Source organism: Lepidochelys olivacea, assembly GCF_965140295.1.
Source record: "Lepidochelys olivacea isolate rLepOli2 genome assembly, chromosome: 20".
NCBI lineage: Eukaryota > Metazoa > Chordata > Testudines > Cheloniidae > Lepidochelys > Lepidochelys olivacea.
The window spans coordinates 17384081-17445292 of NC_140430.1; the positions used below are offsets into that span (position 1 = coordinate 17384081).

Genomic DNA, 61212 nt, shown 5'->3' on the forward strand with positions numbered 1-61212 from the left:
GGGATCTGTGCAGCGCCTGGCATAATGGGGGGGGGCCCTGATCTCAGCTGGGATCTGTGCAGCACCTGGCACAATGGGGCCCTGATCTTGGTCGGGGTCTGGGCAGCACCTGGCACAAGGGGGCCCTGATCTCAGCTGGGATCTGTGCAGTGCCTGGCACAATGGGGCCCTGATCTCAGTCGGGGTCTGGGCAGCGCCTGGCACAATGGGGCCCTGATCTCGGTCGGGGTCTGGGCAGCGCCTGGCACAATGGGGCCCTGATCTCGGTTGGGGTCTGGGCAGTGCCTGGCACAATGGGTCCCTGATCTTGGTCGGGGTCTGGGCAGTGCCTAGCACAATGAGGGCTCCAATCTCACTAACATATTTTGCTGATGGTGAAATGCAGAAGGCTGCAGAACAGCTGATGGTACAAATGCAGCACCTCTCTGATCTCTGCCTGCTGGACATGGGTTAGCTGGTCAGAGAGGAGAATTGATTCCAGCGAGGGGCTGGCTCCTGTCCCAGGGAAGACCCACCAGGGGATCTTCCCCCTTCTCCCCCTGGCCACACATGGCCAGTACCAGCCTCTCCCTGTCACAGCATGGCTCCATCAAGTTGACCTGGTCCCCGCGGTGGCTGTGAGCCCGGTTGGGCAGTTCCACCACATCGTTCTCCCCATTCAGCTGCTTGATGACCTTGAAAGGCCTGTCCCAGGCAGCTTGCAGCTTATTCTTCCTCACCGGGACGAGAATCCTCACCTGGTTCCCGGTGCCATAGGCTGAGCGGTTGTACCAGACCTTCTGCCTCCCTTGGGCCCTGGCTAGGTTCTCCCTGGCCGGACCCATGAGCTCAGCAAGGTTTTCCAGGAAGGTCAGTACATGCTCCACCACTGATTCTCCATCAGGGGAGGCCTTCCCCTCCCATCCATCTCTCATCAAGTCCAGGGCCACCTTCTGAAAAGGATCCTCTATGACAAGCAGGTGTCCCAAGGCTGTTTTACCCTTGTACCGGGCCTTTTGCACCTCTGGACAAGGCAGCCCTGGTTGGGAGCTGTCCCACCCTGGCTCTGGTTCCCCACACTCAGCTGGGGTCTCCGATCCCCCTGGGCTCAGCTTTGCCCCTGCTGTCCCACTGCTCTGCTCACAGCATCACAGCCAGTGTAAGCCAACTTACCCGGGTGCAGGGGTATCTCTCTGTCCCACTCAGCTCCAGGGCTCTGGTTACAGGCAGGCAGGTATCCTGATCTTAGTAGCTCCTCCCCCTGGCAGCCAGGTCATTTGCATTTTCACTGACCGCTTCAGTCTCGGCTGATTGGTTCCCTGGATTCAATTCCAAATCCTCGTCTGTTACAGGAGCAGGGCCTGGATCCTGTCCCAAAGAGACCCAGTCGTCCCCCAACAGGAGGTCACAGCCGATATCTTGGAGAACCCCAACTACCAGCCAGCCCGATCCCTCCTGTATCTGCACAGGGATCTGGGCCATAGGCAGGGTGAGGGGCTTCATCCGTGGGGCCTTCACCCAGGTCACACAGCCCCTCAGCATCTGGTGAGGCTGCACCACCTGGGGTCTGACAACAGTTCTCTCTGTCCCAGGATCTCACCACCCCAGGAATGTCTCCCTATTGACCATCACCTTCCACTCCCACTGGGGGTCCGAGGGGCCTGAGCCCAGGAGAGTCCACACAGACATATATGCTGGGGCCAGAATGGGAGCCAGTCTGCCACCCCGCCCATCTGGCTAAACAGCTCTATGGCCTTAGGACCCAGGAAGGGGGCTAGACGCCAGAGCCTTTCTGCAGGGCCAGCCTGGTTCCAATTGAAGCCTTCCCAAAGGCTGTGAGACAGGCATCTGTATCTCCCCCCTCCTTAACCTGGGGCAGCAATTTAGTGTCGAGGTTCCCTGTGGAACTGGCATCCCGAGATCCATCCCCACTCACCCCTGGACAGGTCCCTCTGCCTTTCAGCTCAGCCATCGCCAGTCCCTACTAGCGCTCTCTCCTGCTGCTCTGCTTCACGCCTTCCCTGTCTCTCATAGTCCTCTGACTCCTTCAATCTCAGCTCCAATTCCATCCATCTCAGATCCACCAACGGGGAACCCAGTGGAGACCCCCCTGCTGACGGGGACACGGGTCTCCGGGATGCCCGGCTGCTTCCAGGCTCTCTCGTGGCCCCAGCTGGGTCAGGAACCAGCTCCTTAGAGCGATCCTCCTCTTCTAATTGAGCAATCAGCTGTGCCTTAGTGAACTTTCCAATGCGCCACTCTCTTTCTCTGCACAGCTCTACAATGTCCTTCTTAAGGAGATGGTTATAGGCCATCCCCACGCCGTTCCCAAGTGGTCATGGACTCACAGGCCTGTGCTCTCTCAGCTCCCCACAGTCCCTGGAAGGAACCCCTTCAGTGTGACAGCCCTTCTCGGGGATCCACCTCTCTCGGGGATCCACCTCTCTCGGGGTTAAGCCTCCGCCTCCTGGAACCGCACCTCTCGGAGCCTTCAGCACACCTGTTTCTCACGAATCCCACTTCGTTCTACTGCTCCCCAGTCACTTACTGCAGGATGCTCTGTCCACGGGGTGGAGTTTATCCCACCGTTGCCACCAGTTGTCACAGAGTCACCGGGGCGATGCTCTGGAACTACTCCACACGAAGCCAGTCAGGACTCTGGGGGAGCCTCCTCTCTCCAAGCAGACTGTCGCCAGGGCAAGAAGCTTACACAGCTTTGACATTCCTGGGTCTCACCTTGGAGCATTCAGCATCCCCTTCCACACCATGCGCTTCCCACAGCGAGTCCACCCGGGCGGGGCTCCTGGGGAAGCCAGAAGGTCCTGCACCCCAACTCCGCAATCAGACGTGACTCTCAGCCAGCCAGTAAAACAGAAGGTTTATTAGTTGTCAGGAACATAGCATAGAACAGAACTTGTTAGAAATCAGTGACTTTCAGCCAAGTCCATCTTGGGGAGTCCTGGGCCAGAAGCCCTGGACCCCCCTCTTCCAGTCCCTCCAAGCAGACTGCCAGCTTCCAGCGACCCGACCTCCAACACTCCCGTTACTCTTCCTCCTTGTCTTTGTCTTGCTCCTCGGGCAAAGAGTCACCAGGTCGCCACCTGGTTGCATCCCCCTCCTGGGTCTCAGGATACGAAGGGCACTGGTCAGAGCATATGTGCAGGCAGCTGGAGCAGCGTCACCTGCCCCAGAGGTCTCAGCCAAAGTCACACACCCCTATTCCCACCACTGCATTATTGGTGCAGCACACAGGGAAACTAAGGCACACAGAGTATTCATGTGTTGTGGAAAACGAGTCACACCATCTGTTTGGTTCAAACAGTCTGAGGTCCTTTATTGAATACAAGTATGCAGAGAGAGGGAGACAGAGATGGTCACACGCAGGTACCACCCTGGTCTCTCTCAGTCCTGCCCCTATAAGACCAGTCTTATATAGGTTACAAATCCAAGCCAAATGATACATTTCCTTATCACTCAAGGATTGTTAGTAAAGCCTTATAAGGAGATAAAAAATGGTTTCATAATTAGTACACTGCTGACGCACTTGTTATTATCAAGACCTGCGGTTTGCTCGTGGCAGAGTTTTGTCAAGGGGCTTTTGCAGGTTTTGGGGGGGGGTTGCATATAATGGACAGCTAGGGACTTCTGGCCCTTTAGCTCTTTTCTAGCAGGCGGTTGGCCTAGTCTGTTATCTGGGTCAAATACCACGGCCCAGCATACGCAAATGCTCTTAGCGCAAGCAAAGTCTTACAGAATGCAGGCCAGCAGGCCTCTTATGTTACCACTCTTGCCTATGCTGTATATAGTACATAGATCTTGTCGCAGAATGGGAAGGGGTCAGGTCACGCAAAACAGCAAAACTCACATCGGCTCAACAGTAAGACTCACACACAACATAACAAGGGGAAATCGCCACTTCGTCACACTGACATCTCTGGATAGTCTTTTTTGCTGCCCTGTCACAATGAGCTACTCTCACCTTTCTCCTCCTCCTGGCCCAGGGGTGGCTAGTTGTGACGGATCAGGTCACTCCCGTCACAGTTCGCTACCGTTTGATAAACTCTATTTTAAATGGGGACACAAATAAAAAGATGTTTTTCAAAATCTGAAAACTTTATGGTGGTAACAAGGTCTATAAACAAGAACAACTCACTGCACATTGCAACGTTTTCAAAAACAAGCATCTAAACTTGTTTTCAGATCGGGTTATTAACATGTATTTTTGTCTCTGTACATTTCAGCAAAAATACAGTTAAACTTCTCAGTTACCCATTTCCCTTCCAGCTGCATAATTCCAAGAAAACCAGAATATTTTTCAGAAGACCCAGCCGGCCAATGGTCACCTCCTCCTTAGACAAGACTTCTGGATTCTTTTCTAGCAACACCCTTCAGATAGCCACCTGCGCAGGAATCAGCCCTTGGAGTGCCGCGTGAACTGGAATTGGCAGCCTCCCAGCAAGTCTTTCTCGAGAACCAGTAACTTGTGCTCCCTTCTTGACTCCCGCAGCTCATCTCTCCTTGTCCCCCGCAGCTCATTGTCACTCTCTTCAAAGGTTTCAGAGTAGCAGCCGTGTTAGTCTGTATTCGCAAAAAGAACAGGAGGACTTGTGGCACCTTAGAGACTAACCAATTTATTTGAGCATGAGCTTTCATGAGCTACAGCTCACTTCATCGGATGCATAAAGTGGAAAATGCAGTGAGGAGATTTATATACACACAGACCATGAAAAAATGGGTGTTTATCACTACAAAAGGTTTTCTCTCCTCCCACCCCACTCTCCTGCTGGTAATACTCTCTTCAAAGGTCACCTCCACCCAAGGAACCACTCCCTTGGGCTGGTGCCGCTCTACAACACTGGTTCGAGGATACAACGCCATGGCCTTCACACGTGAGTACTCTTCCTTTGACAGTACGTTGGCTGGCTGGAGCCCATTAGGTAGGCTTGCCTCAGATGTAGGCTCTACAAGCACTCAATATCCATTGGTATTTCCTGGTACCCAGCAGCGTTTATCAAGGATCTTCCCTCTCCAGGGAGGAATAACTGTTTTCTGTCTTCCGGTCACTTGAACACTTCCAATCTGCCCCGCAGGGCCCAGGGAATGGTTCTGTCTCTGCTCGAGCCAGTCTTCTGCTCAGCACAGCATTCTTCTTAGAGTGCCCATGGCGGTTCATCCTCCTGGTTCCTTCTCCTGGCAACAGTAATTTCAACTCCCCAATGATGTTCATCCCTAGAACCCCTGGGACTCCTTCTCCCATATGCCTTTCTTCAAAGACTTTGTCTCTCAGGATGAAGAGCCGTTTTCATGGCACTGACTGATCCACATGTCTGCTTCGAGGCCTCCCCCCGCACTGGGATGGCCAATCCATTCGCTGCTGTTAGGCGTACAAACCACCTGCTGGCTCCTTGTCCTTCAAATATTTTTGAAAATGCAACTCAGTGAGGGTGGTGACTTCTGAGCAGGTATCAAACCAACAGCTGGGCTTCACCCCGGCGACAAGCACGTCAGCGGTTAGTCTCCGAACGCTCGCTCACAGATGTCGCTAGATACGCTGGCATTGTCCGAGTTCCTTTCAGCTCTGTATGCCGACTGATGTTCCAGCAGGGACAGGCCTAGGAATCCTTCTGCCGCTGTTTGGCCTTCTACTGTGGATGGGCCACTCACTCCTGGTGCCCCTTTGGTTCCGAGTGCCTGGGACTCTGGTCTCCTTCTCAGTGGACATTCTCGGCTAGTCTGCCCTGGCCTTTCACAAGTGTAGCAATCTACCTTCCCAGCTCGTCCTTCAGAGGGGATCTTCAGGATCCTGGGGCCTTGGGATACTGTGGCATAGGTGTACGAGGGGAGATTTTACCTTTCATCACCTGTTACCACCTTCAGCGTCTTCCGCTGTTAGCCTGCCAGTTTCCGGACAGCTTCATTTAAACTTTCCACGTCAACTGTGTTTGGGGCAGGGCCTTTTCCCAGTAGCTGCATTCCCTAGGCCTCCATTTTCTGGACGGGGCTTAGACGTGGCCGTCTCTGCCACAGAAACTTACTCTTCTTCAGACTACATAATGGCAGCCTGCATTAGTTCATGGAACTTCTTACTGGGCTCTTCTTTAAATATCCTCTTCATTGCATGGCCAAGGGCGTCATCCCAGTGCCCCACCAGGAACTGCTCTTTCAGGGCCATATCTGCATCCAGACCGCGTTGTGTGTCCTGGTGCTCCACATGGCCCATTCTCTCCCGATGCTCATATGTGTAGTCCTGAATGGTCCCCCCTGGATTCTGTGTCCGCTCATAGAATTCCTTGAGTCTGGTTCCAATGAGCACTTTGTCTCCACACTTCTAAGAGAAGCTGAAATATCTTCCCTATGTCTATCTTGTCAGCTGTTGCCATGAACTTCACTGTGGATGTGGCCTGGCCTTTGAGGTCCTCTTCCACAAAATCCATGTGATCTTCTCTGGGTCCTCTCAGAGCTGCCTTCACTGACTTAATCCATTCTTTTGTTGTGATGTCTCCTGGCTTTGCTGGGAAGCCGCTGAACTCAGATATCTTCCAGTCTCCTGGAGCATAAATGGTAGGAGGCTTCTTAGCTGCAGCAGCCTGCTGGTCTGTCACCACCTTGGCCAATGATAAAACCTCTCTGCTCAGATCTACCTCATCAAAATGCCTCAGCCCACTTCAGCAAACTGGGCCCGTAGTTCTTCAGTTCCAGCCATTGTAGGGTTCTCAGCCAGACCTGAACAGCGCTACCAGAATTCAACCAATAAATCAGTGGGGCGGATCCTACGGCTAGGGTCCTCTTGGTGATGCCAATTATGTGAGCGGGGGAATGGTCCTGCTATTGTGGGGAACTTTCCCTGCTTCTGCACTGCCTGGTGGAATCGGAAAGCGAAAGGAGCCGAGTCCTCACTCCAACTCCTTTGACCCGAAGTTGTAAAAGACAACAGCCTGTAACCCAGTAATGTCCCTTTGACTGGAGAGCTGTTAACAAGAGATTTAACATGGAATGGTCTCTTACAATATGTGGTAACTGCTTATGATGAATGGATGTATTTAGTTGAAAAACTCTGACTACCTGGTAACAATCTGGCCTTGGAAGTTTGCACAGTGCGATTGACACTCGTTTATCCCATCAGTGCAGATCTCTTTTTCATGTCCCTGCGCTGGCAGGCTGGGGCGAGTTCGGCACACGGATCCAGGAATGTGGCCTTGTGCAGCCAGAAGTTCTGCAGCCACGGCTCCTCATCCCACACCTGCATTCCGATGTGATCTCACCAGCTGGCTCTTGTTTCCCGGGCCCAGAACTGGAGCACCACCACTTGCAGCTGCTCCGTGAACGCCAGCACCAAATGTGAATTGCTTGTGGCTCTGTCCCGCAGCAATCTGTTCTGCACGGAATTGACAGGTTCCCCGCGTCTACTCTTGCGGCCGTGCAAATACTGCAGGGCCGTGCGCCCCTGGCCTCGCAACGCTCATAACGGTAGCGCAGAGCCATGCAAGCGCCGTGCGTCTGTCAGACACAGCGGACAGCAAGGAGGGCCACCTGGGTTTGTGGGGTTTGGGGAAAAGGTGCGAAACTTCTGGGACACGTATAAAATTATGGGATGGTGAACACTGCATTAGAGGAAGTTGACCCCATGCTCCCAGACACCCCCGTGGGACCCCTTTGGGCACCAACATGCGTTGCCAAAACTTCCCAAAATACAGGGCGGTGGATGGTGGTGAGTTGCACAGTAGGCTGCCTACCCATGGTGCACCACACTCTGGATCCATACAAGCGTTGCTGCTGAGTACGCTCACCACCGACCCAAGGTGCCAAATAGGTGCACGCACAAGTGACGTATTAACTGCAGTGACTGCGGAGTTAACGTAAGTCTGCACGTCAGATGTGGCCTTAGGGACATGGATTGTTTGGGGGAGGTACCAGCAAAAGTATGAGGCGAGGTCAAGATTCACTCAGGGGTTTCGGCTCCTACTATTGTGACTCTGGGCCTCCTGCACCCTAAAGGCTCAGGACCAAAAAGGCACATCAAAAGAACCCAGTATCATTTCTTTCTTTTTTTCAGTCTCACGACTTGGGGGTGTACCACTCATGATTTTTGAATTCTTGGGGTTATCAAGCAATCTTGCGGTTGTTGATGGGTTTTCATTATGTTGTGAAGGTTAAAGCTATAACTGGGTTCAAAAAAAAATTCGATAGGTCCATCAATGGGTATTAGCCAATATGGCCAGGGATGCAACCCCATGCTCTGGGGGTCCCTAGCCTCAGATTGCCAGAAGCTGGAACTGGATGACAGGGGATGGATCACTCGATGATGACCTGTTCTGTTCATTCCCTCTGAAGCACCTGGCCTGGCCACTGTCGGTAGACAGAATACTGGGCTAGATGGACCATTGGGTTGACCCACTGTGGCCATTCTTATGTTCAGTAAAAGTTACAGTAGATTTTTGCCTTTGAAAAGGATTTAATTTGAGACAGTGTACGGCCCTTTGGGAAGCAGGCTCCACACACAAGCAGTGACGTGAAAAAGCACTAAGGGCTGGATTGAGAGGAGAAAGAACAGTTGAGGAAGGCAATCCCCCACTAGTGGATCAAATGGAAATGGAGACGTTTTGACACCAGGCCAGGAAATCAGGCAGATTGGAAGTCACATGGGCCAAGAGAATAAACTTATGCTAGAAAAAGAAAAAGGAAAATTTGGAATGAAAGATTCCAAATGAAAACTCTCAGTAAAAACACAGGCAGTGCGGTACTAGGAACACAGACGGCATTGCTAAAACGGCCAGCAACTATTTACTTTGAAAAAAGAACAGGGGGACTTGTGGCACCTTAGAGACTAACAAATTTATTAGAGCATAAGCTTTTGTGGGCTACAGCTCACTTCATCGGATGCATAGAATGGAACATATAGGAAGAAGAGATATATATACACATACAGATAAGTTGGAAGTTGCCATGCAAACTGTGAGAGGCTAACTAGTTAAGATGAGCTATTATCAGCAGGAGAAAAAAACTTTGGTAGTGATCAAGATGGCCCATTTAGACAGTTGACAAGTATGCTAAGTATCCTCACGCCTTCTTGTCAATTGTCTAAATGGGCCATCTTGATTCTCACTACCAAAGTTTTTTTCCTCCTGCTGATAATAGTTCTTAACTAATTAGCCTCTCACAGTTTGTATGACAACTTCCAACTTATCTGCATGTGTATATATATTTCTTCTTACTATATGTTCCATTCTAAAATAAGAACAGGAGGACTTGTGGAACCTTAGAGACGAACAAATATATTTGAGCATAAGCTTTCGTGAGCTACAGCTCACTTCATTGGATGCATTCGGTGGAAAATACAGTGGGGAGATTTATATACATAGAGAACATGAAACAATGGGTGTTACCATACACACTGTAAGGAGAGTGATCACTTAAGGTGAGCAGTTGACAAGAACTTCTGAGGAACAGTGGGGAGTGGGGGAATAAACTTGGGGAAATAGTTTTACTTTGTGTAATGACCCATCCACTCCCAGTCTCTATTCAAGCCTAAGTTAATTGTATCCAGTTTGCAAATTAATTCCAATTCAGCAGTCTCTTGTTGGAGTCTGTTTTTGAAGTTTTTTTGTTGAAGAATTGCCACTTTTGTGGTCTGTAATTGAGTAACCAGAGAGATTGAAGTGTTCTCCGACTGGTTTTTGAATGTTATAATTCTTGACGTCTGATTTGTGTCCATTTATTTATTCTTTTACGTAGAGACTGTCCAGTTTGGCCAATATACATGGCAGAGGGGCATTGCTGGCACGTGATGGCATATATCACATTGGTAGATGTGCAGGTGAACGAGCCTCTGATAGTGTGGCCCTATGATGGTGTCCCCTGAATAGATCTGTGGACACAGTTGGCAACGGGCTTTGTTGCAAGGATAGGTTCCTGGGTTAGTGGTTCTGTTGTGTGGTTGCTGGTGAGTATTTGCTTCAGGTTGGGGGGCTGTCTGTAAGCAAGAACTGGCCTGTCTCCTAAGATCTGTGAGAGTGATGGGTCGTCCTTCAGGATAGGTTGTAGATTCTTGATGATGCGTTGGAGAGGTTTTAGTTGGGGGCTGAAGGTGATGGCTAGTGGCGTTCACTCTCACAGATCTTGGGAGACAGGCCAGTCCTTGCTTACAGACAGCCCCCCAACCTGAAGCAAATACTCACCAGCAACCACACACCACATCTGTAGCTCACGAAAGCTTATGCTCAAATAAATTTGTTAGTCTCTGAGGTGCCACAAGTCCTCCTGTTCTTTTTGCAGATACAGACTAACACGGCTGCTACTCTGAAACTATTCTATAGAATAGAATATCATGGTTGCAGGGGATCTCAGGAGGTCATCTAATCCAACCCACTGCTCAAAGCAGGACCAATCCCCAAATGGCCCCCTCAAGAATTGAGCTCACAATCCTGGGTTTAGCAAGCCAATGCTCAAACCACTGAGCTACCCCTCCTCCTTCATGCAGCTGATGAAGTGGGCTGTAGCCCATGAAAGCTTATGCTCTAATTAATTTGTTAGTCTCTAAGGTGCCACAAGTCCTCCTGTTCTTTTTGCGGATACAGACTAACACGGCTGCTACTCTGAAACCTATTTACTTTGAAATATTATTGATGATGATTTGCTATTCAAACGTAAATTAAACAGCACAGCGACATCCGTCTGCCCAGCGTGGTAAACGATGAAGCGCGACGAGGAATAAAAAGAACATTTTAAAAAGTCAACAATTCAAAGGAGCAAAGCTATCTTTCGAATGGATGCCAAGCAAAGGAGCTCACTTCAGGGAATCACAGCAGCAGATAAGACAAATGTGGGACTTGCCAGGAGACTGTCTTCCACCCCCAGTGATAACTGCAATGAGTTTTCTACATGTGGTTCGTAAAGCAGGTTGGAAACCTTTGTGCTGAGAGGCACTGTGTAAATGTAATATTTAATATAGATAATTGTAGAATATCAGGGTTGGAAGGGACCTCAGGAGGTCATCTAGTCCAACCCCCTGCTCAAAGCAGGACCAATCCCCCATTTTTGCCCCCAATCCCTAAATGGCCCCCTCAAGGACTGAACTCACAACCCTGGGTTTAGCAGGCCAATGCTCAAACCACTGAGCTCTCCCTCCCCCTGTAATAATACCAGGAATTTCAAGATAACCTTATTCATATTGATGCGGACAGGAAGCTGAGAAGCGATGGTGTTAAATACTCAGAATGTGTGACACGTAGTGTTTGGGGGGCGTATGGGGACAGACTCTGCCCATCCCCATCCCCCGGCCCCCACATTTGCCCCCCTTTCCACCCCTATAAACAGCAGGCAGGAGGTTTTAATCCCAAGTTGAGGGCCATGGCCACAACAGATGTTACTGAGCATACTCAGTAGCTGCCCAGCAGCAAAATCTGCCAAGTAGCAATCTGGGACATTGCAGCTGCCCTTGAAGGAGAGGGCGAGGGCCAGGGCCAGGGCCGACTTCACCCCAGAGAGAAGCTGGAATAGCAATGCATGCTGGGAAAGCGGGAGGGGGGCTCGGGAGCCCTGCATCCCTGCCCATCCGCCAGGCCATGATTCCCCCACAGGGCACATCTGGACATCAGTGCCACCCAGCTGAGGGCCCCTCTGCACCCGCCCCTCGCAGGGCACATCTGGTTAGGCATCGCTGCATCCCTGCCAGGGAGGCCCCCCCATGGCTGGGGGCAGAGTCCTCAGGTCAACCTGATCACCCCTCGTCCTCCCCACCTCTCCCCCATGCCTGGATTCCCTGGGAGGGGGATTGTGGCACTAGCAGTGACAATGAGTGGAGGGGCTGGGGGGGATGACGGGAGGCTGCTCAGACCCTAATGGGGGGGCCTGGCTTGGGTTCCATTCCCCCTCCCCCTTACCCCACCCCTGTCCTCCTTGAAGAACAAAACCAGACTCGTAGTTGTTTTGATTCCATGTAAACAGGAGGAGACAGGATACGGGGGTGGGGGCTGGTACTTAACGCCCCCCCCCCCGGGGCAGGAACCGGGCACCTCCCAGCAACAGCCGCGCCCCAGCCAGCACACGCGTGCCCTTACACAACACGCTTACCCAACTGCAGTCACGTGCCAGCGTGTGCTGGTTACAATCCCTCAGCCCCCCACAACCACAGGCCCCCCGTGGCGCGGCTCCGCACCCGCAAACGCCCCCTGCTGTGCAGACCTACACCCGCACACGTGTGTGCTGCTCTCGACCCCCCCACCCCGCGGCATCACATCCGCACACGTGTGTGCTGCTCTCGACCCCCCCCACCCCGCGGCGCGGCTCCAAACCCGCACACGTGTGTGCTGCTCTCGACCCCCCCCACCCCGTGGCTCCGCGCCCGCACACGTGTGTGCTGCTCTCGACCCCCCCCACCCCGCGGCACGGCTCCACGCCCGCACACGTGTGTGCTGCTCTCGACCCCCCCCACCCCGCGGCGCGGCTCCACGCCCGCACACGTGTGTGCTGCTCTCGACCCACCCCGCGGCGCGGCTTCACCCTCGCACACGTGTGTGCTGCTCTCGACCCCCCCCACCCCGCGGCGCGGCTCCACGCCCGCACCCGTGTCCTGCTGCCTAACATGCTCGCCCAATGGCGTGTGCTGTAATCATTCCATGCCCCCCCCATGACACCCCCTCCAGCACGGTCAGGGAGAAGCAGGTACAATCACGGAGGTCCTCGCAACCGCACACACCAACAGCACCCCCCCCCCACAGGTGTGTGCCCTGACACAACACGCACGTGCTCAGTCACACCCTTGCTGTGGCTCACAGTCACAATCATTCTTCCCCTCACAACCACACACTCCTACACTTTGCTCCCCACACAAACACACACACACAGCCCGGCCCAGGAGACAGACCCCTCCCCACACATACCCAGCTCAACCACAGCACCCGACCGCCGTCACCCGTGGCCGGATTACAGCGTGTCCCCTGCACAGAGCCCTCGAGCTGGCCACGCGTGTTGCTACGCCCCTTCTCCCCCGCACGGCTGGTCGAGGAGTTACGAAGTGCATCTGATTGTGATTGCGAGGAAGCATGCGTGCGCGTGTGGTGGGCGGGGTGTATGCTGGCAGGGAAAGGAGAGTGGGGGTGTGTTTGTGCGTGTGTCCAGCAGTGTGTCCCTGCGGTTGCGGTGGGACCCAGCTGTTACATCCCCGGCGCGGCGGTTGCAGTCGCCTGCGAATGTTGCAGATTTCCTGGCTCATTGTTGCTCAACTCCCCCTTCCCTGCCCGCATGCTGCCCCCCCGCCCCCATCACAGTTTGCAGGATGAGACGGGCAGGGTGGGCACGACCCCCTGGCACCTGTTGGGCGGTGATCTGCTCGGTTGTTTTTCCATTGGTGTGGGAGGAAAGGCACCAGCGTGACCTTCCCCGCAAGCTAACAGCCTCCCTTGGGGGGAGCCTCCATGGGTCTTTGGAAGGAGTTCAGGGGTTTGTGGCTGGGGTGCTGGGGGTGAGCGGAAGGAAGCCCAGAGCGCTGCGGGAGGGAGGATGGAAGGAGGCCCGGGGCGCTGTGTGTGGCCCGGAGCACTGCGGGGGCGGGGGAAGAAGGCCCAGGGCTCGGGGGGGGGGGGAAGAGGCCTGGGGTGCTGGGGGTGTGAGGAGGCCCGGGGAACAGGGAGGGGGGAAGAGGCCTGGGGCACGGGAGTGGGAAGGGGGGGGAAGAGGCCTGGGGCACTGAGGGGGCGGGAAGGAGGCCTGGGGCCTGGGGGGGAAGAGGCCAGGGGCGCAGGGGAGACCCAGGGCCATGTAGTCTATGAATTTAGGCAGTTGTGTCATGTGGGAATCGGGACAGAGCTCAAATGCCTCCCACGCCAGGGGCAGGCGACCAAGGTCACACTAGGTCTGGGCCCAGTCCCAGGGCCTGCAGCAACTGACCCCACACCTCCCTCCAGGCACAGGGCTTGGGGCACCTTGGGAGAGGCAAGAGGCTGCAGGGGTCACCGAGCAGCGTTCACAGCCGCCGGCTCCCCACAGAGGGATCTGCTGCTCTTCGGGGCTCCCCCTAACCCCCCATGTAGACGGATGGGAGCTAGGACTCCTGGGTTCACGGCCTGGCTCTGCCACCCCCAGGTGACCCTGGGCAAGTCCCTGCCTCCCTCGGTCCATCTGCTCTGCACAGACTGGGGGAGTTGGGGGTCCCGGGCATGCCAGGTTCCCCAAGGCGCTGCTCCCACAATCCCCTGGGGTGCACAGGGCCAAGTCAGTCCCCACCTAGGACCTTTGAAATGCAAAAACCCCGGCACCCCTGCACGCAAGACAAGCCGGCCGCAACCCCAAGTCAATGCTGCAACCCCCCTTCAACAGCCACTTACTGTATCTAGAGTAGAGAGAGGACGCACATAGATAAGATTCAGAGGAGCAGCCGTGTTAGTCTGTACCAGAGAAAACAACAAGTCGTCCTTGTGGCATCTTAGAGACTAAGAAATTTATGCCCAAATGAATTTGATAGACAGATTGAGCAACATTTTAGGCGGTGGCCGAGGGGCAGCGCAGCCCCTGTAGCTGGCCACAGACACTGGAGCCATCGCCGGCCCTGTGTAGAGTGAGAATCAGGCACATCTCTAGACCCACATAAAAAAACATCCCCCCCGCCCCCCGGCAGATTAAACGATTTTTCTGGCAACTGGCATATCCATAAAAAACCCAGCCAGGCGGGTCCAATACTGGCCAAGTGGAACCCTCCCACTCTGCAGTTTATGGACTGGTCACCCCCTTTCTGGGCCTGATCCCCAACCTTGCCACTGGCTCAGGGGTGGGAGCAGCAGCGAGCGGGGGAGGGGCACGGCGGGTTCCTGGGGCCAGCAGGGTTTTTCGGATAGGGGTGGGGGGAGCAGGCTGGGCTGCCGCATTATCTGGGGTTGGGGGCCTGGGAGGCCGGGCCTCCTCCTTCCAGCCTCCCCCACCTCTCTAGGAAAGTAACGGGGTGGGAGGCAGGAACAGAGCCTAGGGGAGAGCCAGGCCCAGCTGGAATCAACTGGATGGGTCTGGGATTTGGGGGAAGGGGGCTGATTTAAATGGGGGTGTCCCATTACATGGGGGGAAGGGATAAATTAACTGCCTTGAAGCTGGGGAGGGGGTCGCTCAGTCTGAGCTAAGGATGGCGGGGGGGTGGCCTGGCTTGGGTAAATCCCCTCCCCCCTGTGTCCCATGGGGAGACCAAGCAGGGACCCACTCGGCAAACCCCCATTGGCACCAGAGTGGGAACCTTCTAAAATGCCCCAGCCCCACAGTGAGCGTGACCGGGAAGGGGGGTGGGGGACTCCCACAGGGCTGGGAGGATTTGTGTGTTCGGGGGGCATTTGAGGGAGCACATGGGGAGCGGGCGGATCGGGGCTGTGGTGACCGTCCACACTAGCCTGGAGACAGCACGACTTGCCCAGAGTGGAGGTAGTGGCAGGCGGTGGCCTTGTGCCACGAGGGGGCGGGTGTTTGTGCACAAAGGGGTCTCTGCTGCCGTAGCTGGGGGGGCTGTACCAGATGAGTGTCGTGGGCTCTCTGCCCAGAGCCCCCCACAACCTCCCCACTGTGCACCCTGCAGATACACACCCAGCCAAGCCCCTCCCGCAACACCCCCCAGGCTTCACCCCCCCCCAACTCTGCTCTCTCTCTCTCTCTCACACACACACACACACACACACACGTCCTCTCCCACCACCAAGCCCCTCGCTGTGTCCCAGCGCCCCCTGCTGGTCACAAAATGAACTCCGCACAGAGAGCTCCCCAGCCAGCCTCTCCCCCAGGGCTTAGGGCTGGGATTTGGGGCCACAGGAGGGGCCCCCAGACTTTGGCTGCTCGCTCCAGGAACATTCCCAGGCACCTACGCTGCCAGAACCCAGGGGCTTTAGTAGCCTCGTTCCTGCCACAGAGGTGAGATGCAGCTGCCTCTGGGGTGGAGCTGGGGACAGTTTACCAGCCTCACAGTGACGGGGGGCAAGAGAATCTGGGCACTGCCCCATCTATGGCTGGGGCTTCAGACCCTGCTATGGGTGACTGGGACAACCCCCTCCTGGGAGAGGGCAGCCAATCAGGCGGACAGCCCGGCTGAGGCAATGACAGCGCCTCCTGCTGGGGGCTCTGAACAGCCCAGCCCCTCCCCAGGAGCTTGCTGCTTCCCCCAGCCCTACCTTTACATGACCCCACCCACCTTCTCCCTGCCACCCTGCCAACAGCTGGCAAACCCGTGTTTCCCTGGTCCCAAGGATCAGACACTGCCCCTCGGCCAGGGGGAGGGCGACCCCCCACATGGCCCAGATGTTCCCCCCAAGCCCCAGCTGGGCAATATCCTTCTTCAGGAGCAGCATGGGGACTTGGGCAGGCCTAGCAGGGCATAGATGCTCCCGCCCCCCACCTCCAGCCAGGGCTCCCCCGAGCCACCCCTGCTTCCCGTTGCTTGTCCCATTTCCTGGCCTCAGCTGCCCTTGGCAGGATGGGATGTTTGTTCCTGCTGGCACAGACACAGCCTGCGTCCTTGTCTGTCTCCCCCCCCCCGCCGCCCTCTGGGCCGCTGCCTCTCATGCTGGGAGGGGTGTGAGGTCTAGTGGTTAGAGCAGGGGGCTGGGAGCCAGGACTCCTGGGTTCTAGTCACTGGCTCTGGGAGAGGAGGTGGGGTCCCATTCCAACCCTGCCGCTGTCCCCCCTGTGGGTCCTGGGGATGAGGACGAAGCCTGAGGCACTGCAGGGGGATTTGTTGATGTGGCCCAGGGCACGTGGGGCCTGAGACGCTGGGATTAGAGAAAACCTCCACCCAGCCGCACTTAGTGCCTCGGGAGCAGCCAGCATCCGAGTCTGGGCCCAGCCTGCCCTTGAAAATCCCAGCACTCGGCCTCTGGTTCCACTTCACGATCTGCTGAGGCAGCGGGGCCCCCTCAGAGTCAGGGGCTCCAGCCCAGCTCCCTTTGGACCATTATCTGGGGAGACGGGACTCCAGTGCCAAGGGAATGAGTGACTGGGGGCAGGAGCTGTACAGCCTCAGAGGCCCCTCAACCCCGCCCCGCAGCCCCCTGCTGCCCCAGCCCTGTCTGCGTCCCCCCACGTTGGCCATCGTGGGAAGGCTGTGGCCACCACCTTAGCCTCACTTAGGCCAAGTCTCCACTAAGGTAAGCGGCCAGAGTATTCATGTCCTGGCTGAGTGGCCCTTCGCTGGCTGTGGATCATTATCCCCATCAGTCAGACAGACAGCACCCACAGAGACGAACTTATCGGCCTTAACTGCTGGTAGGTCGCGAGTGTGTCTGCTGAAACGGGAAAGCGCTCGCCCGGATCTCGCAGGGGTTGGATATGGAGATGCCTAAACTGGCTGGCTTTGGCTCTGGCTTGCAAGGTGAAGCTCCAGTTCGTTATCACTTCCGTGAGAAGCCGCACTCTGCGCATACAGGGAAGCGCCGGCAGCAGCTTGGGGGTCAGCCCCACATGCCGGACACGCTCTACCCAGCTGACGGGTCCACCTGAATGGCTCCAACTTTCTTGCCCTTCTTGAAGGGTGGATAGTTCACAGGATCTAGCCTTCCATCTGAACAACCGCCTGGCCAATCAACCCCCCGGTCTGTGCTGGGAACTGTCCAGGCCCAGTCCAGCCAGGGGTCACCCACTTAGACGTCTAACATACCGGTGCCATCCCACTGCCTCCCCATCGCCTTGATCCAGAAGCCAGCGGGAGCCTCCTTGTGAGCAGAGGCGGATGGTTTAGGAATCGCTGTCCGCACTCCGTCCCGGTGAATATCGCGCAGCAATTTGAGGCAGAAGTTGGCACACTCATCTCGGTGATTTGGAGTTGAGCTCACGCACCTGTATCATTAGTGGCTGTCCCAGCCGCTCGTTAGCGTGAACTTAGTGTGTGTTGGCTCACAGGCTCCCCCCCCCCCCGGCAAACGTCGATGTGCTGCCATCACCCGTAGCGCATGGAGGGCGACCCCGGAGGAACGTGACCTGCTCACGCGAGGCTGACAGCGGTTGCCACGGGGCTGAGAAGCTGCCTGCCTCCAGAAGAAAACACGGATCCGGGCAGCTCCGGCTGGCGTGCCAGGGTTGTCTTGGCGACATCTTCGTCCTGCCCATGGGCTCACGTGCAGTGCCGCCGGCCCAGTGCCAATCACAGAGGAACCGCAGCGGATCGGGGCCGCCAGCCACGGCCTTGCAGGGCGGCAGCGGCTCTGGGACGGAGAGGCAGGCGTGACTGCGGGCGGCGATGCAGACGGGGTGCAGACCATTGGAGGGTGAACTGCCACAGCGGGCTGCCCTCCACCACGCAGCGGAACGAGACATCAGCGTGCGACACACATGAAAGCAGCAGCCCCGCTGGGGCCCCTCACTCCCGACCCGCAGCCCCCTGCTATTCCAGCCCTGGGCTGCCCCTCCTCCCAGCCCCGCTGGGGCCCCTCACTCCCGACCCGCAGCCCCCTGCTATTCCAGCCCTGGGCTGCCCCTCCTCCCAGCCCTGCTGGGGCCCCTCACTCCCGACCCGCAGCCCCCTGCTATTCCAGCCCTGGGCTGCCCCTCCTCTCAGCCCCGCTGGGGCCCCTCACTCCCGACCCGCAGCCCCCTGCTATTCCAGCCCTGGGCTGCCCCTCCTCCCAGCCCCGCTGGGGCCCCTCACTCCCGACCCGCAGCCCCCTGCTATTCCAGCCCTGGGCTGCCCCTCCTCTCAGCCCCGCTGGGGCCCCTCACTCCCGACCCGCAGCCCCCTGCTATTCCAGCCCTGGGCTGCCCCTCCTCCCAGCCCCGCTGGGGCCCCTCACTCCTGACCCGCAGCCCCCAGCTATCCCCACAGGTTTTATAGTGGGGGTGCTGAGAGCATTTTAACCAAACTGTAAATCCTGCATGTAATGGAAACCACTTAAAGCCAGAGTTCCAGCACCTACGATCCCAGCCTAATGAGGGGAGCACCCCCTGTTGAGCCCAGAGTGGGGGCAGCCACCGGTGCAGACGCCTGTCCAGGAGGAACCTGGCTGAGCTCCATGTCCACCGGCAGCAGTGTCGAGCCCAGGCCATCCCGGCTGGACTGGAACCAGTGACGCATTCTGGCCTGGGACATGAAGTCCGTGTCCCAAGTCCTGGGGTCACCTTCTGGGAAGAGTGAAACTCATGGAGCACAGCCTGGGGGTGGGGGTGGGGTCTTGCCAGGTCGACACCAGGCACCTAAGGGGCTGAGGCAGGCAAAGGAAGGGGCACTGGAGCTGGGGAAGGGGCAGCCGGTGGCAGCGAAATGCTGGCAGCTCCAAGCCCCAGAGCCAGGGCTCCCTTCCCGTGCTTGCCCATCTCCTTGGCGAGGGGGCTGCAGCCCGGCTCTGTGTCTGGGGCAGGAACCCCAGGACAGGCTGCAGCTGGCCTCGTGCCCCTGACCCTGGCTGAGGTTTAGGTGTTTATATGGTCAGCAGCCCCACGCCAGGCAGGGCAAAGGGGCCCACAGGGGTCTTTGACAGCAGGGCCAGAGCCTTGCGACTCCAGCTGAAGCTGTGGGACGGGGGTTAAAAGAGAATTAGCCCAGACGGAGCTGAGCCAGGGCAGCAGGACTCACCCTCCGGCTTGGTGGGAACACCCTGGGGGATCATTTTACCACCAGTGGGCATGGCTCTGGCTCTACCCCTCATCTTAAAGCCAGAACTACAGCACCGCCGTGGGGTCAGCACTGACTGCCAGGGGAGAGCCCCCCTTGCTGAGCCCCCCCCCCCGACCCGGCAGCACAGCGCCCCCTAGCACCATGCTGGGGTCAGCACCGACTACCAGGGCAGAGCGCCCCCTGCTGAGCCTCACCCTCCCTGCAGCACAGCACCCCCTAGCGCCACCCTGGGGTCAGCACTGACTGCCAGGGCAGAGCGCCCCCTGCTGAGCTCCACCCTCCCTGCAGCACAGCGCCCCCTAGTGCCGCCCTGGGGTCAGCACTGACTGCCAGGGGAGAGCGCCCCCTGCTGAGCCCCCCTCTCCCTGCAGCACAGCATCCCCTAGCGCCGCCCTGGGGTCAGCACGCTGTGGGGAGAATGCCCCCTGCTGAAGCATCGCCCCTGGTGTCTCCCATCCCCTTGGTCTCCCTGTTAGCCTGCCCTCTGACTCCAGGGAAGGCGGAAGTCGCAGAGGGCAGCTGCTGAAGGGATACATGTCCACCCCCAACCCCAGAAAGCCAGGCCCAGGACAGCCATACAACTGGCACTGAGTGCAGGCTCCGGGGCGAGGCAGCTCGGGGTCTGCTCTATTGCACTGAGCAGGACCCAGCATCGGGGCAGAGTGGGGAGACAGGCATTGAGGGGGCAGGAACCTCCAGCGGGGCCTCGCCTTGGAGCCTCAGGCAGGGGGGTGTGTGATGGCTGAGCTAGGCCTGCCTGTTCTTTCCTCCAGTGCTGCCCCCTGGGAAGGATGCTCTGATCGGACCCTTGCAGAGGGAGCTGCTAGTGGGGCGGGGGGGGCCTGGGCTTTGGTACTGCCTCCTGTTGTACCCACTGCCCAGCCCCACAGCACGACCAGGCTCCCCAGCGCCCACCCCTGCCCTGCAGCTGTAGGCAAGTTCCCGACTGCCCCAGGCACGGCCCATGCCTGACGCACTCCCTGCCCCCGCAGACATGCAGCTGGTTGGCTAGAGTCGATATATTTTTATGTTAAAGATGCTTTACAGGTAAAATACAAAAATAGGCCCTGGGAGGATGGGGGGGGGGTCTGCAGCAGCTCCCAAGGGACTGGGGTTCAGCAGAGGGGTCACAGCTCACTTCCATCACAGCATGAGGGGGGGGCGCAGGGGCCTGGGACTCCAAACCCTGACCACGTCCTGCTCAGCAGGGGGTCACTCCCCACCCTGGGGGCCTGGAGCCCCTTGCAATGGAACCATCCCCTCCAAGTCCCGTGCTTTGCACACTCCCCCTCTGAGCCGGGGCCCAGGCCCAAGCACCAGTGCTGGGCTTAGTGTCGTGGATACGGGAGGTGCCTGAGGGCTGGAGAGTGACTGAAGAAGCTGGGGGGCAGGGAGCAATCCTGGGGCTCCCAGCCTGCAGCCCGGGAACAGGGGCGGGACGGGATATAAATATTGCAGCACGTAGAGTTTTACAAACATTGCGTGTCCTCACACCCGCCCTGCGAGGTAGGTCAGTCCGATCCAGCGTGAATGGATAAGACAAGACAGAGAGAGGAGGGACATGCCCAAGGGTGAGAGGTGGAGGCAGGTCTGAGAACAGAACCAGGAGTCCTGGGCTGAAATGCCCCGGTCTAATCCGTAGGGGCCCCCCAACTCCCAGAGACAGAATCCAGGAGTCCTGATCCAGCCACTCAACCGTGGGCCTTCTTTTAGAGAAGGATCTTGAAAAACTCCAAGCCAGCCCAAGGGGACCCCAGCCATTCAGCATTGTGTGTGTCAGCTCACCCCCCCCACCCCCCATGGGTGCAGTGGGGGATTCACTCAGAGTAAGGTGTGAGAGTGAGGTGTTAGGTGCATCCACACATGGGGCACTGCGGAGGGGGTTGGGAGGGACAGTGTTATGACAGGCTCAGAGTGGTGAGCGAAACCCCACAACGGGCTCCAGGGGCAATTAATCATCACAGAGCGTAAATGCTAGGAGAGATCATTAACCCACCTGCCTGGGTTACAGATGGGACATTAGGGCCAGTGCTGGAGCCATGGAGGGAAAGGGGGAGGAGGGCACCCCCCCACCCCTGAATAGGGGGGCAGGGATAATCTCTTTACAGAGGAAGTCAGAGCAGCATGAAGCAGGCAAGGGACCTTGACTGAGCCAGAGGAGGGAGCCTAGATCAGCTGGGAAACCCACCACAAGACCCAGTGACGTATACAGCCTGCAGGGTCTGGTGCACCTGCTCCAGTGGGGAGACAATTCAAACTCTTCTCCCCCCGCCCCCGAGAATGGAGAGGAGGGTAGATGGGTGGGAAGGAAAGGTGGGCTGGGGAGCTGTGAACAGAACAGGCCCCTGACTGGCACAGGGCTGTTGCCTGGCCTGATTGCTCAGGGTGGTTTTTAGCAGGAGGCAGGTGGATTTAACCCTCTGACCACCCCCCACGGCTGCGATGCTCCAGGGGCAGCAGTAGGGGGTGGGCGCTGCCTGGCTGTCTGAGAGCTAAGGGACACGCCCCATCACACTCACCCTCTGCCCGCAAGCCAGCAGAGACCAGCTGCTTTGAATGTGGGGTGTGAACCGCACAGCTAGGGGGGCGCAGGGCTCCAGCCTCAGGAACAGACGCATGACAAGAGACGCTCAGTCATTCCTGAGCGGCTCCCGAAGAATGCTGCTGCACCAGGTGGGGCTGGAGGTGGAGTGGGGACCTTCCCCCCCGGCCCACCCTCCCTGAAGGGGGGGGAGCAGTCCCAAGAAGCAGGACCGATCCTGGGGCTATTCCACTGTGGGAGGTGGGGCATGGCCCCACTGCCCCACAAAGAAACCTTTCTGGCAGCAGGTAAACGGAGGAGGGGTCTCAGGGTGATGGGGCTCAGCTGGGACAGAGCCTGAACACACCAGACAGCTTCTGCCAGAAGGGGGCGGGAGCTTCCAGCTACCCCAGCCAGGTCTCTGCCAGCAGGGGGCATTGCAGGCTGTTGATTCCTTTCCCCTGGGTGGGGCAGGGAGGGTAACAGTGGAGCAGGAGGAGGGGAGGGGAGGGGAGCTAGCCACCCCCCCTCAAGTTGACAGCAACTCCCAGTCTCACACTGCCTTTGAGGGGAACTAGGGATCTCAACCTTGCTCGAGGCTGCAGAACCACCCGAGGAGCCGGTCCGCAGCCCCCCACGCTGCCTGCCCCCGCCAGCCTTGGGAGGAGGAAGGATTAAAGCACGTGAAGGGACAGGGCAGCACAGTACTAACAGAGCAGCATGGCAGGGAGCTGGAGTGAGCTGAGAATGCCCTTGGGGAGGAGTGGGCAGGCTGGTGCAGGCCCTCTGCCATCCGCAGCCCGCCCGGAGCAGCCTCGCTCCCGTTAGTGGTTAGATCAGTGCTGACAGGCAGCGGGGTGGGTGTACCATATAGGTGGGGGGGGGCACTCTGCTCGCAAACACCCACGCATGGAACACAGGCACCGGGGTTATTGCCCGGCGGGAGGCTGCGCCAAGGGACTCCCCGGCAGTGGCCGGGTTACCCTGCTGACTGAAGAGGGGATAGGGGTGCCAGGCCCTGCACCTGCCCGGACACACACCCTGCTCCACCCCAGGGAGCAGTGCAGGAGCTGGGAATCCTGTCCATCTCCTGACCAGCACCCAGAAGAGAAAAGGGGCCCAAAAAGGGGCCCCCTCACTCCCCTGCTGCCCCCCAGGACCAGGGAGGGAGCACCCCCAAGGGCCTGCCCATCCCTGCAGCCTTCCCCAGGGGCACACAATGGCTCAGCTTCTTGCTCCCTAACGCCCAGCAGCTGTCCCCTCCGCCGACACTAGTATTGGGGGGCCGGGGGGGGGGAAGGAGAGGAGAAGAGAAGAGTGAGGCTTTGAGCCCGACTCCCGCGCGGCGCCAGGAAGGGCTGCCTACAGTGAGGTGCACACATGGCCCTGGGTGGAGGGGAGGGGCGAGGAGCCGGAGCGTTTGCCAGAGCGGTGCTGGAGCTGGGCCCGTGGTGTATCCCCTACCCCCTGGTCCACACGAGGGCAGCGGCCCAGCCCTCCCTCGCCCAGCCCAAGGGCACAGCAGATCCAGCATGGGCAACAGCAGAGTCCTAGTAGCGCCCAACCTTGGCATCCCCGATGGCGCCCCACACATCAAAGACGAACTCGTCGGGGAAGGCAAAGTCACCCAGCCGCTCATCCAGCGCCTCAGCGAACTCGTCGGGGTTCTGCTTGTCCTTCCCCAGCTCTACCATGGTGGCAGCTACAGAGAGCAGAGACGGGGGAGGGAGGGTAACGAGGAGCAGTCATTGCCACAACGTTACCTGTGGCAGGACATGCCAGCCCTAGTGCTATCCCACCGCTGACACCAACAGTGCCAACGCTGCGTGCATCCCGAGAGCACTGCCACGCCCTTGCCAGGAGCGCTAGACCCCCTGCGCCAACGCGCTGCTCTTGCCCGCAGCCCTGGCTGACAGGAGCGGCCGAGGAGGCACGGCAGCTGGGAGCCCTGCGAGCCACCAGCCTGCAGAGCCTGAAGGGCTGATTAGCTCTCCCTGTGCCCAGCCCAGCTTCCCAGAACACACTGACAAGCCTGCTGTCACTGCCACTTCCACAGTAACCCCCGAAATGCTGCTCTGTGCCCCCGGGAGAGCCCTGCTCACCTCTCAGACAGGGGAGACGTCTCTCCTCACGCTCAATGCTGCACAGGAGGGATGCAGGCCTCTGGGCCACTAACAGCAGAGCTGGCTCTTAACTGCTGGGGAGTGTCCAGCTCCTCCAGTCCCAGCCCCTCCAGGCAGGGGCGCTGGAGGGAGCAGGGGAGGAGCACTGGCTGTGGGGGGTGCTACTAGCTACTCCAGCCTGGGCCTCTCCCAAGCTGCCCAGGAAGGATTCCCATACCGGCGGACCGTGACGCAGCCCTTTCCCCAACACCCCGATGCTTTGGGCACCCAGCCCCAGGGTGACTTGGGGGCTGCTTGGCAGAAGACTCACCCAGCTCTGTGTCGCGGATGCCCATGTAGCTCTCCAGCAGGTCGTCCACCTTCTCAATAGCCCTCTCCTCAAACGCAGACAGCTGGGGGGGCAGGAGAGCTGCTGAGCAGGAGACCGAGGCAAAAATATAGCTCCCCCCCCAACCCAGAACCCATGGGAAAAGAGGGGCCCTCTAAAGCCTCTTCCAACCCCGCCCATTCTTGGGCAGAGGGGTGTGGGTGTTGGGGGCCAGGGCTGGGATAGCAGTGGGCTACGTGTTGGGATTGAGGGGCATCGGCAGGGCTGTGGGGGAGCCCAGGGTTGGGACAGCAGGGGGCTGCAGGTCAGGATTGAGGGGCATCGACAGGGCTGTGGGAGAAGACTGGGAAGCAGGTGCAGTGCAAGGATTGTAGTGGGGGGAGCAGCCCCACATGGAGGACCTGTCCCCTCCCCGCTCTTGGGACAGCTGGGACCTCAGCTCCCCTCTCATTCTGCTCTGGCTCCCCGCCCGCAGTTCCCTCTGGGCAGAGGGCAGGGCCCAAGCGAACACTGAAAGGCTCCAAAGGGCTGTCAGGGGAAGCTCCCAGGGGCTGATACCTACCTGCTCCTCCACGGTGGCAGGCCCTTTGGCCCGCAGCCGTAGGGTCCCTCTGCCAGTGCCCAGCTGGGAGCTACTGTTGTGCTTGCCTCCTGCAGCCCGCTGGCTGATCATATCTGAAACACAGCAAGGAGACGACCCCATGAGACCACGCCGGAGGTGGGGGGGGGGGGCAGTCAGCCCGCTGGCCTCGCAGCCCAGAATCCTAGCCCAGCCCGAGGCACCGGTGCAGCCAAATGGGCAGCCACCCTCCAGCAGGAAGTGGGGCCAGGTATCAGACACCACCACCTGGGCACAACAGGCAGGGTGTGCTTGGGAGGCAGCCAGGGTTGGGGTAGTGTGCGTTGGGCTGATGCCTCAGTCCCAACTCAGAGCGTGTGGGGAGCCCAGGGCCGGGACAGCTGGGGACTGGGATTGAGGGGCACAAGTGGAGCTGGTGGAGGGGAGCCCAGGGCCGGGATGGCCAGGGGCTGGGAGAAGATGCTGCAGGTTGGGATTCAGGCTGTTTGCAGTAACATCCACCCCAGGAAGCTGCAGAACTGCCTTCCCCTCCCCCCATCTGCCCTGCTGGGTCCCACAGAGAGGGGCTCAGACCCACAAGACTCAACTGCGTCAGTTTGACAACACGGGATGGCAGAGGCACATTGAGATCAGCATGTGGGACCAGGGATGCGCGGGGGTGGGGGAGAGAAGGGACCCCTGGCAGTCACGGCAAGGCAATGGGCGCAGTGCGAGAACCTCCGTTCGACAAGGCAGCGCAGCCCTTGGAGGGTCAGGTCTCCATACTCCACAGCAGAGGGATGTGCTCTTGCTTCGCAGGGGGCTGGGATCCCTGCTTCACAGATAGGAAACCGAGGCATGGGGACAAGAAGCCACAGTGCAAGCCTCATGGAACCCCCAGGCCTTCCACTCCAGGCCTGTCTGTCTCCTGGGTGGGTCTAGTTCTTGCCAGCAGCAGTGTGGGATCCCACAAGCTCCTCTTTCCTCCAGTATGTGATCGGTTTCTTCCTGCCCTTGGGCAGCCTGGAATCCCCAGGGAAGCCGTGGTGCATCCTGCAGCAGCTCCCACGCCTGCAGGGACCTCTGTCCCAATGCACTTCCGGAGCAGCCAACATTGCCCCCGGACAGCCCTGTCCCCTTGAGCTGATACACGGCACTGGTCACTCCGTTTCCTCTCCCCACAAGGGACCGAGCTGCTTCAGCATCATCCTATTAAAACCCTCATGGGGCAACCAACCCAGCTGTTGTGTTTCTAAAAGAGACTCTCTATTCAGGCCAGTTAGAACAGCAGCTGCCAGGGCCGAGGGGACCTGCAGGCTGCCAAAGGGTTAACAGCCTGTGATGCGCCTCTCCAGCCAGTCTTTACTGCGTGCTGGGGAGATCCAGCCCCACTGATGTTTCCCACAGTCCCACGAAGTAAAAATAATCTGGGAAGATGTCATCAGATCAACCACTTTCCTGCTTCTGACATACAGGGGAAGGGTCCCCTGAGCCCATTCCCTAAAACGCCCACGCTGGACACAGATGGCAGCAGGAATATGGTATAAATGCCTAGGCACCGGGCTGTGTGTTGCTCAGTCCCTGCCAGAAGGGGCACGGGAGAGTAGTCTGCTGTGCTCCTTTTCCTACCAGCCCCCTGGATCCATTGCTTCCTGCTAGCCATGGTCTCCTCTCTGCCCCTCAATGACATTCCCAAAGCCCAGCTGCTGTGCCAAAGAGGTGCCCCCAAGTGCGGGGGGGAGGGGGTCTGAGGGCCCCCGCTTTCTTGCTTGTTAGAGCTGTCTGGAGGCGGAGGGCAAACGCCATGCAGCCGGGGTGCCGGCCATGGGAGCAGAGATCCTGTGTGTGGAGCATGGATGCTGGGGCAGGCGCGGGCCAAGAATTATCCAAGAGGGGCTCCACTCACACGGTGCAGGAGGTCCCTTCTAGTCCTAGGCTCTTCAGAGGCTGCTTCACTTGCCGTTTGTCCTTCACAAATGGGATGAGAGGCCCTGGATGTGCTGAGCCAGAGGGCGAGGGGTGGCAGCTTGGGGAAAAGGAAGATGGGGACACGTGCAGCAACATGGCTCCCCCCACCTCACTGCCCCAGCCCAATACAGCAGGCTGTACACACTGCTGTAGGAGCCCCTATTTATTTCTGCATTAAATTCTATGTCATGCTGCCCTCACGCTCCTCGTGACCTGCCCGGGCAAAGCTTTTGGAGGCTACTGGTGCTTTGCCACTTTTCCACCTCCCCACGCCCTTCGCGCAGGGGCAGAGAGGACATTAAATGCAGAGCAGGGGAAGGCCTGAACGCCTCAGTCCAAACCTCAGCAAAGGCTAGCTCCTGCTACCCAGTTCTCTGCTGCTGTGGCCCACGGCCCGGGAGGAGGACAGCCCGATGAGTCTGCCAAAGCGAGCAGCAGCGAGACTGGTAACTGTTAGCGTCCTCAATAAACGTCTGCGAGGAACGAGCTCCCGCGTCAGGCTGCCTGCAGACTCCGGCAGATGTCCTTGCTATCGGGTAGGCTCGACAGCTGTGGCTGTGAAGAAACCCCCCGCAAGAGACTTTGGTTTGCCCCTCCCCCATGCCCCATTTAAAAAAAATAATTTCTGCAGCAGATTGGAGCCCAGACGACTCTGTGGGTGCCATGCTGCCAGGACGCAAGGGGCGGGGGGGGAGCTGGTTATTCACCCTCCCATGCCAAGCGAGGGGAGCAAACTGAGGCAGATGCACCCCTGCTCTAGGGGCTGATGTATCGCTCATTCGGTGTGGAAGACAGAATGCCACGTTCAGTTCTGGCCCAGGGCGTTCATTTTGAAGTCACTTCTTCCCTTGATCTACAGATTTCCCTCTGGGAGAGACGGGGACGGTCTGGCCTCTGTGGCAACTGCACTGTTGGGGATTGTATATTCAGTGCTTTCTCACCGAACATGGCAATAAATGCTCCGCTCTTTAGGCCACTGCTCTCTGCCCTGTGCTTCTCTCCTGTCCCCATCCTCCGCTCTCGGCTTCTCTCCCTCTTCTTCCCCCTGCCCCAGCTCCCAATTCCCACCCTGCCTCCACCACAGAAAGTTGGAGCTGAGACAGAATGGAGGTTGCAGACGACACCACCGGGAGACTGGACTGAGGAGCGAGTACTCGCCTGCACCCGGTCAGCCATAGTCTCAGGCTGTCAGCAGAGTCAGCCAGCAGTCACTGCCTGGGTCACATGAGAGCTAGAACCCCCTTTGGGGTGATTTTTGAGAGGAGGGAAGCAGACACTGTGGACGTGTCCAAGGGTCACAAGTCTCTCAGGAAGGCGAGGTACAGCCTGGAGGCCATATGCAACTCCTCCTAGGACTCTGCCTCCAAGAGCAGATCCCGTGGCCCTGCAGCATGGGGCGTGGATGCCTTAGCACCAGGGACACGAGGGGGTACGGGTTCCCCCGACTGTTTGTAAGGCAGCTAGAACTGCTCTGCCTGGTGCATTGGGGCACAGGAGTTTCATGGGGGCATGCACTGCTTGGTTATTTACAGTCCTCGTGCACCTGTTTCCCGGCTCTCTGGCGCTGGCCCTAGCAGCTGCTCCCTGCCCCTCCAAGCACACACGAGCGTCTGTCTCTTATGGAAAACGCTGCTTCCCGTTCCACGGAGAACTCCTTGGAGCAGCAGCGGCCACCACAGCCTGGCAGCGGCTGGGCTGGAGGAGCCATGACACCCCGCCCACTCCCAGCGTGGTTAGCACAGCATGGGCTACGGGAGAGGGAAAGGCCCTGGACTCAGACTCAAATATCCTCCAGCCACATCAACGTGTCCGGGCTAGAGCCGCAATCAGAGGATGGCGTGCCGGGCCGGCACCCCACCCTGCCGCGTGTGTGCCTCATAAACAGACGCCAGGCCAAAGCCCTGAGAGCCAACCCACCACCTGTGGGGAAAGGTCGGCGCCAGACACTGCCGCGCAGGCTGCTCTGTGCCCCGGCCAAGTGTGGGCCGTGCAGGCAGACTCCTAGGAGATCACAAACCAAGAGACCTCTGGCCCCCATCTACACTAGGACCAGAGATGATGTAAAAAGCGATTGGCCCAGAGCCGGCATAAGCCCTTGGGTGCCCACACAGCTACTGTCCCTGCAGCCCCGGGCACTGAGCAGCCCCTGTTCTGCTGGGTGGATGCTGAATGCCATTAAGACCCCTGGGACGCCTGGCTACTGTACACCCGGAGGACAGGGTGACAGGGAGGGGCCATCATCATCATCACCACCACCACGTTCCTATTCTGCCTCGGGCGTGTATGGCAGTGACCAAGCTCCTCCACTCCTGCCTGCTTCTGGCAAGTCTTTCAGTGGTTCCCCAGCTCTGCCCCAGGTTTTTCAGCTCGGCTTCCGCAGCTCTTCGCCAGGTTGTTTTCGGGCGGCCTCCTTTTCGCTTGCCTTCAGGTGTCCATCTTATTGCTACTCTGGTGATGGAATCAGTTTCTGTCCGAAGCCCAATCCATCTCCAACACCTCCTGGCAATGATGGTGCTCAGATCCTCTTGGCTGCACTGTGTCAATAGATCTTGGTTTGAGATTGTTCTGGGCCAAAAGACAGGGAGGATTTTTCCCTTTTAGGGCTATCATAGGCGGGCGCTGTTCATACCCCACGCTCCATCTATTCAGCGCTTTAACATGGGCTGCGTATGGGCTGGTACCGGCGGCCACTTCTTACCGGTACACCGTACTGGCCCACTTTCACCCCTGCACCTATTCCCCCCCAACATACAGAGAGAATCACTGATCCAGAAGCCATGGGAAGAGGGGTCACTGGCCCCCAGGTCAGCCTGCCTCAGCCCCCCTGCTAGAGCCCTCACAGGGCAGGGAACAGCACTGAGCAAGACCAGCCTGGCCCCAGCACAGGAGCCCAGTTGTTCTGCCTCTGCTAACGGGAACATGGGCTTGGCTCGTAGTGGGGATGGAGCTCCAGGTGTTCCTGGCACTGGTATTTGAGGCTTCCTGTCATCCCCCCACTTCCCCCAAAGCTGGGAGGGGGTGGCTGTGTTAAACTGGGAATGCAGAGACACTCCCCTGCCTTTCCAGGAAAGCTTGGCTCCTTTCAGACAGGGAGGAGTAGTTTGCCTCACATGGGGAGGCTGGGGTTCTGGCCTCTGCCCTAGAGCTCACAGCCAAGAGAAAGAACAGCCTTTCCAGTCATGCCACAGCACAGCAGCGGGCAGGACAGGGCACAGGGCCTGCATGGGAGGGGAGAGCAGGGCATGTCTGCGCCAAGACTCCGGCGCTGGCAAAGCGTGGAGACCAGAGGAGCCGCAGAAGGTCACATGACCAACATAGTCTAATAAGTGCAAGACTGGAATAGCAAGGGCATTGGAGAGCTGCGGGGGGAGGGGGCCAGGGCTGGAGAAGCAGGGGGGCTGGGTCAAGGGGTACTGGCAGAGCTCTGTGTGAGGATGTTGAGGTGCACCAGCAGGGCTGTGTGTGGGGGGAGCCCAGGGCTGAGGGGCACCTGCAGGGCTGGAGAAGCAGGGGGTCTGTGGGTGGGGGCTGAGGGGGACCTGCAAGGCTGTATGTGGGGGGAAGCCCAGGGCTGGAGAAGCAGGGGGTCTGTGGGGGGGGTGCTGAGGGTAGCGGCAGGGATATGTGCAGGGAGAAGGTAGGAGGTGCTGCAAAGAGGATGGAGGGGTGTGGGCACAACCATGCTGCCTGTACGTTAGTCTTACTCAAGAACATTGAGAGAATTCTGTGATCAGCATCTCCCCAGCCGGGGCAGGGGGCTGGCCCCTGCCCAGATCACGGGGAAGGTCCTGAGCACTCTCAATGGGGGATAACAGCCACTTAGTCCGGCGAGCTAGAAATAGCCAGCGAGAGAGGTTAAAAGAAGAGGCTGCTCCAGGTTGCCCATAGAGGGGAACAAATGAAGTGAGCTGGCCTAGAGCTCTTCCCCAGAGGCCAGCACTTTCCCTATCAGCAGCTCTCACAGCGTTCCCTCCAGTCCTGTGATCCAGGGCTGGCACAGAGCCCAGCGGACAGATGCCTCTCCAGTGGGTTTCAACAGGAGGTGGGAACTGAACAGGGCCAGCATAGGATGAACCAGTTTCCAACCTCCCTGCTTCGATCAGAGGACAAGAGGCTGCTTGTGCGTTTGTGCAAGGAGCTGGTGATCTGGGTCCTCGGCAAGAGCCCGCGAGCTGGGCCAGGGCCCTGCAGCAGAAAACAGCTGCCAAGAGCAGTAAGGGGGATACAGCAGGGGTAGAAGGGTACACCCAGGAGGCCACCTCCGGGAGAAAGACCTGTAACGGACGCCGCACGGTCCCTCAGGCCAGCCTGATGGAACACAGAACATCCCCACCCTCTCCTAGAATCAAGCATGACCTGCAAACAGGTTGTAACACCCATGTTGGGGTGCACCCACTGCTGCCCTCTGCTGGATGCTATCAGATCTGCCCCGGTCCTCCCAAGTTGTGTCTCCCTCTGGCAGCTCCAGAGGTGAAAAGCCAGTCTACTCTTGGCAGCTAACGGCGCTCTCCCTGCGCTCTAGCTGCCGGCATTTTGAGACAACAGCATGGAGCTTTTCTTCCCTCATGCCTCGTCCAGAGGGTCCCGTGCGCACTGGAAGGCAGGGCAGGTGATGAGGCTGGATTGCACCGCCAGTGAGTTGTGGATCCAGGCAGCAGAGCACAGGGCTGGCAGGACCGAGCTTAGCTTTCTCACGTTTGCTTCGCCAAAGCAGAGCCAGCGAGCATCGGCACCCGGTCTCTCTCCAGCACAGCCGAGCAGAGGAGCAGAGAGCCGAGCAGAGGAGCAGAGAGCCTAACGTTCGCGCGCACAGCCGGTGCCACGGAGCTGTCACTAACTACCATGGAAGGAACTGCAGGGAATGAGCAGGGGCACGGATGCTGGCGTGAGGGCTCCCGAAGTGCCAGAGATGAACAGATGCAGCTGGTACCCGGTGGAAGGAGGGGAGAAGAAAGTTGCCAGATTCCAGAAACCAGGGACGTGTGTGTGGGCTGAGAAGTATAAGCCAAGGAGGAAATAAAGTGGAAAATGATCTTCCTTCCCAGATCAGAGTGAGTCACTCAAGGAGGAAGGAATTCGTAGTGGCAGGCTGACCTCGTGGATGAATGAACTGAGACACCAGCAGCAGGGAAAGTGATGTGACTGGGAGCTAGGACTCCTGGGTTCTATCCCTTGCTCAGGGAGGGAGCGCCGCCTAGTGGTTAAGGTTGGCAAACCAGGACTCCTGGGTTCTACTTCCACACTGCCTCGGTGTGATCTGGGGCAACGTGAGGGTAGCAACAATGACCCAGCCCGGGGCTTTGTGCAGCATTTGAAGAGCACCTGGAGAGCCTCAGTCTGAAGGTGCTACCAACAGCCGAGGAATCCGGATTCAAGGACTCTCGGAGAAGGCGGCACAGACAGAGGGTGAGGTCGCACTGTGATCAGAGGGAGTCTGCCTGGAACAGAGCTGACAGGGCTGGAATCCCCGTCCCTGGGGTACGTTTGGGAGCTACTGACAAGGCCAGCACTGGATAACACACACAGGGGCTGGAACAGTCCAGCCCGGAATCAAGTTGTCTCCCCTTGGCCTTCAGCACCATCCTGGGGACCTAGCTTTCCCCCAGGCTTCACTCAAAGCCCTGTGCTTTGAGGGATAAGTAGGGAGAGAGCCTTCACCTTGCCAGCTGCTGGGGTTGAAACAGGCCTGTCTGCTTAGTGAAATTTAGGACAGTGAGTAGAGACTCCTTTCCTCAGGCCACCATAGAGATGGAGGGTGGGGGGAGTGCGGAGGGAGTGAAGAGAAAGAGGGTGCAGATCTGCAAGGCAGAGTCAGCCCCTCCCACTTGTCCTGTGAGCAGCCTCCTCTCATCACTGAGTACACAGAGGGTCATTCACAGATACCCTGGCAGGGCCACCTACCCCCAAGTCCAAGCAGAAAGGGGTCAGCTTTACAGGCTGGCTGCCTGAAGGCCCACGTGCAGGCTCAGTAGCTACAGGAATCTCCAGATCCCATCTGCCTTGCATGGCAGAAGCCTCCTTTTCCCTCTAGCAATACGAGGAAGGGTTCCCTGCAGTAACGTGGCTGGTGAAGCCCTACCCTGAAATTAAGCAACAGAACTGACCCACCTCTCAACCAACCCTGTGCACAGGCCATATGGCTAGGAGCTGCAGTGAGGTTACAATGCCACCTGCTGGCCACCACGCCACAGGACACGTCACTCAAACCTCAAGCAGCAGGTCTCACCCTTTTTTGGCTCAGGACCCATTTGTAAATGTCGATGGGCCTGTTGTGACCCAGCACATTGGCTGGGGTGGCCCTGAAGGAGGTTGCAGAGCCCACCTTGCACTCACCTTGCAGCAGCAACAGCAGCTCGAGGGAGGCAAGCCCAGCCAGAGCCATGGGACCAGAGCCACCGTGCGGCCCTCTGAAACATTCCGGCAACCCAAAGATTGGAAAACCCTGACGCAAAGCCCCTCCCCATCTCCCATTTAATGGCCGAGTAGGACAGAAGGTAACGGCCCTTAGTGCCCACAACAGCCAGCAGGGCTTGGGCCTTTGGGCTATGATGAAAGGTGCTCCCAGATAAGCACCCAACGCGACTCCTCACTGAAGGAGGAAGGACAGAACGTGCAAAACAAAGCCCAGTGCGTTCTGTGCTGGACTAATTGCCTTGGAGGCTGAAGGTCTCAGCAGGGTCAATGGCAAACATACCACCCCCTGCTGCCAGGCCTCCCCCCCGCACAGGAACGAGCCCGTCTGGAGAGATGGGGGAGCTCATTCTCTGTGGCGTGCTTGGTCCTTTCTGCTTTGGCTGCCAACAAGGGGAGCCAGTTACTTAGCCATGAGCCAGGGACACCTGCCCTACTAGGACCTGGACTGAGACCTACCGTGTTCATTTTACACATGTCGGGTGGAACCAACTTGTTACAGGCCTCATGCTCCAACTGTCCTGAGCCTGCCAGTGGCCACCCCGCCTCATCTGCCCAGCGCAGTCTGTGGGGCTCACTCACCGAATGCCTTCCGGGGCTCTGTAAGCTTCAGCGTGAAGGTGCGGCCTTTGGGCAGGTCCTTGAGCATCTTGGCAACCTCGTAGTGCCGGCAGCCGATGAGGCTCTGCCCGTTGATGGACTCGATCATGTCGCCCACATTGATGACCTGGATCCGATCTATGACGCTCCCTTCCTTGATCCTCTACAAGCAAGAGACAGGCTGGTTGGCTCACAGCACAGATGGCGGGTCCTGGGGCAGTTTTCTCCCCGCAGCTTCCAGGAGGGCAAGATGTACTCGGACAAGAGAGCGTGAACAGCAGCACTTTCTCTGCTGTACTGCCGTTCAGCACAGGGGTGCGCACAGCCCTTTGTATTCAGCAAAGCTGCCCAGAACCCCGTAAGACAAGTCAATTGAGACTGAAGCACAGAGACATCTCCAGGGTCACAGAGCGAGTCAGCAGCAGAGCAGGGAACAGAACCAGGAACCCTGGCTCCCATCAGGCCACAGGGTCTTCCCTTTGTAGCTAGTCTCACGCACAAGGACAAGCTTGGACCTTCCTTAGCACATTAATAGTGACTTATGTACAAGGGCTCATGATTTGATCACATTTATAAAATACAAACAGAATGAAATCCAGACCAGTGATATAAATACTCGGTGCTTTAGAAGGGCCAGTTTCCCAAAGCTGAAAACAATTATGAGCCACATCAGCTGAGAGGAAGACTGGGTTTAAGAACATTACGCGATGGCCATAAAGCCACAACTGAGGAAGAAGATTGTATTGGTTACAAAATGACCTGGTTTAGTGGGGAAGTGAAGACAGCTATAAAAAATAAAGAAATGTAACAAATGGAAGAAAGGAGAAAAGAAAGGGAATATAAGTCAGAAGTTAGGAACTGTAGAAAATTGAAAATGGAAGCAAAGAGTCAAGGAGAATCTATCACCAGCAGAGTTAAGGAAAATAAGGAGGAGGTTTTTTTAGTATATTAGGAACAAAAATAATGCTAACAATACTGGTCTATTACTAGATGGAAATGAGAGAATCATCAATAGTAAAGGTTTCAGAGTAACGGCTGTCTTAGTCTGTATTCGCAAAAAGAAAAGGAGTACTTGTGGCACCTTAGAGACTAACCAATTTATTTGAGCCTAAGCTTTCGTGAGCTTAATAAATTGGTTAGTCTCTAAGGTGCCACAAGTACTCCTTTTCTTTTTATCAATAGTAAAACAGAAAAGGCAGAAGAGAACAAATATTTATGTTCTGTATTTGTGGAAAAAATAATGATGTATTAATATCCTAGGTTAACACTGTTTCCACTGCACTAGTATCTCAGGGGAATGTTAAAACAGCAGCTACTAAAGTCGGACATTTTAATATCAGCAGGTCCAGATAACTTGCAACCAAGAGTTTTAATAGAGCTATTGAGAAGCTCGCTGAACTGTTAATGTTGATTTTCAATTGGTCTTGGAAGACTGGGAAAATTTCAGAAGACTGGGTAAAGGGTGACATGGGTAGTTATATGCCCGTCAGTCGGACATCAATCACAGGCATGATAATGAAGCAGTTGATATGGGATTTGCTTAATAAAGAATTAAAGGAGGACAATATAATTAATACCAATCAACATGGGTTTATGGAAAATAGATCCTGTCAAACTATCTTGATTTGTTTTTTAAATGAGATTACAAGTTGGTTGATAAAGGTAATAGTGTTGACATAATATACTGAGATGTCTAAGGTATTTGACTTGGTACCGCATGCCATTTTGATTTAAAAACTAGAATTACAAAATTAATATGGCACACTTTAAATGGACTAAAAGCTGGCTAATTGATAGGTCTCAAAAAGTAAGCGTAAATGGGGAATCATCATCAAACAGGTGCGTTCCTAGTTTGTCGCACAGGGATCAGTTCTTGCCCCTATATTGTTTAACATTTTTATTAGTGACCTGGAAGAAAACAAAATCATCACTGACAAAGTTTGCAGAGGACACAAAAAAAATGGGGAATGGCAAATAACGAAGAGGAGAGGTCATTAGAACAGAGTGATCTGGATCGTTTGGTAAACTGGGCTCAAGCAAGCACTGTGTGTTTTAATGTGTCTCAATGTATACATCTAGGAACAACAACAACAAAAAATGCAGGCCATACTTACACAACAGGGGGCTCTATCCTAGGAAACAGTGACTCTGAAAAGATTTGGGGGTCAAGGTGGATAATTAACCAAACATGATCACCCAGTGCAAAATTGTGGCCAAAAGGGTTAATGCCATCCTGCAGTGCATGAACAAGGGAATCCTGAGGAGCACCAGAGAGGTTATTTTACCTCTGTATTTAGCACTGGTGTGACCCCCGTTGGAATCCTGGGTCCATCTCCACAATTCAAGAAGGATGTTGAAAAATTGGAGAGGGGTCAGGGAAGGGCCGCAACAAGGATTAGAGGATTAGAAAACCTGCCTTATAGCGACAGACTCAAGGAGCTCAATCTATTTGCTTAACAAAGATACACTTAATGGGTGACTCAATTACAGTCTGTAAATTACCTACGTGTGGACAAATAATTTGATCATGGACAGTGTAGCAGTGAAAGGTCTAACATGACCCAACAGCTGGAAGTTGAAGCTAGACAAATTCAGACCGGAAATAAAGGTTAAATTTTTAACAGTGAGGGCATTTAACCGTAGGAACAATTTACTAAGGATCCTGGTGGATTCTCCATCACTGAACATTTTTAAGTCGATACTGGACGGTTCTTCAAAAGATCTGCTCTGGGGATTATTTCGGGGCAGTTCTCTGGGCAGTGTTTTACAGGAGGACAGACTAGATCACAGTGCTCCCTTCTGGCCTTGGAATCTAGGAATCATACATCCTTTCACAAGGGCCTAGAAACCCAATGCCTCCCACTAACCAAATGGCACCATGAGACAAAAGACCATGGCATCAGGAGGCATGATGATGGACAGTCCTGGTTTTAACAGCTGGAGTTGCTGCAGAGTCTACACATCTTGTGTATTAACTCAATAATATTTAATTAGGCTCCCTTGTACCTCTACCCAGAGCACTTGAGACTGTCTCTATAAACGAGCCACTTCAGCCACTGCTGTAATGCAGCCAACTATTGGGTGGAACATGGTAGCTGCTTAACAGCCATACTGCACCACCGCAGTGATTTAGACTCTGGAATTGAAGCTTCTGAGGGAAGGGCATTAGCTGAGAATTAGCGAATGCACCACAGTACCAGGGGATCTTTTGTAAGATTCCAGAGAGGATTTGTGCTCTAATGCCACAAGCTTGCTCTGTTGGCAGGGCTCTATTCTTTCCATCGGATCCACTAGTTTGGGCCTCTCTCATTTACTTGGAGGTTTAGAGTCTGATCAGGGATGTCACTATCACTGTGCTAGGGGGGCACAAAGGGGTCTCTTCGCCTCTGAGGGAACTGCTGCAGCTCCTAGCACCTGGGAAAACCATCTGGGACACAGAGCATGTGAGAAAGTGACAAGGCAGGAGAAAGGACTGGGGCAGCCTCAGGTTAGGAGGGGATGGGTGCACTGATTCCCTAGCTCCTTCAGAGAATGACTCCAAATGAGGTTTGGGTCAGAGCAGGGGACGGGAAGCAGGAAGAGCTGTAAGCTGAGTAAAAAGAGGCGGTTGGGGGCCAAAAGCATCCTTTAAAAATTGGAAGTTAAATCCTACTGAAGAAAACAGAAAGAAAAACTATCAAGTCCAGTGTAAAAGTATAATTAAGCAGGCCAAAAATGAATTTGAAGAGCAACTAGCAAAAGACACAAAAACTAACAGTAAAAATTGTTTTAAGTACAGCAGAAGCAGGAAGCCTGCCAAACAATCAGTGGGGCCACTGGACGATCAAGGTGCTAAAGGAGCAGTCAGAGACGACAAAGCCATTGCAGAGAAGCTAAATGAATTCTTTGCACCAGTCTTCACTGCAGAGAAGATCAGGGAGATTCCCACTCCTGAACCATTCTTTTTAGGGGACACATCTGAGGAGCTGTTCCAGACGGAGCTGTCAATAGAAGAGCTATTGGAACAAATAAATAAACCAAACAGCAGTAAGTCACCAGGACCAGATGGGGTTCATTGAGGAGCTCTAAAAGGAACTCAGATATGAAATGGCAGAACTAACTAACTGCGGTATATAACCTGCCACTTAAATCAGTCTCTGGACCAGATATTTGGAGGACAGCTAATGAGACATCAATTTTTTTTTAAAAAGCTTCAGCGATGATCCTAGCAATTACAGGCCAGTAAGCCTGACTTTACCACCAGGCAAACTGGTCGAAAACAGGGTAAAGAAAAGAATGATCAGACACACAGATGAACACGATATGTGAGGGAACAGTCAACGTGGCTTTTGTAAAGGAAAATCATGCCTCGCCATTCTATCAGAATTCTTTGAGGCGGTCAATAAGCATGTGAACCACAGTGATCCAGTTGATATAGTACAGTTGGTCTTTTAGAAAGCCTTCGACAAGGGTTCTTAAGCAAAGTAAGTAGCCATGAGATAACAGGGAAGGTCCTCTCATGGATCATTAACTGGTTAAAAGACAGGAAACAAAGGGTAGAAATAAATGGTCATTTTTCACAATGGAGAAGGGGGACCCTGCTATTTACCTAAGGATTTGTACCGTTCAACATTCATAAATGATCTGGAAAAAGGATTGACCAGTGAGGTGGCAAAATTTGCAGATGATACAAAATAACTATCTTGAGTAAAGTCCAAAGCTGATTGCAAAGAGTTACAAAGGGATCTCACAAAACTGGGTGATTGGGTAATAAAATGGCAGATGAAATTCAATGTTGATAAATGCAAAGTAATGCACATTGCAAAACATAATTCCAACTATACATACAAAATGATGGGGTCTAAATTAGCCGTTACCACGCAAGAAAGATCTTGGCGTCATCGTGGATAGTTCTCTGAAAACATCTGCTCAATGTGCAGCGGCAGTCAAAAAAGCTAAAAAGAATGTTAGGAGCCATTAGGAAAGGGACAGAAAATAAGACAGGAAATAACATAATGCAACTATATAAATCCACAGTATGTCCACACCTTGAATACTGGGTGCATTTCTGGTTGCCCTATCTCGAAGAAGATATATTAGAATTGGGAAAGGTACAGAGAAGGGCAACAAAAATTATTTAGGGGGATAGCGAGCTTTCATATGAGGAGAGATTAAAAAGACTGGGACTGTTCAGAAAAGAGACGACTAAGGGAGGATAAGACAGAGGTCTATAAAATCATGACCAGTGGAGAAAGTGAATTGGGAAGTGTTATTTAGCTCTTCTCATAACACAAGAACTAGGTGTCACTCAATGAAATTGACAGGCAACTTGTTTAAAACAAAGTTAACACACAGTCAACCTGTGGAACTCGTTGCCAGTGGATGCTGTGAAAGCCAAAACTATACAGGGTTCAAAAAAAGAACTAGATCAGTTCATAGAGGATAGGTCCATCTATAGCTATTAGCCAAGATGGTCAGGAATGCAACCCCATGCTCTGGGTGTCCCTAAATCTCTGACTGCCAGAAGCTGGGACTGGACGATGGGACGGATCACTTGAAATTGCCCCATTCTGTTTGTTCCCTCTGAAGGTATTTCTCTGAAGCATCTGGCACCAGCCACAGTTGGAAGACAGGATACTAGGCTAGATGGACCAGCGGTCTGGTCCAGTATGACTGTTCACATGGCTCAGAGTCTCTGGGACTAGGAGCTCCATGTGATCAGGTTTGCTGCTGAGGTTTCTATTCTCCCAGAGGGGGCTCACACTGCAGCTCTCTGGGGATGGAGAGACAGATAGGAAGGGAAGGAGCAAGACAAGACACCATAGTGTGCGTCTGGGAGGAGCACCCCTCCTCTCAGACTATGCACCCCACCCACAGTCCAATCAGCCAGTGACAGGGCATCCTGGGCACTAGGATGGTGTGAGCAGAGGTCAGTCATCTGTACCTTAATGAACGCATAGCCGGCTCCATTGTCAGTGATGGTCAGACCCAGGGCCTCCTCGGACTTGAAGACCTCCACCTCCTTCCTCTGGCCCTTCGTGTGTGCAAAGATGAAGTCCTCCAGACCGATCTGGCCACCCAACAGCTTGTCCATGTCCACTTTGTGGGTGTTTAAGGTGCAGAACATCACCTGGGAGGCGGGAAGAGAGATACAGAGTAAGGAACTCTGGGGACCACAGTCTCCCCCACTGCCCACTCAGCATCTCTGCTGGGAAGGCCCCGTATCCCCAAGGTTATGTCAGGATTCTAGCACCAGCCCCACTGGGCTCAACCCAATTGGGCATAGACCTCAGAGTGCATGTAGCCACTGAGCCCAGAGTCACTGACCTGCAAAACGCCAAGGGCACAGCACAGCCTGACACAGGGTGCTGGCCCACGAAGCCAGAGAAGGCACCAACGCAGAGGGCCCACCCCACTGCCTGGCTAGACACTGCCAGGCTGCAGGGCATCCTCTTTGAGCTCCCCACCCTGCAGCCTGGGTGCTCAGCACCTACCTCAGCTGGTGGGATCTTGAAAGCCTCTGCAATTTTGCTGTACAGCTCCTTGACATTGGTGAAGCCCTCGATCCTGCCAGTGGGGCTGCCATGGGCCAGCTGAGTGTGGAACACCAGTCGAGGGCGGAGGCTGGCAGGAGGCGGCGGCAGGCCGGGCTGCAGGGCTGCCACACTGCCACCACTGCCCACCTCCACCCCACCCAAGCTGCCACGAATGGGTTCAGCCTCCTCATTCTCCACCAGCGGAGGGGCCTTCTTCCGGCGGCCTAGTCCGAGCGGCATGAGGGTGGAGTGGCCAGACAGCAGGGAGTTTCAGTCACCCACAGGAGAGACCTGTAGGAAGCAAAGGGGAAAGATGGTAGGAAATCGGCACTGGAATCAACAACAAAAACCTAGGAGTGCTGGCTGACAGGGTGTCAGGGAATGGGACACACAGCATTCCTCCTCTAGGGCATCAGCTCCAATCCAGCCCCAGATCAGGGAGCCTGAAAGGTAGGGGAATCACACTTGTGGCATGACAAGACCTGTTTCAATTCTGTTTCATCTGCACGGCTTTAGCCACTTTTAAAATTAACCAGAATAATGTAAAAAGAGGAGTGACAGCTTTGGAAGCTCCCTGCCCCTTGCCTACCTCCCCCAAGTCCTACTGTACAGCCCCAGACCAGTGCTCTCCTGCTGGGAGCCAGCAGTCAAGTGGCAGCTCTTACCAGACCCCCATGCACAGCTCTAAGTTATGGAGAGAGAAGTAGCCATAGGTATTTCTAGCCTGCTTTGAAAACACATTCAGTACAAAGCTGTCTAATGAGTAAGCATCAAGTGATCTCATGGCTTAGCGGTGGCCCTGCATCTCCATTCCACTAGCCAACACAGGGGAAGCAGCATTTCTGATACCAAAGCCCCTCCAGTGGTGCTGGGCTGTTCACACGATTCCTAGTGCTGCAGTGCGTGTGGGGTATGGGCAGAGAATGAAAAGTATAAACCCCGGAGTCCTGCTCCTCAGGGCTGAGCTGCTGGGGAGGCAGAAAACACCCACTGGGCCTGACCCCGAGTAATGATTTAAAAATAAAAAATAAAAATCAGCATAGTTGCCACCTGGAAACAAAGTAAAACCCCCAGGCCCTGCTGGCGAGCAGAGACGACAGAGTACTGCAGAGAGCAAACCACAGGGAAATGCCAGCCCAATTGCCTCCCAGACAAAGAAAAATCTATGTCAGGCCCACAGAGCTTTCCTTGCTGCCAGGACATGCATACTGACCCTTACACTCCAAGGATACTCCCAGGGGAAGTGGGATTCCAGAGGGGCTCAGCAGGATTGAGGATCCTGGTGCTGCTGGCTAGGAATGCCCTGACCTCTGAAGCAAGTACATGGAGGAGGAAGGGGCAGCCTTGGCGGGAGTCTTCCAGACCGGGAGCCTCCAACGTCTCTGTTCTGGAATGAGGGTGGAGCGCACCCTGGCAGGCTGATTCAGAGCAGAGAAACCGGCTACTGGGCGTTCCTCAGAGGGTGTAATGGCAGAGGAACTCAGCCAAGCCTGTCAGTGATTACTCCATGTCAGGAACCTGCTCAGTCCAATGGATCCCAGCACCACCCAGGGCAGAAAGATGCCTCCAGAACTACCACCCACCATCCCCCTCACCCAGCCCAGAACCCACAGCTCCTAACAGCATTCCCCAAGAGAGGATTCAGCTCATGCTGCAGAATTTCTCTACATCCATGTTCTCCCCCTAGCTGCCCAGCTCACTCAGGATCCTCCTTATACCCTATTCTGTGCCCACATCGATCTTTCCCCTACTTCCTCCCTTCCCCGTCTCCTCCTCTTCCTTATGCTTACTAGTTTCACCTCCAGCTCTTCGCTTCCTGTCTCACCGTGTCTATCACTCACACAGAGACAGAACTTACTTAGCCTTCTTTGGCCATTTTAAATCCTAGTTTCCTGGGACATGGTTCTTCACTTACTGGTGCTAAACAGACATTTAGCACCACACTGTTTGGGGATCTTGGGACCCAGCTGAGACCTCCTGCTCAGACAGACTCAGACTCAGCACTGAATGCCTGTCTTACTATCGCCAGGCCTACCATAACTAACTCATTCAAACTATTCTAAAGAGCAACAAACAAAAAAATGCAGGAGGCCAAGTTCTTACAGGACCCAAGTGGCCAGATAAATTGACCCCCTATTTTAAAGTTTCAACTTCAGGGTATTACTCACTTAAATCAATTTAGGACTACTACCTCTTTATGTCTAACTTTTGCACCTGCCAGATCACTTATTTGTCTAACACACAACCGACAGTTGTGGGGCAGGCAGGATAACACTGCCAGTATCTGCTCTACAACTTCCTTGTACAGCTATTCACAGTTCTGTCTTTGCATTTAGGGAGGAACTAGAGTTCCGTTTGCAGCTATCCTGCCCAGCTTTTGAAATGCTAATACCATAAAGACATTATATAGACACTTGTTTTGTTTGTGGGCATAGGGACCGAGCAGCTGAACAACTGTTATGCTCCACCACAGAAGTGGCTGCATTTTCAGCAGAGGGTGAAGCTATTCCCTTCTAGATTGCAGAGCGTTTGCTAAGTAAATACAGAATGACTAAGGAGCATTTGGAACTTTAGGGCAAAGTTGTTAGGAAAAAAAAAAAGATTCACAATTCAGATGAAGAAGGAAATTTGATGGCTGGAAATGCTCAGGGGGCTTTCCCCAGCTGCTGGGTCTGGGGCCATCTGCTGCCAAGTGGAAGGAGATAACAAATGGTGCTGCCCATTAAAGTGGCAGCAGTTTCCTGCCCCAGGAACTTGTGACTAGTGACCCAGATGACAGAGCTGGGTGGGGGGCCTAGAGGCATCAGATGGGATAAAAAATAAGGATTCTCAAATTGCCCAGTAAAAGTAGGGCACTGTGTGCATGTTTGTATGTCCTGACTGATCTTGTGGCTAAAACACAGGCATGGGACTCAGGAGATCTCAGTTCAGATGCCCAGTTCCAGCCTAACTCACTAACATGCTGGACAAGTCACTTTCCCCTCACATACATCCCCACAAAAGGTACCTCAGTTTTCCCTTTTGAAATTGGAGAGCAATACTTCCCTACTTCTCACATGAGGCTTAATTCAGCACCACCTGGCAATTCAGGAATTTGAAGGGCAAAATGACACATGGATGGTTTTGTTCATGGCCATAAAGGGAATTCTATGCATTCAGTGACTGGGCTCTGGCTGCTCAATCATGCATATCGAACTTCTACTAACCTCTTCCTCTTCTCCTTCTAACCCACCCCCGCCGGCTAAACTGCAAGTGCTGCAAACACCAGCAGTCCTTAGTACCTTTCTGTGGCAGTGAGAGAAAACTAATCCCCAGCCTGGCTGACAAGAGATTATAACATGATCCGCCAGAGCTAGAACAGCAGATACAGGGAAGGAGCAGCACCCGTTGCCCTCAGTGAACACACCTACCCAAGCATTCCCCACCATTCTCTGGGAGCCCGAATGACCATGGAGCGGGATTTGATTTGGGAGATAATTAATTCAGTGGTTTACCACCTGTAGTAGAAAGGCTGCTGTGTTTTTCCTCGACTCCTCAGGCAGTAGAGGTTGTTGAACTCATTTGAGGGATGATCAACACTAGGAATGATTATTTCTTTTGTTTTGTAGCATTTGTAGTCTTCACTGTGTTGCCCTCATGCCCCACGTCACACTCAGAGGAGAAACAAACACCTAAAAGGGTGATGTTAGTTCCCGTTGCTGCACTATGCACCAGACACTCCTCTGCAAACCTCACCACCTGCCTTCATTAGATAGGAAAAGGTAAGGGGAGGAACAGGCTAAAAGATACTAAATAGACAAGCAAACATGGGAAATCTCCAGTAGATTTTGCACAGCAAACCTTGAACTTAAGTCAGAACCTTTTGATCTTTCACAAAGGCGGGGGTGGAGAAGAACCTAAACCAAACCCAAGCCTAATTTACAGGGTGCTGTCCCCCGTTCTGCATGGGCATTTGGAGATTCCACACAGCCCATCTCTATATTAGAACCTCTGATCAGCAGAATTCAAAGTGCTTCAGACATACATCAATTAATCCCCACTCACCCCACCAGGCTCCCAAGTCTCTTTACCCATATTTTCCAAATAGGGAAACTGAGTACAAACTAAAAAGAAAAGGAGGACTTGTAGCACCTTAGAGACTAACCATTTTATTTGAGCATAAGCTTTCGTGAGCTACAGCTCACTAACACGGCTGCTACTCCGAGTACAAACTAGACTTCCTGGTCACACAGGGAGTTGATGATGACACTGGGAATATAACCAGGAGACCTGGCACCCAGTTTCCTGCTTTAACTGTTGTCCCTGGTCTCCAAGTACAGCCCAGCACCTCAAACATGCATTGTATCCTGCACAAGACTGCAGGGCTGGGACCCCTATGCATTTGCACAAAGGGGGGAGCTCTGTATGGTGGTTACAGGAAGGTACTGAGAGCCAGGACTCCTGGGTACTATTCCCACTACTTCATAGCCTTCAGTGAATCCCACACGTACCCGTGAGCCTCTGCCCCTCCCTGGCATAAACCCCACAGGGGGCACCCCCATCCTTCCGTGCCACCAATGCCCCCCCTTAAGTACACAGCAACGGCACCCCCTCCCACCTCTCGCACCGAGCTTGAGCCCCCTCAAACACACTCCAGCTGGAACCCCATTCCCAGCAACAGCATCCCCTTCCTCCCCCTCCCATTCCCCCACCCTCAGGCACCTCCCCCCGCCCATCCCTCCTCAGAGCTAGACCCCCCCATCGCTCCCATTCCCCCCCTCAGAGCTGGACCCCCCCCGCTCCCATCCCCCCACTCTCGGGCACGTCCCCCTGCCCATCCCCCCTCAGAGCTGGACCCCCCCCGCTCCCATCCCCCCACCCTCGGGCACGTCCCCCCTCAGAGCTAGACCCCCCCCGCTCCCATTCCCCCCCTCAGAGCTGGACCCCCCCCCGCTCCCATCCCCCCACCCTCGGGCACGTCCCCCCGCCCATCCCCCCCTCAGAGCTAGACCCCCCCCATCGCTCCCATCCCCCCCTCAGAGCTCGACCCCCCCCGCTCCCATCCCCTCACCCTCGGGCACGTCCCCCCTCAGAGCTAGACCCCCCCCGCTCCCATTCCCCCCCTCAGAGCTGGACCCCCCCCCGCTCCCATTCCCCCCCTCAGAGCTGGACCCCCCCATCGCTCCCATTCCCCCCCTCAGAGCTGGACCCCCCCATCGCTCCCATTCCCCCCCTCAGAGCTGGACCCCCCCATCGCTCCCATTCCCCCCCTCAGAGCTGGACCCCCCCATCGCTCCCATTCCCCCCCTCAGAGCTGGACCCCCCCCATCGCTCCCATTCCCCCCCTCAGAGCTGGACCCCCCCCATCGCTCCCATTCCCCCCCTCAGAGCTGGACCCCCCCCATCGCTCCCATTCCCCCCCTCAGAGCTGGACCCCCCCCATCGCTCCCATTCCCCCCCTCAGAGCTGGACCCCCCCATCGCTCCCATTCCCCCCCTCAGAGCTGGACCCCCCCATCGCTCCCATTCCCCCCCTCAGAGCTGGACCCCCCCCGCTCCCATCCCCCCCTCAGAGCTAGACCCCCCCATCGCTCCCATTCCCCCCCTCAGAGCTAGACCCCCCCGCTCCCATCCCCCCCTCAGAGCTAGACCCCCCCATCGCTCCCATTCCCCCCCTCAGAGCTGGACCCCCCCCGCTCCCATCCCCCCACCCTCGGGCACGTCCCCCTGCCCATCCCCCCCTCAGAGCTAGACCCCCCCCGCTCCCATCCCCCCACCCTCGGGCACCTCCCCCCGCCCATCGCCCCCTCAGAGCTGGACCCCACCCCCCCGACTCACCCCGTCCGCCTCCCCACAGAGCCGGTCCCGACCCTCCTCCAAACTCCGGCCGGGCGCAGCCGGGGCCTGTCGCTCGGGGAGGGAGGGAAGGCGGGAGCAATGCCAAGCCCATTAGCCAATCACAGCACACCGCGCAGACCCGCTAGCCAATCACAGCTCGCTCTGCGGGACGGGGAGGTGAGCTGGGCGGGCAGGTTCCGAATCCACAGTGCAATGGAAGCGTCCAATCCAAACAGCAAGGGAGAGACCATCCCAGGAGATGGGGGGGGGGGAGGGGAGATACCACCCAGAAGCCCTAGGGAGAGTGGGAGATACCATTCAGAGGTGGAATAGCGAGATACTATTGAAGAAGGATCCCATGAAGTGAGCTGTAGCTCACGAAAGCTCATGCTCCAATAAATTGGTTAGTCTCTAAGGTGCCCCAAGTCCTCCTGTTCTTTTTGCGGATACAGACTCACAGGGCTGCTACTCTGAAACCTGAAGAAGGAGGGGAGCTGGTAGCAAATGCCTCCTAACCACTTCTGCCCCAGCAGCTTCCCCTGGCCAATCACAAGCAAGAAGGTCGAAACTAGCCAATCAGAAATTAGCAGGCAAAGGTATTGGTGGAGTACCTGTACCAGGTGCTTTGTCCCCTCCTATCCCCAAAATGAGCAGAGTCCACAGCCTAGCATGCTGACCAATACTGTCTCTTTGCTTCCTGGTTTGCAGTGTTGTAGCCATGTTGGTCCCAGAATGGGAGCGACAAGGTGGGTGAAGTAATATTTTTACTGGACCAACTTCTGTTGGAAGAAACAAGCTTTCAAGTTTACACAGAGCTCTTACTTCAGGTCACTGCTTCCCTGTACTTTTGCCTGTGTGTATCCATCTATCTGATTTTTGGTTCGTTGGGGGCAGGGACTGAGTGTTCAGAGGCTGTACAGCATATAGTACAATGGGGTCCTGCTGATAATAGCTCATCTTAACTAATTAGCCGCTCACAGTTTGTAGGGTAATTTCCAACTTATCTGTATGTATATATATATATATATATATTACTATATGTTCCATTCTATGCATCCAATAAAGTGAACTGTAGCTGTAGCTCACGAAAGCTTATGCTCTAATAAATTGGTTAGTCTCTAAGGTGCCACAAGTCCTCCTGTTCTTTTGGCGGATACGGACTAACACGGCTGCTACTCTGAAAACTGGTCTGTGGGCTGGGGCTCCTAGTCAAAGATCCCCTGATCATCCAGCTGATGCAGTTAAGGCATGTAAGTTTCCTGGGTAACAGTATACAAGGAAGCGATTTGGCTAGCCTCATCTTCAACTGCCTTTGACTGCCCAACCTGATGGACTAGGTTCCCATTTTGTAGCTGGAGGCTCCTAGGCCCTACTGTAATACACACAAATAATTGTACTGTTTGCAGCTAGTAAGAGGTGTGCATTTGACATTCCCTCACTTTGGTAGCTAGTGCCTTTTGTTCAAGCAGATATTAGATACAGGTGGGATGCAGTTATTCAAGGTTGTGACATTACAGTTTTGCATTTCAAAGCTTACAATAATAAGCACTTTTAACTACCCGACACTTTTTAAAGTGAACTTTTAATAATAAAATTTAGCTTTTAGTGGATTTTTGTGCTTGAATGCTGAGGGTTTGTTTGCTCCAACATTCTTTCCCTGCCCCATTTTTTCACCTTAGCTGGCCACCTACACCTATTCTCTCTTGCCCTCTCCCTTCCCTTCCCATCTAGTTGATCCCCTCCTAGCTAAACCCACCCAAAATAAAAACTACTCATGAAACTGGTATGTTTGCTGTTCTCACATAGTTCACTCTGCTTGTTATACTGCTTCCTCCACCCACTGTATGTAGTTTGTCTGTTTAGAGTGTAAGCTCTGCAGGGTTTTGCACAGCACCTAACCCAGTAGGACCCCATTCTCAGGTGGCCCCTAAGCACTATTATAATAAAATAAACACAAAGCACAGTGCCTCTCAATTTTGTACCATTGACTGGCTGAGCTAGGGGGTTGCTGGGAGCCTGAGGACCATATCTAATCTGGGTGGGATGGACCATTACATCCACCTTAATTCTTCATAGGTGGAATTTGATACAATAGTCCCCCAGCTGCAATGCTCTTATGATGCATTAGACTAGCGTGCATTGCATGCCGGTTCAGGTAGTTTCCACGGGTATGCAGGCCTGGTAGCTGCACATGAGCCTTATTAATAGCGGACAATTCTTATGGGTCAGTTGTTTATGAAATGCTTGTGATGTGCTAGACAGCAGCAAATTACATCTTCTGCTCTCTAACCCTTCACCCAACAACCCTATGCCAGGGCCTCCTGGAATATAAAGCACACTAAAGCATTTACATATACACTAAAAAAAAGTGGGGGAATATGACAGGAGTCGGCTTTGTATCATTTCATTGTGGAAAGTTTCTACTCATGAAGACTGCTGAGGGGAAAGAAGATTGAAGCCTGGCTTAATACAGGGCCCTTGATTGACAGCCTTAACATATGGGAGCTTGGGACATGGACATCAGATTGCTACATAGAATCCCCCATAGAAACCATGGCCTGAGCAGTGGGGTGAACTAGCTCTGAAAACTTAAGAGAAAGTATTTGTGCTGCCCCAACTTCCTGCTCTCGCTCCATTTGTCACCCTAGAGGGGAGCAAGCTTTTGTTTTCCAGCTGTATAGGTACAAATGAGGTAATACTGCTGGGCTGGAACAAGTTCTCAAACTTATTCATGGAAGAGAAGTAGGTCACACTGTTTCCTTCTAAAGTCCAGCCAGTCATTTCTGTACAAGGAACACACTGATGCAAGTAGTCAGTCTAGCTCTATCCAGTAGGGGTTGCTGTGCTGAAGGAAGAAACATGAGCAACTAGTGCCTCCAGCCAAGGAGGAGGACCAGAACTAGCAGCTATTGAGGACAGGCACTAGAAAGTACCATGAATATCAAGCACCCAGTAAAGACCAGGTGATGACAGAGCAAGGCAGACTCTTGAAAGAAGCCCTAGGGCCATAAACCGAGAGAGCAAAAATGGTGGATCTTGATAGGAAAAGAAGGGAGAAACTGCCAGCTGAGATACCTAAATACTTCCCTACTTGTACTTTTCCAGTGTTGTAAGGGAGACAGGGATACAGTATATTACAAACAGGAGTGGAAGAGGAAGTTTTATGTAACACCATCTGATAAAATGATACTAGTAAAGTACAACCAATTCCTCTTCAACACCTGATTCTTTCATAAGAAGCTCAAATGCTCTTTTACAACTCCATTAGAGAAAGGGTTCTAAATGTTCTTCAATTTGAGGCGCCCCCTTGACATGCAATAAAAACTCAAGGGCCTAGCAGAGGTGGGGAGCTTACCTCAAAAAGTTTGAAAACAGCTTAGGGTGTAGGGAGCAGGTAGCTAGGGGCTGTGCATACATGGGGTAGCTCAAGCTGCAGGGAGGGCATAGCCTCAAGGTATAGGGAGAGGGGTATTAGGGGCTATGTGCTAGCAGGCTCTGCTATGGTCCCTGTTCCCTGAGGGGTCTGCCAGCCACTGAGCTGGGCCCCCCGGCGCAGGGGACTCTTACCTGCTGTGGCCGCAGGAGCAAAAGGGGCGGAAAGCTGAAAACCAGCTGCAACGTGGGGCACCAGGAGAGGGGGGGACGCTGCCATTGCCTGCTCCATGGCACCAGCTAGAGTAGCAGCTGTCTCACAGGGCCCTGCTCCAGCTTCCCACCTCTGACCCAGCCAAGGAGAGGAGATGGGGCGGGGGGAAGTTGTAGAGCTGCCCCTGAGACTGCCATGCTCTTGTGCTGGGTTTTTTTTTGGGGGGTGAGGGAAAAATGCCCTCCACATCCCAACTCCACCCATAGCCTCAGTGCTTCTGCCCCACAGGGAGCACGAGGGATCAGAGCTTCAAGCCCACAGGTGACTGCTTACATAAGGCTTCAATTTAGTCTCAGAATCTGTGACTTCCAGCTACCTCTGTGACTTCAGACTACAGTGGTCAGGAGCTGCAGGATGGTCTGGTCCTGGCAGGGGCAATGGTGCCCCTGTCACCTCTAGTGGTCCCTGGAGCTCCAAGCATGGTCAGTAAATGGTAGTAGAAACAGGCATGAGTTGAGTAGTTTTAAACAGCAGTATCTTTGTTCTGGAGCACAGTCTGCAGCCCTTTGCTTTTTAAGCCACCACAAGTATTCAAGACATCCACTTTGAAACTGCATCCTTCTGGGGGAGAAGATTATCAAAGAGAAGAGATGGGGGTAGCTTACCACAACTCAGACAACTGAAGCAGCATGGTGCTAGCACATGGGAGCTCTCCCATAGGAAAAAGGTATAGAACACCTTCCCAAAGTATGTTTGTCACGCAAGACAGAGGAGGGATAGAATGCATGGACTAGCTTGACTAGTTTCCTCACAGCCCCTGGCTCTAAGCTTAATTGGGAAAGTTATGTGCTCCACAACTCTAATGAAGCCATTAAGCCATGTTTACACCACCCCTGGTTCAGGACTAGTGGAGCTGTTCCAGCGGTGGTAACACCGAAAGCAGCATAAAGAACGCAGACCGCACTGGAGGGTAAAAACCTAGGCCCCAGCCCTGTGAGCTAGTAATTCCACCATAGGTACCATCGTAGGTCAGTGAAAAGCACTAGTGCTAATACACTCTGCAAAAGATGGGTGTTTAGTGACTAAACCAGTGTTCAACTGCATTTTCCCATTACACTGAAGTGTAATGACATGTTTAGATAAGTCCTTCACTCCAGATACCCAACCCTGCCCCCACACATGCCTAGATCTTTTTCTTCAGTTAAGGAGACTTTAATTGTGGCGCAGCTCTTTGACATTAGTCTATCATGGCAGTAACATTACAAGTTAAGTTTCCAGTGCATTCCGGGTTCATGCTCCCACATTGGATAGAGAGCATGTTCTCTCACAACCCCCTCATGAATCTTTATCAATGTACTCAATCCTATAAAATATAAGCTGCTCTACTGCATTACACACATCAACTTTACACAAATGTATACAAAAAATATATAATATGTACAGGAAGTGCCACTGTGCTCCTGTATCAGGAACAAAAACCCTTTTATCAAAAAGGATAACTCCGGTGGTGCTACCTATTCAGAGGATCAGAGTCCTTTGAAAAAAGTCCAGAGTCCATTAGTGTACGGAGTAAGTCTTTAACACAGTAAGTTTTGACACTGACCCTGCATGCAGGATGATGGAAACTCAACATCCTGTTTAGGTACAGTGTACCTGGAATGAGAAATGGCTGCCCCATATTTGTTCAGCCCATGACCAGGAACCAGGATAAGAGACCTTAAAATGTCTGTGTGAGGGGGAAGACTTTCATAGAGGGAATGATTCAGAGTATTATACTTAAGATCCATTTTCCTTTGCATATTTTTTCCTAGACCAGACCTTGTTAACTTTGGTTGTTAGCCAATGTATGATGAGTTTAAACCTAAGGGCTTACTCATTCAGGCTCACATTTTGAAAGACATCAGGACTTCTCTAATGTTTCCAGAGTCACAGATTAAGGTCAAACACAGGGTGGCTTCCTTCTAACACTATCGACAGAAGGAAAAACTTAAGAAAACCCTTAGCAAGACATTGACAACTTACAGGAACTAAAAACAGTTAACATTTAAGAGTGTCCCAGTAGGAAAGTCCTTACGTGTAGGAAGTGACAAGGGACACAACACAGTACAACAGCAAAGGCAAGATGTTAGAGATTGTTTTACTTGCAAGTCCAGTTTTAGATTTATGTTTCACCCTTTCCAATGGAGGAACTACAGGTCTGCATGAGATGAAATGGAACAGATGCCCAGTCTATGGGTAACCAGTTAAGGGAAGGCAGCACATTGAGCACTAGGGTGGAAACTGGTCACCAGAACAAAGGTTTGGCCATGAGATGTTCTGCAGATTCCTCCCACAAGCAACTGCTCACTGATGTAAATACTTCAAGTGATGATCTGGGACTAGAGAGTCACTGAAAAGTGAATGCACAATTTTGAAGATGGTACTCTTGGGGAAAAAGATACTTAGCGTGAAAGTCAACAACCTCCACTAAAGAGAAACCCTGAAGTCCTGGTTATGGTCCAAAAACCTTTTGCTTTGGAAGTGTCCTTATTTCAGTTCGCCGTGAGCAGCCTTGCTATATTGGCAGGATCTGCTCTAGTACACTTTTGGAAGCCTGTGGAATTCTGTCTGGAAACTTTACTTCAAATTCTATAATAAGGTCCCCTCGCTGGTCTGGATTCTTGGGATATGGGAGGCCCTCTCCAGGGATTCGCCGCTTTATCCCAGGTTTAATGACATCTTTAAATACCATTGGAATGGTCCTGCCATCCAGCGTCGGCACATTGACTGTGCAACCACACAGGGCCTAAGTATAAAAACAGGACAATCAAAACACTGTCTGCAAACAATCTCTAGCAGATTTCCCGAACAACCAAAGAGAAAACGTTTCATTGTGATGGCCTGTTTATTCCAGTTAGGCTCTTCTGAATCCTGCTGAGTTAATTTGATACAGGCACCAGATCAACAGCACTAGAAATTGTACAAATATACCACAAACAAACAGTTGTGCAACCCTTCCACATTGATGGATCAGCAGGGTCAGTTTGGATGTTGAAAGTTCACTTTCTCAAGAGACTAATTTGCCTGTGATCTGCCATCTCTAATGGTGACTTATGCCCTCTGGTTGCTTCAGAAGGAAGTATCCTGAGGCTACTAACTTATTTTATACAGACCAGAGAGCAGTTAGGCAGGTATCCTATTATGGATTCAAACCAGATACTGAACGAAGTGTAGGGGAGAGAAGAGATCTCAGTATTCCCATTTGTCACTCCCACTATCTAAAACCCAAGCCAAGCCACCCATTAGAGTCCCATATTGAATCGGGCACCTTTGCTTACCTCACGGAGGCTGATCTTAGCTGGGAAAATAATATCAGACCCATCTCTCTTAAAGACAGTGTGTGGCTTGTCTTTTAAAACAAAGACAATGTCAGCTGGAATGTTGTTTGCTGTTTGGTCTCCCTCTTTGGGAAAAGTAATCTTTGTTCCTTCTTTCCACCCTCGTTTGACTTCAATGGTCAGAATCTTGTCCTCATTCCGCGTGGTCTTGCCATCTGTATTGAGTCGTTTGTGAGAGATTTTCATTTTCTTGGTGCAGCCAGTGTAGATCTCCTCCAAGGAAACCCTCAGATCATGAATGACAGGAGGGTCTTGTTTTTTGCGTATACTTTCATGGCCCGAGCGGGAGCGAGAGAAGCCCATATTACTAAAGCCCCCCATCTGAAAAGTGGAGAAAGGGTCATCAACATCCATGTCTTCATCTCCATTCCTTTGTACAAAAAAGGTATCAAATGGGTTCCTCCCACCAAAAAACTCTGCAAACATAGCATGAGGATCTCCGTGAAAGGTGTAGCTGAATGAGGTACCACCATTGGCACATCCACCACTGCTGGGACCACTTCCCTTTAGTCCTGAAAAACAGAGTAAATATAATCCAGTAGTTAGTCATAAAGCTTGAGTTTACTCAGTTCTTATCAAGAGTCCAGTCCACCATGGCTTTGTTAACGGCAAGACTCTCCTCCACCCTAAGATCTTTGAAAAGAGATTTTTATTCATGACTACGTTTGAGATGCATCACCAAAAAGAGGTTTGCTGTCATCTTAAAATGATGTCAAGATTCAAACCTCCCTAGTCAGAAATTACAGCCATGTTTAAGAGCTCTCATCTCCCCCAATTACTGAGTCTCCTAAAGTATTAACTTATTCAGAGCAGTTTATTTTTTTTATAATTGACCCAACTGTACTCCTTAATATGGCAGCAAACCTAACTGGCCTATAAACTTCCCATCTCTATCTACAGAGAGTCTGATTTAGAATCATTGTAGGCATTAAACTGAAATGGTTGGGGACAGCAAAGTTAAATTCTTCCTACTTCAATGAAACACTGTTACTGAGGCAAGTTTCATAACCTAACATATACAAACAAACAAATGTACTAGAATCTTCTAGTGACAAACAAAGCCATTCTCTAGCCATGTCTCGGCTGTCCTAGAAAACTGGCCTATCAGCATACTACCACTAAGACATCAGCTCTTAAGGGGAAATCACTAAGAATGTACAGGAAATGCAAGATATAAGACACAGGAAACTAGCAACTGTAAAGCAGCTCAGACTCCACTTTTCGGAAGTAGTTTAAGGACAGTTATCTACAATTCTATTAGCTGGAAATATCAACTAAATTAGTTTTAAACAAATCCTTCTCTTCTTCCAGTTTCAGCTGAATACAAATATTGACAGTTGAGTTAGCCGAGCTAGCAGTGTTTGAGAAAGTACAAAGCAAGCTCCCTTGCTTGAGTCATCTAAATGGAGGAGACTGCGCCCTAGAAAAAACAATCTGGACTAATGTTAAATTAGAGATTTGGTGCAGAAGTTTAACTCCTTAATCTGGAGGAAGTCAGGCAGGCACATTGCCTCCAGGCTTTGCACATGGACTTCAGAGCAGGTGTCTCCCAAAGAGTCCGACACTGGTGTTCTATTAATAATTTTAACAGGCTATGTTATTAATGCAACAGGACGCTGATAATAAAGAAACTGGCCAATTCCCAAATCCACTTACAGACAGTAGGAACTAGTTCTACTTTCTTTCATAACTAGCCCTGTACCAGATCTCCCTGTTCCTAGGAGTCTCCTCTTAGATTAGTTTGTTGACAGTCCTTTTCACAGCCACTTAGCCATCCCATGCCATTGACAGCATCTACAAGCTGTACAGTCAAGTTGTGTCCCCTTCCTGTACACACACAAGCCCAGAATTCAGTACTGTCCCCTGAAAGTCACCCCTCTCCAGACTTGCAGACAAAACCAATGAATTTCAGGAGCAGGGGTAAAGGATAAAAATAAGAGTCCAGCTACTAGTGAATACTTTACTTCTCGGTCACTCCCAGGGCTGGCCCAAGAGAGCCTCTCTCCATCATCCTGTATGTACCGGGGATACCAGGTGCAAAGGGATATCCAGCTCTCTCTCCAGAGAGTTCAGGTGTGCCCCATTAGGGCATAATATCCCTCTTCCCCAGTCTCAGAGCCGCACCTCACATCAGGGAAAGCACTTACACAGGATGCCCATCACCACGGCACCCCACACCACCCCATACAGGGGGCCCTGCTACAGAGCTGCACCAGAATTTCCTTCTCCCCCGGGACATACGGTCTGCCCCAGCCCCCCCCCCTCCAAAGAGGCCCTCCTGTCCCCACGACAACGGCACCCCAAACCCGGGCACCTCATTTCCCCTCCTCGCCCACCCAGCCTTAGCCGTCCACCACTGTCCCGGGCCAAGCCAGCCGCCCCCTTTACTTTATCCGAAAAGCAGCGGCACCCTTCTTCCCCCAGCGCCCCAGGATTCACGCGTCCTTCTCTCCCCCCCCGCCGCCCCCCTCACATCAAGCCAGCACCCTTCGCCACCCCATAGCTCTACGGGGGCAGCCCCCCAGCCCCGATACTCCGCTCCCCCCCCGATACTCCGCTTCCCCCCCAGCTCCACACAGCCCCCCCTCCCCCCCAGCTCCACACAGCCCCCCCTCCTCCCCCCCAATACTCCGCTCCCCCCCCAGCTCCACACAGCCCCCCCTCCCCCCGATACTCCGCTCCCTCCTCCCTCCCCCCCAGCTCCACACAGCCCCCCTCCCTCCCCCCCAGCTCCACACAGCCCCCCCCAGCTCCACACAGCCCCACACAGCCCCCCCTCCCCCCCCAGCTTTGCAGCAACCGGCCCGCAGCCCCTCCCCCGCAGCCCCCTCACCTTCCTCGCCGAACTTGTCGAAGACCTCCCGCTTCTTGGGGTCGCTGAGCACGTCGTAGGCCTCGGCGACCTCCTTGAAGCGCTCCTCCGCGCCGGGGTCCTTGTTCTTGTCCGGGTGGTAGCGCAGCGCCTGCTTGCGGTAGGCCTTCTTGATGTCGTCGTCCGAGGCGCCGCGGGCCAGGCCCAGCGTGCGGTAGTAGTCCTTGCCCATGGCGGCTCAGTCCCTGCCCCCGCGCCGCGGCCGCCGCCCCGCATTTATACGGCGGGTGGCGGAACCTTCCAGAGCTCGCCACGGCCCTCCAGAACCTTCCTCCGCCCCGGCCGCCGCCTCCGCCAATCGCAGCGCGGGGCCGGCCGCGCCCCGCCAGTGGGGAGGGGAGGGGGCGGGTCTGCGTCACGTGACCGCACACAACCCTCCCCCCCCCAGAGAGCGTAACCGTCGCGGAGGCCACGCCCCTCCTCCGCCCGCTCCCGTGGGGTGGGCGGGGACAGAGGCGCGCGCTGGGCGACCAACGGTCGCAGCCCCGTCAGGCGGGACCAATGGTTGCGGCCCCTCCGAGCGTTCTCGCCCCGCCCCCTCCTCGGGGCGGGGCTGGGCGCGAGCTGAGGTCTGAAATGTCCATTTCCAGGGCAGCCCCCCCTGTCCGTCTGCGTCCGCGAAAGGAGCTGGGGGACTTGCGGCGCCCCACAGGCGAGCGCGCTTATCCGAGCACAGGCTTCCCCGGGCTACAGCCCGCTTCATCCGCTGCATGCAGTGGGAAATACAGTGGGGAGATTTGTATACACGGAGAACACGAAACAATGGGTGTCACCATGTACACTGCAACCTACACACTGCAACCTACACACCCTACACACTGCAACATACACACCCTACACACTGCAACCTACACATTGCAACCTACACACCCTACACACTGCAACATACACACCCTACACACTGCAACCTACACATTGCAACCTACACACCCTACACACTGCAACCTACACATTGCAACCTACACACCCTACACACTGCAACCTACACACCCTACACACTGCAACCTACACATTGCAACCTACACACCCTACACACTGCAACCTACACACTGCAACCTACACACCCTACACACTGCAACCTACACATTGCAACCTACACACCCTACACACTGCAACCTACACACTGCAACATACACACCCTACACACTGCAACCTACACACCCTACACACTGCAACATACATACACACTGCAACATACACACCCTACACACTGCAACATACATACACACTGCAACATACACACCCTACACACTGCAACCATCCACTGCAACCAGAGTGATCAGGATACAACAAGGGGGGGGATACCTTTCCTAGTGATAATCCAGGTGGGCCATTTCCAGCAGTTGACAAGAACGTCTGAGGAACTGGGGGGAAGGGGGGGGAGAAATAAACATGGGGAAATAGTTTTACTTTGTGTAATGACCCATCCGCTCCCAGTCTTTATTCAAGCTTCAGTTAATTGTGTCCAGTTTCCAATTAATTCCAGTTCAGCAGTCTCTCGTTGGAGTCTGTTTTTGAAGTTTTTTTGTTGAAGAATTGCCATTTTTAGGTCTGTAATCGAGTGACCAGAGAGATTGAAGTGTTCTCGGACTGGTTTTTGAATGTTACAATTCTTGACGTCTGATTTGTGTCCATTTATTCTTTTACGTAGAGACTGTCCAGTTTGGCCAATGTACATGGCAGAGGGGCATTGCTGGCACATGCTGGCATATATCACATTGGTAGATGTGCAGGTGAACGAGCCTCTGATAGTGTGGCTGATGTGATTAGGCCCTGTGATGGTGTCCCCTGAATAGATATGTGGGCACAGTAGGCAACGGGCTTCGTTGCAAGGATAGGTTCCTGGGTTGATGAAGTGAGCTGTAGCTCACGAAAGCTCATGCTCAAATAAATTGGTTAGTCTCTAAGGTGCCACAAGTACTCCTTTTCTTTTTGCGAATACAGACTAACACGGCTGTTACTCTGTTCCTGGGTTAGTGGTTCTGTTGTGTGGTGTGTGGTTGCTGGTGAGTATTTGCTTCAGGTTGGGGGGCTGTCTGTAAGCAAGGACTGGCCTGTCTCCCAAGATCTGTGAGAGTGATGGGTCGTCTTTCAAGATAGGTTGTAGATCCCTGATGATGCGTTGGAGAGGTTTTAGTTGGGGGCTGAAGGTGATGGCTAGTGGCGTTCTGTTATTTTCTTTGTTGGGCCTGTCCTGTAGTTGGTAACTTCTGGGTAATCTTCTGGCTCTGTCAATCTGTTTCTTCACTTCAGCAGGTGGGTATTGTAGTTGTAAGAATGCTCGACAGAGATCTTGTAGGTGTTTGTCTCTGTCTGAGGGGTTGGAGCAAATGCGGTTGTATCATAGAACTTGGCTGTAGACAATGGATCGTGTGGTGTGGTCTGGATGAAAGCTGGAGGCATGTAGGAAAGTATAGCGGTCAGCAGGTTTCCGGTATAGGGTGGTGTTTATGTGACCATCGCTTATTAGCACCGTAGTGTCCAGGAAGTGGATCTCTTGTGTAGACTGGTCCAGGCTGTTGCCAGCTTTGTCCACATATCTATTCAGGGGACACCATCACAGGGCCTAATCACATCAGCCACACTATCAGAGGCTCGTTCACCTGCACATCTACCAATGTGATATATGCCATCACGTGCCAGCAATGCCCCCCTGCCATGTACATTGGTCAAACTGGACAGTCTCTACGTAAAAGAATAAATGGACATAAATCAGGAATTATAACATTCAAAAACCAGTTGGAGAACACTTCAATCTCTTTGGTCACTCGATTACAGACCTAAAAGTGGCAATTCTTCAACAAAAAAACTTCAAAAACAGACTCCAACGAGAGACTGCTGAATTGGAATTAATTTGCAAACTGGATACAATTAACTGAAGCTTGAATAAAGACTGGGAGCGGATGGGTCATTACACAAAGTAAAACTATTTCCCCATGTTTATCCCCCCTGCCCCACTGTTCCTCAGACGTTCTTGTCAACTGCTGGAAATGGCCCACCTTGATTATCGCTACAAAAGGTTTCCCCCGCACTCTCCTGCTGGTAATAGCTCACCTTTCCTGATCACTCTCATTACAGTGTGTATGGTAACACCCATTGTTTCATGTTCTCTGTGTATATAAATCTCCCCACTGTATTTTCCACTGTACGCATCCGATGAAGTGAGCTGTAGCTCACGAAAGCTTATGCTCAAATAAATTTGTTCGTCTCTAAGGTGCCACAAGTCCTCCTTTTCTTTAAACATCAATGTCGCTGACTACACCCACTCGTGAAAGCCATGCCCTTCATATCACCCTGGTCGTGGTGGGGTCCCTCTAGTAGGGGCGGAGCCAGGCTCCTGAAAGGAGCAGCCTGGAGGCCCCTCCCACACCAAGAGCACCCATCACCTAGGGTCCCACAGCCCCCCCAGGAAGCCCATCAACCCGGGTCCCACAGCCCTCCTTCCCCACCAAGATCACCCATCACCCTGGGTCCCATAGCCCCCCTTCTCCACCAAGAGCACCCATCACCCTGGGTCCCACAGTCCCCCCCTAAGAGCACCCATCACCCCAGGTTGTACAGCCCCCCCCCCCAGGAGCACCCATCACCTTGGGTCCCATAGCCCCCCTTCTCCACCAAAAGCACCCATCACTCCGGGTCCCACAGTCCTCCCCTCAAGAGCACCCATCACCCTGGGTCCCACAGCCCCCCCGCAAGGCACCCGTTACCCTGGTTCCAAAGCCCCCCCATGGCATCCATGGCTGGATCCTCTGTGTTTTAAGGTTATAAAAGGACTCAGGGAGGGGAGAGAGAAGCACAGGATGTTTGGGAAGGGGAAGGCCAAGGTCAAAGTAACCAAGCTTGGCAGAAGGCTGCACGTTACATCACGCAAGCCAGAAGGCCCGAGAGGGGCACACAGGACTCTGACCCCAGCCCAAAAGGTGCTGCAGAGCGGTGAGGAAACAGGCAGGGAAATGCACGCAGGGCTTGTGATTTTGATACAGATCTGTGTATTTCTCAAGCAATTAAGGGAAGACAATGCTGCCTATGACCCCTGTGCAAAGTCTAAATGTGCGTTTCATGCTTTATGCCTGGCACTTGCCCCCTGAGAGAGTTACGTGGTGAGCCGCCAGGCTCACGCCTGCAGCTGGAGTTCTGCGAGTACTCAGCACTAGTTTGCGATGCTGGCGCTGGTATGGTCTAAGCCAGAAGTGGGCCGACTACGGCCCGCAGGACCCTCCTGCCTAGCCCCTGAGGTCCTGGCCCGGGGAGGCTTGTCCCCGGCCCCTCCCCTGCTGTTTCCCCTCCCTGCAATGCTCTGGGCGGCGGGGATGTGGAGCCGCGGCCTGACCCGGTGCTCTGTGCTGCACGGTGGCGTGGCTGGCTCCAGCCGGGAGGCGCGGCTGCCTGTCCTGGTGCTCTGGGCGGCCCATCTGTAGCGCTGCCAGCCGCGGTCGGGGGCGGGGGAGTGGATAAGGGTTGGGGCGGTCAGGGGGCGGGGGTGTGGATAAGGGTTGGGGCGGTCAGGGGGCGGGGAACAGGGGGTGTCACGGAGTCCCTGGGCGATGCTCTGGAACTGCTCCCCATGAAGCCAGGCAGGACTCTGGGGAAGTCTCCTCTCTGGGAGCAGCCTGTCTGCAGGACACACAGCTCACCCGGCTTCCACCTTCCTGGGTCTGACCTTGGAGCATTCAGCCTCCTCTGCCCCTCCATGCGCTTCCCACAGCGAGTCCGCTCAGGCGGGCTCCTGGGGAAGCCAGAGGGTCCTGCCCCCCAACTCCGCAGTCAGACGTGACTCTCAGCCAGCCAGTAAAATAAAGGTTTATTAGACGACAGGGACATGGTCTAAAACAGAGCTTGTAGGTCCAGAGAACAGGACCCCTCAGCTGGGTCCATTTTGGGGGGCAGTGAGCCAGACAACCACGTCTGCCCTTCACTACTTGACTCCAGCCAGCCCCAAACTGAAACGCCCTCCAGCCCCTCCTCCTCTGGGCTTTGTCCCTTTCCCGGGCCA

General features: G+C 54.4%; 2 protein-coding genes across 4 annotated transcripts; both read right to left on the bottom strand.

The window, feature by feature from the left end:
- Window positions 1-20552: 20552 nt before the first annotated feature.
- GIPC1 (GIPC PDZ domain containing family member 1) lies at window positions 20553-46495 on the bottom strand. Of its 3 annotated transcripts, none has more exons than XM_084610833.1 (7): window positions 46385-46495; window positions 40527-40859; window positions 39977-40162; window positions 34036-34216; window positions 25078-25190; window positions 24498-24579; window positions 20553-23766 (listed from the first exon to the last, which is right to left on the bottom strand). In XM_084610833.1, exons 2-7 carry the CDS (start codon window positions 40806-40808, stop codon window positions 23615-23617), a joined length of 996 nt encoding a protein of 331 aa, XP_084466959.1. In that variant the 5' UTR covers window positions 40809-40859; window positions 46385-46495; the 3' UTR covers window positions 20553-23614. The 3 variants fall into 3 exon arrangements, with proteins under 3 accessions (XP_084466959.1, XP_084466961.1, XP_084466960.1); XM_084610835.1 differs by lacking the exon at window positions 46385-46495 and adding an exon at window positions 44066-44220; XM_084610834.1 differs by lacking the exon at window positions 46385-46495 and adding an exon at window positions 41782-41937.
- A 5593-nt stretch (window positions 46496-52088) lies between these two features.
- Window positions 52089-56494, bottom strand: DNAJB1 (DnaJ heat shock protein family (Hsp40) member B1). The gene is made up of 3 exons (XM_084609940.1): window positions 56181-56494; window positions 53288-53859; window positions 52089-52755 (listed from the first exon to the last, which is right to left on the bottom strand). The coding sequence occupies exons 1-3, from the start codon at window positions 56389-56391 to the stop codon at window positions 52525-52527; spliced, it is 1014 nt and encodes a 337-aa protein (XP_084466066.1). The 5' UTR covers window positions 56392-56494; the 3' UTR covers window positions 52089-52524.
- Between the last annotated feature and the right edge of the window lie 4718 nt (window positions 56495-61212).

Bases quoted from the DNA above. Each gene is read 5' to 3' on its own strand.
- GIPC1 (XM_084610833.1), bottom strand. From the start codon at position 40,808: ATGCCGCTCGGACTAGGCCGCCGGAAGAAGGCCCCTCCGCTGGTGGAG. The intron at 25,191-34,035 runs GTGAGTGAGCCC...GCTGTGTTTCAG, and splicing joins AGAGCCCCGGAAGGCATTCG to ATATGATCAGCCAGCGGGCT. The intron at 24,580-25,077 runs GTAGGTATCAGC...CTGCCCCCCCAG, and splicing joins CTGCCACCGTGGAGGAGCAG to CTGTCTGCGTTTGAGGAGAG.
- DNAJB1 (XM_084609940.1), bottom strand. From the start codon at position 56,391: ATGGGCAAGGACTACTACCGCACGCTGGGCCTGGCCCGCGGCGCCTCG. The intron at 53,860-56,180 runs GTGAGGGGGCTG...TCTGTTTTTCAG, and splicing joins CGACAAGTTCGGCGAGGAAG to GACTAAAGGGAAGTGGTCCC. The intron at 52,756-53,287 runs GTAAGCAAAGGT...TTTTATACTTAG, and splicing joins CTAAGATCAGCCTCCGTGAG to GCCCTGTGTGGTTGCACAGT.